This window comes from Mustela nigripes, chromosome 15 (assembly GCF_022355385.1).
Source record: "Mustela nigripes isolate SB6536 chromosome 15, MUSNIG.SB6536, whole genome shotgun sequence".
Lineage (NCBI taxonomy): Eukaryota > Metazoa > Chordata > Mammalia > Carnivora > Mustelidae > Mustela > Mustela nigripes.
The window spans coordinates 40,475,315-40,547,403 of NC_081571.1; positions in this window are offsets into that span (position 1 = coordinate 40,475,315).

Genomic DNA, 72,089 nt, shown 5'->3' on the forward strand with positions numbered 1-72,089 from the left:
TAATTTATTGAATCAATATGCCACCCATATCTATACTGATATGTTTTGAAAGAAAATTTTAGAATCTATCAGTTATGCCAGTGAGCTTTAAGTAATGACTTCAGCTTTATTATGTAATAAACAAGTGTTGCAAGTATAGGAGGCAGTAATATTTCACTCATTACCTTAGTAACAAGTTCTCTTGTTTAGTCTAGACCTGGATTTAATAAAGACTCTAAATGTGGGAAATTGTAAAGTGTTCTTTTGAACTTCATAAATTGTGTTCTGTTTTCCAGAACTACAATTATTTGATTAAAAGGACTTCAACTTGAGTATGCAGCAGGGCCACACATTAAAATCTGAAAATTTGTCATTTACAAATGAAGACTCAACACAATGCATTTTTTGTTCACTGGGACTGTTTATAAGCTGCTGAATAATGGGGTCAATTCTTCTCTCTTTGAAGGGCGTGTAAGTTCAACTCTTTTGGATAACCAGCTTCACTATTTTTCTATATTTAGTGTTTCAGTTTTCATTCAAAGAAAAGTCACATTATTTCTCAAATGACATTTCTTCATATAGACACTTAACAGCCTATACTGGAATATCAATTAATATAGGAAAGAATTTAGAATAAACTAGTTAAAGCATTTTACTATGTCCTGGGTAGATGAGTTAAAGAAACTTTTCTAAGGCTTTTTTCTTTAAATAATAAAAGCATTTTCATTTATATTGAGCTTCACAAGTTGTTTCTTTAGGATAGTATACCTGGGCTTTGGTATAAATTCCTATTAAGCCACATATAGTAAAGCAGAAAGAAGCCTAATAATTTATGCTAAATTATTGTAGTGAAAAAATCCAAATATAAACTAGGTCATTCTCCCATATTTGTTTTATAGATCAAGCTGCCTCTCCCAATTAAATGAAACTAATATCATGACCCAGGACACATTAAGATTTGTCTAGAAATCTCCAAATTGTAGCTCCAGCATTAGCTCTTTAAGGGGAGACAACACAATCTTCAATTTATAACAGAATAATCAACAACAAATAGATTAAAATTTTTGAATTTAACATTATATAATCCAAAGTTTCTATAAGTCTATAAAACCTTCTCTTCCTACCTAATTATCTCGTGATATTCCCTCTTACACTCAGACTTGTACCTTGCGCATACTAAGCATGTTGACTCAGGTGTTTGTTCACGATACACACTTATTTATATTCCATTTTTTATTCATAGTCAATCTAGCCTCCCACTTCTGCTGCAAGGCATCTCTGACCACATATGTCTTTTAACATCACTGTGTTTTCCAGCATGCTTGTGGAGCTCTGATAGATATTAGTTTTCTTTCTCCCAGCTCCATTGCCTTCAAGTAACTTGGAAGGTATTCAATGATCTAAAAATAGTCACTTACTATAAAAATTGAATATGTAATCATTGAACAAAGAGATGATATTTTTAGTATGAAAATCCCTTTTCTTAATCTTCATTTTTCTCTATAATACTCACAATCAACCACTAGTATTATATGTATTTGTTTGCTGTCTTTCTTTTTCTATAGGATGTAAAGTCTACAAGTGAGGAGACTGTCTGTTTTATTCATTACTGAGTCCCCTGAGCCTATCACAGTACCTGATTTATTCCATAAATATTTGTTGAATTTTGAATGAAAGTCAATAAACATTTTAAGATATTAGGTTAAGGAAGGTTGGTTTAAAGATCAACAAAAATACATCACAAAATACTTCATTTTTTTTGGCCTCTGTCATTAATGGTGTTTATTCCAAGGATGATAAAATATTTAAGTGATTTTAATTCCATGCGTAAATTACAAGCCCATGATCCCTCTTTATGTATAGATTTTACAATATGTTACTTCAAATGTATTTGAGTAATTCTTCAAAAATTATTTAGGTATTCTCATCCTATATTTTATTGATTGTTCAGTGGGGCTATGTGACAAGAGAAAATTATTTAAATATTTATAATGTTGATGCTACCTTTATTATTTAATAAAAGGGTTTTTTTTAAAAATAAGTATAAGATCCTTTTGAGGGACTAGGTCTACTATTCTTATTTTGTTTTGATACTTGAGCTTCTGATCATAAGTACATTTCTGCAGGACTCCCTAGGGAAGTCTGGCATAATTTCTATTATTGTGATTGTCCTTAACCATGCTTTATTTAGGAGCCAAAGCAAAATATCCTCTAGTAAGTTCATGTCAAAAAATGAATCTAGTAACCTTATGTCCATCAGCTTCCAGGTAACTTTATACATTAATTAAAACTCTAGTTTTTTCCTTGGGATTATCTGGATAAATATGATTTATTAAATAAGAAGAGCAGTTCAACGTTAGTCATATAACCATTAAGGAGTTCCTTAAAACATTCCCATATTGCAATCCTTCCTATCTGATTTTAATCTGGATGTTATGAAGTTAGAGAATAAGAATTATAAGTTTTCCTAAGGGGATTTACTTAAAGGAAAATGAGTGTCATACAACACATATACAGATAGACACACACAAACACACACACACACAAGCCTGCACTTAAAAAAGTAAGATACAGTTAGAAACAAAACTGTGACATGGAGATATTGGTAATCTTCACATTAAAAAATTATTTAACGTTAAACCCAACAAGCTGAAGAACTTGTTTCTGTCACTATCTCCCCCAAAATGAGGAAGTGCAAACTTGATCTGTATGTGAATTTTGTGATTTAAGTATGCATCCATCACGAGATGAGCAGTTAGTACTTTACTTTTATTTTTGACTCAAAAAGAAAAACTCAGGGAAGCACATTTGTCTACTTTACCAACCATAGCAAAAGCAGCCTCTGTGATCGAGGAGTCATCAGTATGAGACTCAAAGGAGCTTCTTCGCGTCACATTTCAGGAGAAAGCAACACATGAGTTGAGAAAACAGACTACTATGATGAAATTTTATATGCTTATTATCAGTGCTTATTCCCAACTTCTCAGTATTAAAATACAAAACTCTCAAATGCCTGAAAGGCATAATGGAATAGTTGAAATATATGTGAAATTTGAGAGAAACTATACGGTTTAATGATACATAATTGAGTACATGTCTACTTTTGAGCAAAAATGTGAGAAAGTGAGAAAAGGGCAGGAAACAAAGAGAAGAGTGAGAAAGGTTGAAAAAGAGAACATTTAAATTCAAGAGATAATATCAGCATTTTGGAAACTATGAAGTGTGAGAAAAAGTCATGGATATTATGGGGATTATAATAGTCTTGAGAAGACAAGAGGAAAATTGGAACTAACAGATAGCAATAAAAGATTTTCTGTCAACACATACTAGAAGGTGAGCTGCTACAAGGAGAAATTTTTATCATTTTTTTCATTGACGCGTTCTGACGTCCTATGACAGAGTCTGACACATAATAGCTATTTGAGAAATATTTCTTAAATGAATTTAATGGTAAATTCATATAATAAATAAGAGTTTTGTATTGATAGATGAAATTAATTACTTACTTCATTACATAGATTCAGTGGTTTCCAGGGAGAAAGAGATTACCTTGGGGTATATAGTAGTATATTAGATGTGTTGGTAGATTTTAGGCTAATAGATATCCAGATAGCTAGATATGAAGGGTTAGGCATAACTCATTCAATTCTTGTGTTAGTACATTTATTAAATAATTGTCATGTGACCATCAATATAGCGGGTCCTAAGGATACAGAGATAAAAGGTGCAATATCTGGCTGTGCATAGCCTATATCCTAAGAAAAACAAGAAAAAAAAAACATTCAATACACACAGGCAACTATTTGCAATACAGGAAAAATGATATGGTGGAGATACAAACATACACAGGGCATAAATGTCTAGTGAGCCCTGAATATACAAAGAATGTTTGGAGGAATTGGAAACTTGGATGATTCTGAAAAACTAATATGTAACAAAAGTAAAGACAAGACAGAAATGCCTCTTCATCATCAGAAATGGTATCTACAAATGCCTTGGGGTTTGAGAGAGCTAGTGCTTCTGGAAAGTAAAAGTGAGGAAGATACTTGTGGAGGAATGGCAGGGCACTGCTGAGCTACAGAGCTTGGGTTTTATGCCATTGGTGATAGGAATCATGGAAAGATTCCTTGCCACTGGTTAAGTGGCAGATTTTTCTGAGAAAGGTCACAAACAGAAGAAAGAACTGGATGAGACCTCTCAGAACATGAGAATGGGCTGAATGTAATTGAGAAAGGAGATGGGGAAAGTATAGTTCTTTATTCAGATAAGAAATGATGGGTGAGGGCCTGAACTAATGTAGGGAAAGGTTGGAGTGAAATGAGTAGGATAACACCAAGAAATAAATACATTATCATGGCTGATATTTACTGACTACTTTTCTGTATACTGTTGTACACTTATCCACCCTTTTAATTTAAATAACAACCATGCGTAATTATGTCTGTCCCCACTTTACAGATGAGAGATCTCAGAAAGAGTAAGTGATTTTCAGAATGTCACAGTTTTAGTATGTACTGAGGAAGTGGTCAAGATGGAATTTAAACCTGGGTAGTCTGATCTAGCATCCCCATTCTTAACTACTATATGATCATGCCCCTAGAGAGACAAAATACTAATGAGAGACAAAATACTAATGAGGTAGGATTAACATTATTTGCTGATTAAAAGGATAAATACTTGAGGGGAAAGAGAAATCATTTAAGATGATTCCTAAGTTTCTGACTTGGGGTGAGGTTTCAGAGTAGACTAATTTCACTGAGAACAGGTTGACTATAAAATGCACATAGGGTGCCAAAATGAAGATAGTAGGCAATGCGATTTATCATTGTATGTAGCGAAGAAGCTACATACATCATACATACACACATCATTGTATGTTGCTGAGAAGTCTTAGCTAGGGATCTAGAAGTTATGATTCCAAAGGCTGTGACTTTATGTGTGGCCGTTGAGGTGGCTGATAGTCTAAGAGTGACCTGTAATGAATGTGGCATTCTAGAATAGGTAGTCATTCTCTTGGTTAGGATGCTTTGGACTGTAAGCATCTGGAGGCCTAAAATTGGCTTAACAACAAGAAAACAAACTCCCTCAAGTAACAACTTGACAGCAGTTCTCTGGATTGTTGTAACATTTCAACACTGCCATCAAGAGCTTGGGTTTCTTTTATGTCTGTGCTCCACCGTCTTCATTTTGGGCTCTGCCCTTAGAGTGTCTCTACTATGGATGATTACAAAGTTGTAGGCAAAAGACATTCATATTTGAGACCTCAGATATGTTTTAAAATCTCATTGACTATAACCACAAAATATGGCCACCCTTAAGCCTATTGTTAGCCAGGAAATGGAACCACTCTGATTGGCTCAGTCAACTCAGCGTCTACCTACCTATCAAGGATGCAGTAAATCTCTCTTGAGAAACAATGGGGAGTGGTAAATATTTTAACAAAGTTGAAATTCAGTTAGGTGTAAAGAGTGGAATGGACTGTTACGTAAGCAATGAATGTTTTTTCTACTGCAGAAGAGCAGATGAAAACACAAAAAGGAGTCAGTAAGAAGACAGGAGAGGTAAAAAGAAAATGATAGAATGCTGTGGTTCAAGGGAAAAGAATACTCTCGCATAAAGCCCGAAAAAAGGATTCATTTTAATTTACACTGAAAAGATATATTTTTCTTTACTTTTCCCTTCTTTTCTCTTTTTGCGTGCACTCTCTTTCTCTCTCTCTCTCCCTCCCTCCCTCTCTCCCTCTCTCTCTTTTCTCCCGTGAAAAGTTAGGGTGAGATAAAGTAAAAGGGAAAACATGGTTCGAGGAAGGAATGGAGATGAAAAACCAAAGACAAGTGAACAATATTCTTTTAGTTTCACTCAGAAGAGAGAAATCAGGTGGTAGCTAGAAAGGCTCTTGAGGGACTTAGGGAAATCATTGACCACATTGTAGGTTTCTGATCTCAGAAGCAATACATACACTTCCAAAAATTCAATGACTGCGAAAATATATGTTATATAAAGTGATATTCTGCCAGATTACACCACCAAAAATGCAATTATTAAGAGTGGGTATAAATTCCTATTGTTGTGGTTGTGTATAGGCTTATTCATGTAAGAATAACCATAATCCTTGACAATTTGCTTCTTTCTAATCACTATATGTTGGATACCATTTTATATCAGTGCAGATAGGTGTCCAGAATTCCTTCATCTGACTATACCATTCATTCTATAGCTAAATCTTTAATGGTAGACATTTTTTACTTTTTAATGATATACTCAGTGAGGAAATTTTATATTTATAAATACCAAACTTTCCTAGAAATCAACTTCTAGATGCAAAATTATTATTTAAGAAAAACAACTTTTACCATTTTTAAAGACCTCACCAAATATTTCTCACTGAATATATATACAGATGGACAAGACTTGAAATCTTTCAATGTCAAGAAGTAAACTCTTTATGTAATCCTCTATGTAATCTTCCCTAATATCACCAGAAAGAATTAATCTCTCTACTTTTTTTTTTTTGTTTGTTTGCTTACCTACAATATGCTATTCATACCTCATAAGTAACATGTTTTCTTCACTCGGCATTAGAAGAAAATGAGGACAAACATGTCTGGTTCAGCCTTTTTGTCTCTTTCAGCAGCTCACATATTAAGGACCATATGAACATTTAACCAAATGACTTCAATAAGTGAGTGAGTAAAAGCCAATAAAAGCAAAATGATGGTGAAAAAAAAAATACATACTTTCAGGTAAACAGCGTAAGTATGTCCTAATTTGATGATACAAAGATGTTAAAAATCAAGTATAATATTTTAAATTTTATATTTAAATTTTTCTTGCTCTCCAGACAAGTTGAATCCATCATAAAACTCATGCTGTAAAAATACCCAAAATGTCCTGGATTATTCAAGAAGCAGCATTGATCTTTTGATTATAGTGTCTTTAAAAGAGAAATAAATTAAGTTATAATTAGACACAAAGATGCCCTTTTACAGAAAATGTATATGGATATTAAGCATTTGCACTATGAAGTATTTGTTAAAAATTGCTTGTGGTAAACATGGTCCACTTAAAGCTGACATTCTCCCTTGATCTCTGGGGCTGTGGATTTTATTACAACATGTCTTGATGAAGCTAATGAAAAGTTTCATAAAATTAACTCAGTTGAAAAGTGTAGTCCAGAGAAATGATGTTTGTTTTCTATTATTAAAGCAGGTTGACCAATGTCTTCTACTTTTTTTAGCCTGGGATGAGATCAGTACAGAGCATTCAAAAAAGCTTCACAGTGAAGCCTTTTGCTTTATGCTAATAAGTAACATCTTATAATTAAAATGAGGAACTTTTATCATTCCACAAATATTCAATTGTCACAAAATCAAAGTCGGCTTTGTTCAGTTCCCTACAAGAAACCTTGAGTCATTGAGTCAAAGCTCCAGTTGAGACAGCAAATTGTTGTTGACTCTTGATTCAATGACACAATTGTAACAAATGTGTATGACCAAAACTGTGCAGGTATCTGGGAAACTAAAAGACTACATAAGTATCTCTCTATTTTACATATTCGTGCATATTGTTTCTAATTAAAGTAACATGAGTTACTAGAGGAAAAATTGTCTAAAGGAAAAATGTTGTGCTGTATTTTTGTACGGCTTCATTAGATACAACTTTAGATTACCTATTGAATCTATAAGGCTATGTGAGCCCTCCTGTATTTTCCTTTACCTGTGCGTTGCCATTTATTCTTTTCCAGGCCTTCTCTATGCATTACAGCTAGATTTTGTTACTTGGATTTCCACAATATTGTCTTTTCTGTTTTCTAATTTACTGAATATAAAAGTGCCAATCTACAACAGATGGGGTTATCTGTCCATCTGTGATCCAGTCATTGTAGCTATGCTGTGACAAGATAGATCTGAGTTATACACTCACCTCTGTGAGTTGAGTCAGCAACATTCTACATAGCAAAAGACTGTTCTGTAGGGATAGTCAAGTACTATTACTGCAGAAAGGGGAATGAATATCATGTCAAAACAAAAAATGTCAATCCCACACCTTGAGAAATGCTGTAATAGTCATTTTCCAAGCTTATATCTTTTGTTCATTTTTAAATTCCTTATATTATAATGAAATATAATTAGTACACTTAAATGAAAAGATCTTAAATTAAGTGTACTAAGATATATGTACATATATGTAACATATCTATCTACTCTTGGAACTTCCTTTTTTGTTAAATCACATACTTATGATTGAATTGATTATGCATTACATTATAAAATTATCCATAAAATCCATTTATGGTATCTAATGATAGAGCACATTTGATCCTTGAAGTGCAAAGAACAAAAACTATATATTACTTGGAATTTAATAGCACTTAACATTTCATCTATATTTTACTGTCCTTAATTAAAATCTTTCTGCCTAACACAAAAAAACACAATATTTGATCAAAAAACATACTTTTGAAGATCAGACTTATACGAAGTTTGCTACCTTTTTAAAAACAATATTAAATATATTACTAAGACTTTATACAGTAAGTTAGTTTGTATAAAGTGCTTTACAAAGAACTTTCTTTTTTTTTTCCCATTTAGTACACACAATTACCCCAAGGAGATGCAAACATCATTCCTAAATGCAGTTTGGGAACAGTCATATCTAGGATGCTTACAAATGCATTTGAAGAATAAATTAATTAAACATGAACCTCTATCTGACTCAATATTCCAAATTGTCACAAAGAGGTTTTGAAATATTAAGTTTTGTTTTTTATTTTTTAACTAATTTCAATTCTAGAATAGCACAGTAGAGAAGCACTGGAAAACTCTACCACAAGGTTTACCTACAGAAAGAAATTCAAAGTCTAACTTTGAGAACTTCATGATTCTCAACTTTGAATCATTTCATTAAAAATATCAACTCTCTAACAAATAAGGAAATAGCACTATTTTTAAAAAGACATTGCTTTAATATTTTCCTTCAAATTACCAATAACTTTTTAAAATGTGTAATATTTCATAAGGAATGCTATTTTTTGACCAAACATATCATGCATCTTTTTTTTTTTTTCTTTGAATCAGAGAAGACATTATGGGATCCAAAAGAATTTACTCATGGTGGAGCTACCTCTCCTGATAGCCCAGATCATCTGGTCTTCCCTAAGATTGAGTTCAGTCTCAGGAAATAGTCAAACGGTCCTAAACACAGAAAAGCTGCAAGGGTCATTTTGGAGTGGGGTCAAAGTGTTTTTAGTCAGCAAAATACACATTTCTTCCTGTGTGATAACATTGGGTAGAATTTGGAGAAGAAGCAATACAGTTATGAGTGGTTTTGATTCTTCAGTAATTCATAAAGAAATCAGACACAGTTTTCACCATCTTTCCACTTCCCATTGGATCGGTTTTCTCTATGCCACATTGTTTTTAATGAATCCTGGAAAAATAACATTTCTTCTAATATCTACTTCAGGTTTGATGTACCAAAATTAGACTAAGGATTTCCCCATGTGAAGAGGCAGAGGATTACTATCTGGTAGACAAGGATTCTTGGGGCTTGGTAGTGGGAGGAAAATGCCAGGCACCGAGGAGTTGGAAAATTAGCGCAAGAGAGCCGCCATCTGGCACACTCCCAACTTCAGCACAGGATAGCCTCCTTCCTTCATCCTCCTCCCTCCTAGAGAAATATATAGGAAAATACAGAATAGTAGATGGAATCAAACTAGTAATATTTTCTTTCTTTCTGAATCCTTAGCAAAAAATTTTGAGAAAAAAAAAATGTTATGGTTGCCAAGGGTCAGTTTTAAAAGCTTTATTTAAAAGAAAAATAAGGGGGCACATGGATGGCTCAGTGGGTTAAAGCCTCTGCCTTCGGCTCAGGTCATCTCAGAATCCTGGGATCAAGCCCTGCATCGAGCTCTCTGCTCAACAGGGAGCCTGCTTACTCCTCTCTCTCCCTCTCTCTCTCTCTCTCTCTCTCTCTCTCTACCTGCCTCTCTGCCTACTAGTGATCTCTGTCTGCCAAGTAATAAATAAAATCTTAAAAAAAAAAAAAAGCCCTCAACATTAGGGCATTCTACGATTGTAATAAGCTTGTATTCTGGGTACAAAACAGTAGTTTACAGGACCTACTAAGCTATTGAAAATGTGGTTCTATTATTCCACTACCATAAAAGTAGAAAGTGCCTACTGCAACATCCTTTATCATCTTCAGTGTACATAAAAGCTGGATGGCATCACTTACAAGTACTCAGGCAATGCAGGGATTTGGAAAGGTCTCTGTAAAAGGAAGCAGATAGGCTCTTCTTCCCCTCACTCCACAGCTCAGAATTGAATGTGATTTTGGAGGACAGACAGCCATCTCAGACTCTAAGGAAAGGGCCATTCCTCAAGTGACAGAGCAGGGAAGTGAAAGTAGTTTGTGTCCCTAACGTTTGGGGATTGCCTAACAAGTTACTGAGTCCCCAACCTCCAAACATAATTAATGGAAGAACTAAGTAAGCCTTCCTCTTGTTGAAGTCAATTATTTGGGTTTTCTCTTATATGTAGCCAAACCCCTAATCTTTATTAATTACCTTATCTAGGAATAGAGAACTACTGATTTTTTTAAAGCATGACTATGTAAAAGTCCTGAGCAAATCTGAGTTAATGACATGTTAATAATATATCTTTAGTATCTTTTCAATCACATGTCTGTAAATGTCTTTAAAAGTTGACAGTGTTGTAAAAAGGTTATTTTAATTTTGTTTCATTTTAAGTAACAATTATTTTCATGGAAAACTCATTTACACTACAAATTCAGTATGTAAATAAAAGAGAAACTTAAACAGACACAAATTTCAAGTCACGGAGCAAGCCAACTGTCATCAAATTGGAATTAGCAAAAATTGAGTATCACTACGATTTTCTGAAGTCATTATTTTCCCATTCTTTTTCTAAAGCAATTTACTGTGGGTTACAGAATATACAATTATTTTCCTCTATCACCGAGTGTTGTGGTTTTGATGAGAATTACTACTCAAGTAGCTTGGTATGACTGAAAAATCTGCTATTTCTTCCACAATTCTCTATACCATAGTCAGTGGAATATATGTTCTAATGAGGATCAGAACTGCCGACACTCCAAAAACCAAGTGGGAGGAAATGAATTTGAATCCGTGAGTTTCCACTAGAATCTTTTTTGGAAAAATTGCATCTACATCACTCATAGCAATTATATTTTTATTTCTAAAAGGATTTAAAGCATTGAACAAGAAACTGCTCCACTGTCGGGAGGCAGGAGTGGAGTGTAGATAGCACACTTCAAGGACCATGAAACACAAAGCCAGTCTTTCTTCAAAATTCTTCTGTCTTCCTGGAACCTTTAAGATATTAAAAACTTATATACCACATCTTCTTGATCCATTCATCTGTTGATGGACATCTAGGTTCTTTCCATAGTTTGGCTATTGTGGACATTGCTGCTATAAACATTCGGGTGCACGATGCAGCCATCAAAAGAAATGAAATCTTGCCATTTGCGACAACATGGATGGAACTAGAGCGTATCATGCTTAGCGAAATAAGTCAAGCAGAGAAAGACAACTATCATATGATCTCCCTGATATGAGGAAGTGGTGATGCAACATGGGGGCTTAAGTGGGTAGGAGAAGAATCAATGAAACAAGATGGGATTGGGAGGGAGACAAACCATAAGTGACTCTTAATCTCACAAAACAAACTGAGGGTTGCTGGGGGGAGGGGGTGTGGGAGAAGGGGGTGGGATTATGGACATTGGGGAGGGTATGTGCTTTGGTGAGTGCTGTGAAGTGTGTAAACCTGGTGATTCACAGACCTGTACCCCTGGGGATAAAAATATATGTTTATAAAAAATTAAAAATTAAAAAAAAATTAAAAAAAAGATATTAAAAACTTGTTTTCTTTTTTTTTAACATCATTCATTATCTTATCTTCTTCAGTGGAAAAGACAAGTAAATTTCAATTGATTTATTTTGCAGAAGTGGCAGTAGCATACAAATTATGTAGTTGATTCTAGCAATATTTAAAAGATTTATTTATTTATTTGACAGACAGAGATCACAAGTAGGCAGAGAGGCAGGCAGAGAGAGAGGGGAAAGCAGGCTCCCCACCGAGCAGAGGGCCCGACTCGGGGCTTGATCCCAGGGTCCTGGGATCACGACCTGAGCCGAAGGCAGAGACCCCAACCCACCAAGCTACCCAGGTGCCCCTAGCAACATTTAAATATCAAAGTCATCTTAAATAATTACCTGAAATAACTGACAAAATTATTTCTATTTTTCAGTACTTAAGCATATAAACTCCAGATTAATACGAGCACAACAATATCCCAAACTTCTCTAAACAGTTAATGATAAAGGGCAATTTTGCACCTTACATATGGTGTTCTACAAAAGCAAAAAATACAGAAGAGAATTATCAAAGTCAAGAGGATAAAATCAATGCTACAGCACCACGTTTGATATGTTTGTTACAGTAATTCATGTGGAAATCATATGTAGTTGAGGAAGCAAAGCTCTTCTCTTAGTCTTCAAGTTTGCACAGAGGAAGAAAATGGGAAGAAATAGTAAAGTCAGAATATAATTTCTATTTGTATGATATGTCACAAACGTCTTCAAATACATGAGATATTTGTGCAAAAAAGGGACTATAGGAGCAGATTTTTAAAGTTTTCTACTATTATCAAATTTGTGGTTGATAGATATTCTTTTATAATAAATATATATACAAACTAGTAATAAATATACAGATTTATTCATTAGTGACTCCTATAGCTGTGACCACAGACACAGAATACTTGTGAGTAAACAAATGATTAACACAATTGTTTTTTCAAGTCTCCTTTTTAGAATTCAAAAACAATGTGGTTTCTATTGAATCCTAACTATCATAAACTCAGAGATTTATTTTTCTAATTTTCTTAAAATTTTAGCATTTCTTCAGAAGAAGGGGTTGAAGATCCTATAATGGTTTCTTTCACTAAAGAAGAGTGTTTTTCAGTTATTTTTCAGTATATGAAAAGTGGAACCCATAACATGAGCATGATACAATTTTAAAGGACCATCATACAAAGGCACTGAATTCAAAATCAATGGCTATGGGGGGGGGGTGTATTTCCAGTTTTAGCTTTCATAAATAAAGCTCACATAGACATTTTTGTGCTAACCTTTGGTGATCGTTAGCATTCACTTCTTTTGAGTGTAAACCTAGATTTTTTTAAAAGATTTTTTAATTTATTTATTTGACAGATAGAGATCACAAGTAGGTAGAGAGGCAGGCAGAGAGAGAGGAAGGGAAGCAATGCAGGGCTCGATCCCAGGACCCTGGGATCATGACCTGAACCGAAAGCAGAGGCTTTAACCCACTGAGCCACCCAGGTGCCCTGTAAACCTAGATTATTTTAAAACAAAATATATAGGTCACTTAAAAAAATGCCCCTTCTTCTGTATGTACATGTATGTGCAATACTTCATGAGAGAGATGCTACATAAAGGTAAAATAGGAAAATACAAAATTTTAGCCCGTTAATGACATAAATAGAGAAAAATCCTTGTAGCTTCAGGTTAAGATGCATGGTGGAGCCATGCTTTAAATTTTAATTACTTGTCTTAACATATAGGAATAGAAAATCATTTACCTTTTATGGGCAGAAATCTATAACAATGGGCAGAAACTCACGTTGGAAGACTGCAGGACAGAAAGACCTGGGATTTCTGAGGATAATGGAAACCAAAAGACTTCCATGCATGGGAGGGGCCAGAGATAGACTCAACTTCATAGAACTAGGGACAAGCATGGGACTCATTCATCTGTGAAATGAGAGTGTATAAAGCAATTACTGACAGTAAGGAACGACCATATCTGTAAAGCTGCATATCCGCAGTGGTCCAAGGAGAAAGAAAACTGACGTTTCGGCATCTGCTTTAAGGCTCCATGTATCCCCATTTACTCTGGGGCCAGAACCCTGACCCACCACTTAAAGAGCTGTTTCTGAATGGGCAACTTAGAACACTCGGTATTCTAATAAAATGTTATGCCATCAATTCTTTTACCAGTTACTTGTTTTTAGACATCAGATTTGTTTAATTTTATTATTTTTAAGAATGCTGGGTAAACAGCCTCAAAATTAAATCTCATCACATAATTGTGATGATTTAATAATAATGAATTCATAGAGGAATGATGAATAATAATTTGTGAATAATTAAGTAGAAGCTTAAAAGAAAATGGGAAGTGGGATTAGAACACATTACAAAAACCTGGATCATGATAATGATTTAGTTCATGTTGAATAAAGAAACAAGACCAAACAATTGAGAAGTACCTGTACATGGCTTAGCATAAATGTCAGTGCTTAACATGAACAACCAAAAAATTAAGTAGTATCAATATAAGCATTTCATTTAGAAATATGGAAATATATATACTAGGGGGAAAGTTGAAATAATGGAAAGAATCTGCCTTTGAGTAGTGGGAGTCAGGAATGAAAAGGACTGGAATTGAGAAATTCCATTTCTCGTGTAGGCCTTTCAACCAGCCTTTTTAGCTTTATGTGTCCCTTAATTAGATAAAATTGAAATTTAAAAAAAAGTGGAACAGTGTTAGGGAGTCATACAATTTAGAGTGCCCTGCCCTCCTAGAGCACAGAGAAAATGTTCTAGAAATTATAATGTGTTATGTTCTTGACATACCAGAGAGACATGGAACTCATGTCAATATAGTCATCTTCTATTGAATTGAATTCAGTTGAATTCTTGAATAAGATTGCAAACTGTATTCAATTTTTAATGCTTGGTTTTTATTTTAGAGTTTACTGCAAGTAAATGAAGACTTCACTTTATAAATCCAATTATGAGAAATATAACTTTTTATTATATCCTAAATAATAAATTTTGCATAGACATATCAAGTTCTTCCTTTTCAGTAGTGTTTGTATTGATCTCTCTCTTCTTTCTGTTTCTCTCTCACACACTCACATAAGCACATATACACATGCACACCCACATGCTAACCACCATGTATTTACTGGTTTGGTTACTGATATATTGTGGTATAATATGACATTTAAGTTAGTATTAAAGAGAATGTTGTTCTTAAAAAATTAACAAGATGACAAAACAGATCAACACTGGTATTATTTCCACCGATTTGAGATCAGACAAAAAGTTCTAAATGTCCTTTAAAAAAAAAATTCACTGAAATGGGGCACCTGGGTGGCTCACTTAGTTGAGCATCTGCATTAGGCTCAAGTCATGATCCTGGGTTTCTGGGATCGAGCCCCACATCAGCCTCCCTGCTCAGAGGGGGAAACTGTTTCTTCTTCTCCTTCTGTTCCTCTCCCCACTTGTCTCTCTCTCAAATAAATAAAGTCTTTAAAAAATAAAATGCACTGAAATATTTGTATCAGGTACATTACTAGCTGTGATGAAAAAGTTCTTGAAATATGAAAAACCTGACTGTTGCCTTATACTCACCTGCCCTCCAACACTCAAATATGTAAGACTGTGTTTCCTATTGCTTGTCTCCAAGTCCTACTTTTATTTTTCAAAGAAACTAAGAAGGTTTTCCTGTGGTACTCTAATTTCTGATTGTTATTCAATATAGATACCTAAAGAAATATGTTTTAAAATGTGCGTTTTTAAAAAAAAACTTACATTTTGGACTTTTTATGCTAATATGATTAATCCAATCTCTCTGTCAAGTAAGAAAGCAACAATAACCTTCTAAAGTGTAAAATACTTCAGGAAAATTCCTGATTAGCTTTCTGCTGTTCAGTTGGATTTTCATTTAAAAGCTATAGCTTTAGAAATCTATGATTTATTCAAACTTTAGTTAAGTTGCATTCTACATATATAGCAATATATTACCCTGAGGAACTACCCAAAGAATTAAGGGGGGGAAAAAAGCCTCTCAGGAGTGGATGATAGAAAAACATCCTTTTCAGAAGAGGTATGATATTATTCACGCTGTGAAGTATTTATCACTGTCATCAAGATACCTTCAGGGATACTTTTCAAATATATTTTGAAACGTATTTTTGAATGGAAATAAAAAAATTATATATATATGTGGATTTGAAATCTCTACTACATTTATTTTACTAGTAGACATTTTAATGAAAGCTAGACCTTCAGAGGTATTTATAAGTTGTTCTTAATGAATATAAAATGAGAGCTCTCTCTGTGCCCAATGGGGTGACTTCATTCTATTTTCATCCTATAGTACTTAATCTATAGTACTTCATCTATAGTACTTAATTCTCTGATCACACATTTTCCTGGAAATTATCTCCCCCGTTTATTTCCAGAGACTTCTTTCTTCTATTTTTTCTGTCTTTCTGACAATTATTTTTATGGCTATTCTTAAAATTTCTGATTTTTTTACACACAAAATCCCTTCATGTATAGAAAATTACATTACAAGATATTTCTTATATAATACACATTCTGTTAAATGATATCTATGTTAATATAAAACATTAAGAGTCCAACAGCAAAATAAACTTAGAGAAAACATATTCAAGTCAAGATACATGAGATTTTCTCTTGCAGGGCTTCTCAGAGACTTTGACATTTTTAATCATCAAAAGATGTACTTCTAAGTAAAATAATAAGCTGAGAGAAGTTCAGTATACTTCAAATAGTAAGTTAATGTAAGTTACATCATATAGTTATTTTATAAAAGTACAAGTTTATAAACTCTAGTTTAAAATGGTAAAAAAAAGTGTACAAATTTCCCAAATCAATATAATATTTAAAAATAGTCCATTGCTCGAATAACCAACATTATTATTAAACCAATGCTATTAGATGTCATATTTTGCCTATCAGGTGAGAAAAAAATAAAATCTGTGGTATCCATATTTGTAGAGAATGGGAATACTTAGATAAAGTTTCATGCAGTGCTTCAGAGAGTCAAAATTGGTACCTCTCTTCAGATGAGTAATTTTAAAGATATATTAAGCCTTAAAATAGGCATTCTAATTGGACAAATTACTTGTCCATCATTTTATTATTATTAAATTATAGCAGTTATATAATGAAACTTAATTTTGAGGCTGCTTCTCCAGAGTTCTTAATAATAAAAATTAAAGAAATCTAATGTCCCCAACCAAGTGATAGGTTAAATAAAATATGGCATCCTATCACAGCGTAAGGAAGTGTATTAGTTACAATTTATTTTGTAGAAGAAATGTTTATAATATATTACAACATAAGAGAAGCATTTTTAAAGCAAAGGTACAGTATTATCTTAATTTAACAACATTTATATGTACATAAATGTGCAGAGAACAAAATGCTTGTATACATGGAATCATTAGCAGTTTTCTTCTCTGGGAGGAAGGGTAACAAATCATTAGCACTTTCTTCTTTGTGCTTATCTGTATACTTCAAATTCTCTGTCATGAACATGAATGAATTAGTAATCTGCTAAAATGAATCCATGGATACTAAGCATTGCCATTCTTATGATTTCCTTTTCATGTTTTCTCTAAAGTAAAGTTTAAGAAGCATTTGAGTACCTTATCCGTACCAAGCACTACCATAATTATTGATGACAAAACAATGAATAAGACATAGTTCTTATATTTATGTACTATAAATATATCATGGTAGGTGCTAAGAGAAAACTGATCACAGGCAGTATTGAAACACTAATAAGCAGGCCTTGCCTAACCCGGGAGCTCAGGAAAATATTACTGCAGGAATGATATCAGAGTTAAAATTTAAAGGTTCAATCATAGTTCATAGGGATACAGTAGAGAGAAATCATTTCAAGCTGGAAGAAAAGCGTAAAGACAGACAAGGAGCCATACAACAGAGGGCATCGTAGAAATATGAGAAGTTTCTTTTTAAATATTGAAAGCAGGGGGGCAGTGACTCATGGGTAATAAGACCGGGGCAATACCTAAAGTTAAGGTAATAGTGACTTACTTAACTTCTGCAAAAAAATGGAAATGTGGTCTTTTATGGAAAACAACATTTTAGAAACAGAGATTCTCATTTTAGTGCTTCTGAAAATGTGTTCTTCTATTTTTCCAATCTTATTTTATAAAGAATAATTAAAATTTTAATCTATAATTTGTATTTCTCTCCTAAACTCTAAAACTCTACTTTTCAGCTAGGTAGCTAGAATATTGACTTCCAAATCCATCAAACATGTACATCGTTTGAGGATACCAATAATTCTCTGCCCATCACTGTCCTTTGTGCTGAGCTCCACCTTCATTCTAGCCATCTCCTGTCAACTTATCTTCAAACAAAAGGTCTTAAATTCATTGTGTCTCACTACCTTTTCACCTGTCCTGCCCATTTTTTTCTTCTTGACTTATGAATTGATGTCCTCCTCTAATTTCTCATCTCTATATTCTATAATTTTTTTTATTATTTATTATTTTTTTTTTTTTTTTTTTTTTTTTGTCAGAGAGAGAGCAAGTGAGAGCGAGCACAGGCAGACAGAGTGGAAGGCAGAGTCAGAGGGAGAAGCAGGCTCCCCGCGGAGCAAGGAGCCCGATGCGGGACTCGATCCCAGGACGCTGGGGTCATGACCTGAGCCTAAGGCAGCTGCTTAACCAACTGAGCCACCCAGGCGTCCCTCATCTCTATATTCTATACCTTCATTAATCCTAGCTCAGATAACATGGATGACACCTTAACTGGTGCCCAACTCCAGTCTCTTCAATTTTATTTCATTTCCCAAGTCGATGCTCCATTGTATCTATAGTTCCAAGTGTGTCACTTACTATCTTTAAATTACGGTCCAATCAGTTACATTATTAGGATTATTTTATTACAATGCTTTTACCTCTTATTTCTGTTTTCACAGAATTAGGTACTGCCTTTACACCTCCTTATTAGTTTTTCCTATTATCATTAGAGACATCTGTGTCTTCGAGTACCATACTGAAAATGCAAAATACATCAACAACATTTTTTTTCTGGATCATCTACTTTAATCACGTTCGTAATCATGTCCACTCTCGTGTTTTTGCTAATATAAAGCTTAAGGATAGATTTTCATATCTCTTGTTATGAGCAAAATTTTTTGTAAAGCACTTATTACGGTTTAAGATTCATGAGAGCAAGAGTACATATTCTCTTCCTAAATGCATATGGCAATGCGTGGTACATAGTAGATGTTAACCAAATATTTGTTGCATGGATAAAATATTTTATTTTCTCTATCTTATCATCGTCGAATGAAGAAAAATATGTAAGAAGTTCCAAATTGGTGGATTTTTTAAAAAAAGATTTTATTTATTTATTTGACAGAGAGAAACCACAAGTAGATAGAGAGGCAGGCAGAGAGAGAGAGAGGGAAGCAGGCTCCCTGCTGAGCAGAGAGTCCGATGCAGGACTTGATCCCAGGACCCTGAGATCATGACCTGAGCCGAAGGCAGCGGCTTAACCCACTGAGCCACCCACGTGCCCTCAAACTGGTGTTTTAAAGAGAGAGCAGGTTGATTGTAGGTTGATTGTTGGTACCACTTTTTGTGTAGGCAACTTCATATTCAGTACTCTCATGGAGAGTAACTTAAGTGGAAATTTTCTACTAAATTCTCTTTCTCTATGTTTTGCATGCTTTGCCTAATGTTGAATTCAATGTTGTGTTGTTGTTGTTGTTGTAATTTTCTAACAATTTGGAGAGATTGAGGATCTAAGAAAAGTCTTGAGTGCTCTACCCTTCTAACAACGTGGCTATTTTCCCTTCTTGTCCATTTGTTTTTGTGATTTTTAGGCTCAGGATATAGGAAGAGAAATAGTTCTGGCAGTGAAGATGAAAGCAGCATGAAGGATTCCATTTGTTTCAAAAAAATAAAAGATAAACAGATTTTAAACTAAAGGAATGGGTGGACAATATTTTGTTTGCTTAAAAAAAAAAAGCTGTGTCTAGACAAGGGAAGAAGAAGATAGAAGAAGATGGGTGGAGAAGAGATCTGTAATCATTCATAACTTTGGAAAGGCAAGTTTGATTCGTTTTTATCAGCATAGCACTCTTTAATCATGAGTTTTTCATTCATGTACTACCATCCTAGAATTTAGTGCAAATTGTTCTTAGATTCTGGTGGAATATTAATTCCACTGTTCATTTGCTCACTAAACACCTATTTATAGAGTGCATGTAAACCACTGTATGCAAGTCAATTAATAAAATGTAGCATTACAATGGGGAAATAGATACCTTTTCTGCCTTTGAGGATCTGTAGTGACACAAACAATATATGGAGAAACCAAAGGTAAGAAGTGCCATTCCTTACAGATAAAGAGGCCACAGAGGAATAAAGTCAGCAATTGGAAACATGTAGGAAAGAGTGGAGGTTCTTTCATGGATTGGAAAGCACTTGCTTCTTCATTGATACAGCTGCTACTCAATTCCATGGAGTTAGTTTATGAGAAGCACCAGACCACTGGTATGAGATTTTCTGGGGTTTAAGTAAAATCAGAAATCAAGATTATTATGTGAAATTTCCTAACTTTAAAATATTGTCAGTAAATGTGATTTTTTTAAAAAAATGCTGTGCTAAGTAACATCAACTGTGGCCTAAGAACACCCATTGTATAGCCATATTTGTCATGAAGGTCTGCAACCTTTGAAACAACACACAAGCGTATAACACCATAACAATCAAGACAGATATTTCCACATAGAGAAACAGAATGCATCCCAGGTGTACCTAATTAACACAGAGCAGTTATAGAATGGTTCCTAAGAAGTTGACTATTATTCTGAGACTTACAGTGGGGGAAAAAAAAAAACAAAACACCAAACAATTTAAGGGAATAGGAAATCATTTCCTCAGGAAGAAGAGGGGATTGTCAAGGACTAGAGGATTAGAAAAAGTTTATGAACTAATGAATGAAGGAGAGAGGTTCATGAGATGAGAATCAAAGTTGGAACAGGGACCAGATTTAATCGACACTGTCACCCCTATTTGAAGCTGAGATCTACTCATGTACAGTGGGAAGTCATTGGAGGACTATAAACTGGGAAAGGTCTCCGGCTGACTTTTACTTTAATTATCTGTGTTACTACATGCTTTAAACCTTACCTATTCATTATAAACATTTTAAAAGGATTGTAGAAGAGGTTATTTGAGGAATTGATAGCCAGATACTTTTGAAATGGAAGGCTCCAAAAAGTTAAAATCAGAATTTATTTATCAGAAACAAATGAAATTGTGTAAAATTAGCAGGTGACATTTCTCTTTATGTTATTCAAAATGTGGCCTCAGTCTATTTCTCTGTCCTCACAATATATATGAAATTTTCTCTCCAGTAATGTGTCACCTTGTTTTTTCCTGCTTTGTTTAAGCCCATCAGAAAGTCTGAGAAGAATGGGATTCTTTTGCACCTGGGCAGAAAGAAATTATGCGAACATTGGGAGCCATTGCATGTGTTGTGGTAATATTGCCCTTGTGCACGATGAAGAAAATGCAACATTTTTTTTTCTGATAGTGAAAAATAAGAATGTGCCTTACCAGGAAAAAAAAAATGCTGTCTGCTTGTACACGTGGGCATGTTATCTTATCTTTATATTCTGAAGATATGAGAGAGTTAAACTGAAGTTGTCTAAAACATGCTTAGGTAAGTTCTTTTGCAAGTATTAACAGCATATATCAGAACGAGAGGCAGGATCAAATGAAAATTTATAGATAAAGAAAAAAATGGCATCAATACTTACAGAAAGAGATGTGTGTTAGCCCATTATGCTAAACATTACTTATATTCTGTCTTGGACTTTGAATCTACTGTAAGTTTCCATTACTTCACCTATTTAGATAAAAATGTTCCAGATATTAAGAGAATGACTCTTTATTTTAAATGCCAATATCTGAATTAACATATTTCCACTCTACTTCTCAATGCAATCTATACAGACAATTAATCTAATTTGACTTTTGAATACTTTATGTTTTCCATTAGCTTATACTTATTACTAGTTTCCTAATTTTAGATCATGCCTTCTAATTCAGCATTCTTTTAAAGTTTAATGTGTATTTTATTTGAGTCAGTTTTGTAGTCTTTTTGATCATATTCAAAGCTTTAAATATGTCACCAAAAACACAAGACAGCTTTATTTGCAAAGGCTTTCAATGATGCCTATTCAGAAATATTTACACATCACAGTGAAAAAAATGTCTTGATTGAAGTGACAAATTGCATTTTTTGCCACACTTTCTAAATGAAAGCACAGTTGTAAAGTATTATATTACTGTCAAGAGAGTTTAATGTTTTAAACAATTCTCAAAAAAGTTTTTGAAGATAAAGTAAACATTATGCTCTAATAATTTGAACAACATTGACCTTCTGGAAACAAATTTGATTTTGTCTTCCAGTTGAATATTTGTTTAAAATGTGAGGGAGAAATATTAAAAAAAGGTACTTATTTTATCATATGATAAATATCTCAATTGAGATGATAACATCTTTAAAGAAAATTCTTAGATGGGTCTGATAGCAGCCACACTCTCATTCTCTAGTTGTGTATATTCTCTCAATGTTCAGTAGCATCAGAACTTGGTAAGATTTTAACTTTCCACCTCACCTGCTCTGGGCAGAAGCATGGTGCCTATTGTGGCTTTTCCTTTAAGCTACATAAGAAGTCCCCCAGGGAGTCCTCACTGAGAAGTGGCTCTAAGGGACTCTTCACCAGCTTCAGGCAAGCAGTGTTTGGCCTTCCTTAATTTTGAAGATGAGTTTTGCATAGCATATACAAAATCAAAAACATTGCTGTAGAAGGTTTTACAATGATACAAGGAATTTGAGTGCCAAATAGTCATATACCATAAGAGATCACAAATTCTACTTCATCTCCTCTTCTTCTGTTTAAGAGAGAATTATATCCTTTATAGTCAATCTCTTTCAGTTAGGAATTACATCTTAACCAAACATGTAACGATGTGACTCATACACATGATAAGTGAACGTATGTCTAAATATTTTACTGAATTCATTTTTTAGTTAGGTATTATAGTAAGAGGTTAAAAGCAATTCTAAGAGAATTTGACCTTCAAAGGTTATTTTCTCTACTAGGCAAAATTCATTTGCATTGCTATAGGTGAAAACATTTGCATTACAATTAGTTTTCTATAAATTCATTTCTATTCCTACAGAGTTGTAAAATGGACTAGTCGATCAAAATCAATCAGAAATACACTCCCCCACAGAATTAGAAAATGCCCAGTGGACACACTGAACAATCCCCAGATGCTACTTAAAGCGTGCAGTAATCTCTTTTGCCCATTTACAATTCTTTGACATTTTGTTCCTGATGGGAACTATGAGAGAATCTCCCTTCACATCATGTAAAATAAATGTCTAAACATATATGAGGCTAATTACTTTAAATTACCTTAATATTTATATTTTTTATAATATATTGAATGTTATAGACATATAATTCACAACTTGATTGCCTTTATGTTCATTTATACTTTTTTTCCCCCTTAATATCAAGAAGCTAAAAATGTCTTCTGATTGCTTTTAGGGTTTTGACTTATCTTTCTAACACATTTATATTTTGCCATTTAGTTTTTTTAAAAGAAGAATTAAGGAATTTAAAAAACCACTTTTTTGTAACCTTTATACTTCTATAATTTATTACTACCATTCCTGCTCCTATAATGAGCATTCCGGCAAAAAGGAAGCAAATAAGAGGCAGGGAAGATCCTGGGAAGCAGAAGAGTGAAGAAAGACGATGGACTGTTCTTATAGAATATTCAATATTAAATTTGGTGGGGGTTTTTGTTTTTATTTTAGATTTTTATTTATTTATTTGACAGACAGATCACAAGTAGGCAGAGAGGCAGGCGGGGTTCGGGGGGGGGGGGGGGGAAGCAGGCTTCCCGCTGAGCAGAGAGCTGGATGTGGGGCTTCATCCCAGGACCCTGGGATAATGACCTGAGCTGAAGGCAAAGGCATTAACCCACCGAGCCACCCAGGTGTCCCTAAATATGGTGTTTTTTAATTTAAAAAAATTAATGGAGCCACAAGGAATAACAGGCATACAAGATTAAACAGAATGCGATAAGAATAAAATTGTAGGTATTTGCAAAATGAAGAATCTCATGGATTAAGAATATTTAAAAATAGGAAAAGCAAATTCAAAGGCTTATACAACAAAACCTCCAGGTGGAGGCTATGGATTTATTCTAGGCTGTCCTCTAATATCCTTGTTTTATTCAATGGAATAATAACTAATCATAGTAATACTGTAAAAATAAAATAGTGAAACTATGATCTTTATTCAGGTGAGAGATAGAAATCAAAGGAGAAAACAAAATGTTAAACACTATTTTCTAAGAAATAACCTGGATTTTTTGAATAAAATATTTACTTAAGTGAAATGAATTAACTCATCCTGCTTTATGACATGAGATCCTGAGGCCTTGAAAGGTGATCCAACATGCACATGGTAATTGAGATAGTTTCCTTGCTATAAAATCAGGCTCTTTCTGTTTTTATAACAAGGTGAATTATTTTAATAGGATTACACAAAGAACTAGTGTACTTACACTATAAGATAATTTCTTTAAACAGGATTATTCACACTTCTCTAATTTATATTCTGTACATGAGATTGTGTCCCTACATTATAAAAGTGTGCAAAGAAACATTTCTTAATCGGTTGACATTTTAAAATTTAATTCCTAAGAAATTGGTGGAGTACGCTATATTTACTTAACAGATTATCATTAACACTTCAAAAAGAGGTTCATGCATCCTTCATAAAGAATAAATTAAAATACAAACAATGAAAATATGACTGGATTTATTCTAGAAAATTTTTAAGAGATTAAAAGTACAACATGGTCCTCAAAGTACAGTGAAATTTTTTGATTATATAAGGGAATTTCACCGTGGCATATAAAGGAGAAAATCTGAGTTTTCCAAGTAATATTTAGAGTATGGATAGTCAGCAGCTCCCAGAAAAGGGATAGTTTTCTGAAAGTTAATTTTTAACAATCAGTTTTTTTGGAACATGGCATTTATTTCATCATATGACCAGTATAGTTCTCAGATTAGTTAGGGAAAGCTTGTACATAGCAGAAGTACAGAACCAAAAATAGTTTTGACTCTAGGTAGTCAATATGGCCACCATTTTGCTTCTTATGAAACAAAAATGCAAGACCAATTAAAATTTAAAATGCTAAGAATCAATCTCTTATCTTGAGTTAAGTGGTTTCCTGGTTTCATTAGAGCACAAGGTTTCCCTTTTATGTATGAATATAGACCTTATTTTTAAGAAGAGTTTTGGCTTTCTAGAAAAATTAAGCATATTGTATAGAATGTTCTCATATACCCAGAGCCCCATCTCTCCTATTACTAAATCTTACATTAATGTGATCATTTTATTATAATTAAGGAATTAATTTTGATACATAATCATTAACTAAAATCCATAGTTTTTGCAGTTTTTCTTGTTTTATATCCATTTTTTTCCTTTTCTATTCCAGAATCCCATGCACGATACTACATTATAGTTAGCCATCATATTCTATTAGGGTCCTCATGGCTCTGACAGTTTTTCAGACTTTCTTTGTTGTTTATGACCTTGAGAGTTTTGATGATCTTGAGATACCTTGCAGGATGTTCATCTACTGGGATTTCTCAGGTTTTTACAGCTTTTTTGGAAGAAGAAAATAGGCATAGTGTGCCATTTCCATCACAATATATCATTCTATCAACATGACTTATGATGATTGATGTTGACCTTAATCACCTATCAGGTTTCTCCCTTGTGAGGTTACTCGTCACCCACCCCTCCCATATTGTATTATTTGGAAGGAAGTAGTGACTTCCTATTTCTATATGTAGTCATCTATATCTATGTTAAGTTAAACACAAGTTCTCACTGATGTCTTCAAGTATAATTCATTTCCATCTGGATCAATATAATGTCCTCTTCTTGCTGATCTATAAATTCCCGCTCTAATAACAAGAAACCTAATTCCCACTCTCACCCATTCATTTAATCTTCATAGAAGACTCATCCCCTTCTCCTCTTTACTTTTCTGCCTACTTAACCAGTCAAATGGGGAAACAGAGATACTTATAAAAGAAACTGTTTTAACTAACAATGAGAGATGGTTACTCCAGAATTACTCAGAATTAAAAGGAGATCTATAATATAAATATCATTACAAATGGAGAATGACATCTTTTCTCCCTCCTAAATTTGTTTTGGGGTACACCTTCTGACTAGGAGAGCTATCAAGATTTACATCTACAGAGCTTTTCAACATAGAAATATGAAGTTAGTTAGAAATAAGGTTTTACTATTTTTGTTATTTTAGAACCCACTTTTAAAGTTAATTTTTGGAAAATGATCTCTTATAATTGTTATGAAATTCATTTTAGATTTATTATTAATAAAATCCTCCTTACAGTTTTACAGTCAAGTTTCTGTGTAAAATAGACATTGATTTCTCAGACACCCTATGGCACTTTGAGAGTATATCACTCAGGATAGGCTGAGTAAGGCTGCTATAACAAACAAACCCTAAATCCCAGTTGTTTATTAGAATATAAGCTTATTTCTTACCAGTTCTATATGTCCTTTGCGGGGGTTGTCAGGTGGGCTCAATTCTTTGCAGTCTTTCTGGAGATCCAGACCAATGGAGATATTATCTTGACACATTTTTCATGATCACTGAGGCAACGAGGAGAAAAGGGGGCTAATTGCACCCTGGCTCTCCCATGAAAAAGTGTTATGTGGTATTTCTGATTGTATGTCATGTAACTTCCAAGGAACAGGGAGTACACTCCTGCCATGGTCCCAGACTAGAAACCAGAAAATAGTGATTACAACACCAGTGACCACTGTAGTGGTCAGATAGGTAACATTTTGTAGAAAAGAGAATGGTGAGGACCAATCATGAGAACTCTATTCTCTCCTAATGTAATGAAACTCAATTTTGATTTCTGAAATTTATGACTCCCTTAGAAAAAATAGAAAATATAGGTAATCTGTTTTCTGAAATTCCAAATCCCATATCCTTTCCACTTAAAATTTGTTCCCCTTTTCTACCTCCTATGTCACATTTTCCCATTGTGACTGATTCTTCTTCCCAAACTGGCTTCTGTCCAAGAGAACTGATGGATTAATTTGTGTTGATTATAAAACAACCACAAAGATGCTAAAAGCTCTTTTAAAAAGCAGTATTATAGGGCCCCTGGGGGCTCAGTGGGTTAAGCTTCTGCCTTTGGCTGAGGTTGTGATTCCAGGGTCCTAGGATAGAGGCCCACGGCTGGCTCTCTGTTCCCCAGGGAGCCTGCTTTCTCTCTCACTCTCTCTGCCTGCCTCTCTGCCTACTTGTGATCTGTCTGTCAAATAAATCAACTTAAAAAAAAAAAGCAGTATTATAGGAATGACAAGCGTGGTTCCTTGTGTTAGACTTAATGAATTTTATTCCCTGACCTGCCACTTATTTACAGTGTGAATATTGATAAGTTGCTAAACCTATCTATGACTCAGTATCATTTTCTATAAAATAAGAGAACACTCACTGTAAATTAAAACAATAAAATAACTGAAACTGTACATAGTATGCCCTCAATTAATGTCAGCCTTATTGGCCCACTAAACTTCTTGATTTAGGAACAAATCAGACTTCTGTATTTATCTGATACATACCTTTATTAGATTAAGCGTTAAAATTGCTGTATTCTAAGTTTTTGGAATGATTTAAGTATTTATACAACAATATAAATTTCTTCTAATTAACTTATATAATGAAAAAAAGGATTATTTTATAGTTCTTTTGTAAACTAAAAAAAAAAGATAAAGTTTACAAATTTAGAAGATGGATTACTTTTATCATTTTATAGGGTCATGTATCCTCAATAATTGCAAATCTTATTACTGAATTGGGTGAATGTAAGGATAAAGCATATGTATAAATTAGCATATTTTATTTAAGAATTTATAAGGAACAATTTTCATAAAAAGGAAAAACAACATTATTTTGCTTCCTAAATATCTAAGAATTCCAAATTTTGCATCTATAATATTTTAGTTAAAATACTACTAGAAGTAGTAAAAAATGTGAGGTGTACTAAAGGAGACAACTAACACTTTATGACTTTTGAAAATTGTAATATTTTAGAAAACTCAAGGGGGACCTGGGTGGCTCAGGTGCTTAAGGATCTGCTTTTGGCTCAGGTCATGATCCCAGAGTCCAGGGATGGAGATCTATGGCAGGCTTCCTCTCAGTGGGAGTCTGCTTCTTCCTTTCCTTTCTCCCTCCCCTGCACCTTCTCTTTCAGTCTCTCTCTTTCTCTTGCTAATTCTCCTCCTCAAATAAATAAATAAAATCTTTAAAAAAGAAAACTCAAGATTAATCAATCAGTAGCATAATTCAATAGAAACATATAATTCATATTTTCCAAATATTGCTTAAATTTGCCAAGAATTCAAATTGTATTGAGTATTCAAAACCAAATCCAAGTACTCATCCACCCAATGAGGATAAATAGCACTTCAGTAGATAATTGGAGTGTTAAGTTGTCTTAGATATAGAAACCACTGATGTTATTTATATATGGATGAATATGCATTTTATTGCATCATATCCAGAACAAAAAGGGACTTCTGTACTTTTGCTTCTGATCATCATTTGTTTTGTGAGCTACAAATAGCTAACCAACTTTTCTGAGTTAAAAAAGATGAAACACTAATTATAGTTACTTTATTTTAAAATAAAAATAATAAGGCTATTCATTAAAATATAGATTTAAATACATTAAATTTGAAACATTGCTAAGAATAGGACGCATGTAGATATCTAAAGAATTGCAAATAATTATATTCACAAATGGAAGAAAGACCTATTGAGTAACTAAATTTTTAAGTGGAAGGGATGCTCCTTAAATAACTTTAAGAATGATGAAATTGATTAATTTACAAAGTAAATGACAATACATTATAACCTCTCATAGTAGTTGGCACTATGGGACTCTCACAAATTTGTTACTGTAATTTGGCATGTGACAATTATATTTGATGAAAATCATGTCTGGCCCTGTAGTACATTCCCTCCATCATGTATAGTCATTATTATTTGTGTATATAATTATTAAAATTGCTAAAAATGATGCAAGATTTCATTCTATGACTTAAGATAATGTTAATCACATTAATTAAGAAAATGTAAATTTATAATGTGTTATTAAACAGTAATGGTATGTTTTCAAAAATACCAGTGAAGTAATTCTATTTATACAAATATACTATAATTTTATTATTTCTGTTTTAGTTTTATTACTAGATACTATAATGGAATATGATCTTGAGGTATTTAAAAGTAGAAGAAGGCAAAAAAACAACTAAACATCACAAGAAGAGAGAAGAAACCAAACCATAATTTCTGAAAAATTTCACTACTAATGGAAAGGAAAATTATTTTTAAGGAGAAATGCAAATTTGTATATTTTACTACTTATTAGTTTTTTCATGAAAATCTGGTTTAAGGACAAAGCTTAGTCCCATGCCGCATTTAATAATTTGAAATTATAATAGTTTATTAAATATGTGTGTGCACACATGCATGTATGTAGTGGTATTAAGGAAACATTTATTTTCTTGCTTTATTACAGAGAATGATACAGTAGTTCAGTCTAAATGCTCTCTTTTTTAAAGTTTATATATTTTTTAAACTTAAATTTTTTAAAAGACTTTTTAAAATTTATTTGATAGAGATCACAAGTAGGCAGAGAGGCATGCAAAGAGAGAGGAAGGGTTCTGGGATCGATGCGAGACTCTATCCCAGAACCCTGGAGGCAGAGGCTTTAACCGACTGAGCCACCCAGGTGCCCCTTAGAGTTTATATTAACCTTGCCACTTCTCTGTTTCTTGCAGTTTACAAATTCTTTTTGCAGGTTTAAAATCAAACTGTAATTTATGGTCTCTGAAAGATAGCTAAGCTTTAAAATAATTTACTTGCAATTTAATGTGGATTTTCATTTCTAAATATAAAACTAAAAAAGTGAAATTTCTTTCTGTCCTTCTATTTGTAGGGACCCAGGGAGGCTGCCCCCAAAAGTAATGGCATATTGATTATTTTGAATTGAATCTATGTGGGAAACAGCTGGCATAAGGACACTCAGAACTTCCTCTATTCCCCTAAAAGCAGGAAACAAACCCCCAAATGAAAAATACCCTCCCTGTACTAAGCAGTAAAAAGACATCCCTATCAGCAGAGATAGGGACTTTAAAGTGGAGAAAGCTGTAGAAACAAACCTATTTTTTTTTTAATCCATTACTACAGCCTCTGTTCTTCTTTCGAATTCCTTACTAATTAAAGCTCCCAAACACCTGTTTTCTTTATCCTGCCAATTCATTACAAATTTATCATCTCCTTGTCTAAAATGCACAAAGGCTGCCTGCTTTGGTCATTTCTTTGGGTCTCAGTTTCGTAATTGGGCTTCTGTGTGTACATAATAAAACTGTTTTTTTTCCCTTTCTTAATCTGTCTCATATCACTTTAATTCCTAAATGTGCTAGAAGAACCCTGGGGTGGGGTGAGGTGGGAAGAAGGAAATGTCTTTCTCTCCTATGTTTTTCTACAGAGAACTGTAGCAGAACAAAGTAATTATACTTTTCTTGGTAGTTACGAAAAAAATTTAGTTTGTGGATATGCCAATTTGGTTTTGGCATTTCATTTGTTATTTTTCCTCCATGTTTTCAAAAAGAAAAGAGGAAATTTGCAACTTACAATTTTGCAGATAGGGATTTTTGCAGAGGTACTGTTGGAGCAGTAATTTATCATTGTTAAATCAAATATTACATAAAAGTGGAAATTTATTAGTGCAAAATTAGCCAGGTTTTGTTACATGTTTATCTTGATTTATCTGATCATTATCTCTGTCCTTGATTGTTCAAAGGCATTCATGCAGGTTTCCAAGTTTGGGAGCAAATATATAACCAAGGTGTTTCTGTGCATTTAAAGGTGGAAACTTGTTTTCCAATATAAAGTAAACTTCAGGGACGCCTGGGTGGCTCAGTGGGATAAAGCCTCTGCCTTCAGCTCAGGTCATGATCCCGGGGTCCTGGGATAAAGTCTCACATCTGACTCTCTGCTCAGCAGGGAGCCTGCTTCATCCTTTCTCTCTGTCTGCCTCTCTGCCTACTTGTGATCTCTGTCTGTCAAATAAATAAAATCTTTAAATAAATAAATAAATAAATAAACTTTGAATTAAATGTAATTCTTTATCCCTTAAAAGCACTGCCCAATATAAACTTCTGTGATAATGGAAATACATGTGTCTGTTGAACTTTTGAAATATGACTATTGAAGCCAAAGTGATTTTTAAAATTTATTTGATTTTAACTAATTAAAATTTTATATTGAGATATTCACATGTGAAATATGCCGACTGTGTTAGACAATATAGCTTTAGAATTTTATTACTCTTCCATTTATTTTACCTAAAATTTAAAAAGAATTTTTTTTAAAGGTTTTATTCATTTATTTGAGAGAGAGAGAGCACAAGCAAGAGAACACAAGCAGGAGGAGCAGCAGAGGGAGGAGAAATAAACTCCCCACTGAGCACAGAGCTTGATGTGGGGCTCAATCCTAGAACCCTGAGATCATGACCTGAGCCGAAGGCAGACACTTAACCAACTGAGCCAGCAAGGCACCCTTAAAAAGAATATTGTTTTAATATTTGATCTTTACATGAAATTAGCATGGTCAACGGTTTGCACTATTTTTAATTTTACACAATTTAATTTACTGTGAAAGCATGACAGAAAATACAAGTGAGAATTTCTAAGGGAGAGGTTTCTATTTATCCTTTTTTTGATGTTTCTAGACTTTTAAAACAATCAGCCACAAGTGCCAGTCAGCTGCTCTGCTGAAGGCAGCAAGGTGCTTTTCTACACCTTTCACTATGATCTGGCCCAAGTCCAGAGATAAACACTGTGGTGATCTCCTGCACAGAGAAATCTCTAGAGCATTCTGGTATAATTTGGGAATTCTAGGGAAATTGAAGCCTCATAATTTAGTAATTAGAGTATGGAAAATCTATCACAAGGGCAGGTGTAAAGGCAGGTATAAACTTTTTATCCATGACATTTAAACAATTTCACATAGAAGCAATCTTAAAATCATGACTATTGGTCCTATTTGTATTTGAACTTATATAGAAAAAAAATATAGCATAAAGAGTGTGCAAAGATGACCTTACTTAGAAAGTCCATTAGTATAGTTCTGAGTTAAAATATAGATACATGTATAAGTGAAGAAATAAGGTATAATAAAAGAATTACAGTTTTGTATGTGCAGGGAAATGAAATTAGACAGAGTCTAGGGTATTAAGGAACAATAGCTCCATTAAAAATAAGAGTACAAATTAAAGCTTTATTGAATTGGGTGGGGCAAAATTGGAACAGAAATAAAAGACCAAAACAATCAAATTTCCTTCCGTTGTACTTCCTAAACAGGTGGGATAATTACTCACAGAACAGCATTTCAAGAAAAGACTGAGCTTAATACTTGATCCTTTCATCCTCAAGCATGAAGGCAATTGAATAAAATGTAATCTCTCTCTATTGCAGATAATTAAAATGAAATTTTTTTTAAAGATTTTATTTATTTAACAGAGAGAGATCACAAGTAGTCAGAGAGACAGGCAGAGAGAGAGGAGGAAGCAGGCTCCCTGCTGAGCAAAGAGCCCGATTCGGGGCTTGATCCCAGGACTCTGAGATCATGACCCGAGCTGAAGGCAGAGGCTTTAACCCACTGAGCCACCCAGGTGCCCCAATTAAAATGAATTTTTAAATCATTTTTGTTTTAAGCATAAATTTCCTTTATATAAAAATAGAAGAAAATTAAGAGAGGAAAATAGAATCATGTGGTTGGTATAGTCCTGTTTTGGAAACCAAGCCTAGGTAGAAATGCTTCAGAAAATGATAATTCATAGTACAATAAAAATAAGGCTGATTATTAAATTTGTGATTAATTTTTAAAATTAATTGAAAATTTTAGAAAAAGGATAAATAGAAAATAAAATTTGTTTTTATTTTAACAGCATGGTTTTGAACTTCAAAACAGGCAGTTATAATCAAAGGCTGAAGATGCAAGTAAAGAGTGGCAACTATCTCAATGAAAGTAGACCAAAATCTCCAATAGATTCTAGACATGAAATATTAATATTTTGAAATATAAGTAGAAAGATTTAACAGTGTAATGAAAGAAAGAAAAAAAATTTGATACCTTATCACTTGTTAGCCAATTATTATACTCTTTGCTAGCAGATGTAAAAAAAATTAAGTTTCAAATATTTGTTATTAAAACATATCCAGATATCCCCAAGAAGTGTTTTATTTTAGCAGGTTAGAATCGTGTAAAAGCTTAATAATACACACAGTTATTAGAACTGGAGGAAACAGTCTCTTGTATACATTGCTGTTATAAAGGTCAATTAGTTAAAGAAAAAGAAATGCAAATAAGTTGTAAACACTAATGAGGGCAATGCTTTTCTTATTTCACTTATTTTTTTAAATTATTTCCCCACCATTATGAAGACATTATTTACAAATAATATGTAAGTTTAAAGTATAAAATGTAGGAGCACCTGGGTAGCTTAGAGGGTTGAGTCTGACTCTTGATTTTGGCTCAGGTCATGATCTCAGGGTAACGAGAGCTCATTCCACCTGGGGTTCTGCGCTCAGCAGGGTGTCTGCCTAAGATTCTCTCCCTATTCTTCATCCCCCACCTCCTCAAAAAAAAAAAAAAAAAAAAAAAAAAAAAAAAGCACAAAGTGATGACTGGATACACATATATCTTGTGAAATGATTACCATGATAGGTTAGTTAGTACTTCGATTCTGTCACATAACTACCATTGTTTGTCGTGGTAACTTTTACTCTCTAGCTGTTCCTCTCTCAACAACTTCCAAGTACATAATGCGTATTAGTAATTCCAGTCGCCAAGCTGTACATTAGATCCCCACAATTTATTCATCTCTTAACTGGAAGTTTGTACCCTTTGACCAGCATCTCCACCACGACCCAGCCCCTGACAGTCACCATTCTACTCTTTATTTCCTTGAGTTCAGCTTTTTTTTTTTTTTTTAGATTTCAATGTGAGTGAAAACATTTAGTATTTGTCTTTTTCTGTCTGACTTAATTTCCACTCAGCATACTATCAAGTTTCATCCACGTTGTTGCAAAAGGCGGATTTTATTCTTTCTTATTGCTGAATAATAGTCCACGTCTTTATTCATTCAGCCCTCAAGGACACTTAAGCTGTTTCCCTGTCTTGGCGGCGGGAAATAATGCAGCAGTGAACGAGGTGGGAGGATGCAGTTATCTGTTCAGATAGCGACTTCATTTGCTTTGGAAAGATACCCAGAAGCAGAATTCCAGACCATACGGTAATTTTTAATTTTTTGAGGAACCGCTGTACGGTTTCACACAGTGGCCATACCAGTTTACTTTCCCACCGTTAGTGGACAAGGACTGCAGCTGCCCGCAGGCACTGGGGTGCGCCTAGAGCCTCGCCTTGAAGGAGCCTGCGGGAGATCTGCACGCCCCGGAAACAGCCGGGCGCGCCTCCTGAGCTGCCTGAGGGCAGGTGGGGCGCCCCCTGGCGGCCGGCTGAGGACGGCGCGGGCCAGGATTCCCAGCTTCCGGCCAGGAACCTCTGGTAAAGGACGCGGCGTGCTGTGCCAGGAAGCTCCCGGCGCTCCCGGAGCCCGCAGGCGCTTGGGCGTGCTGCAGGCCTAGGCTCACTGGAGCTAGCCCGGAGCCTGGTGACACTGGATCCGTCTAGAGTTGGTGGAGCCACCAAGGGCCGGTAAGTCTGTGACGCGTTCCAGAAACCTGCGTTGCTCTCCCGTGGAAGCCTTCTGGAGCTTCGACGGTTCCTTGGGGCCTCTGGGTAGACGGGCGCTCAAGTGACCTGTGGTCTGGGTTCATGCGAGCCTGCGGGGAGCTGCATGGATGCCACTGGGGGCAGCTGGAGCTGGCAGGGGCTGGACTCCGGAGCCAGGCCCTGAGTGAACAGGAGCCGCCACGGCCCCCTGAGGGAGGTGGGCTCGGTGTTGAAGTCAGGTGTTCACACTGGTCTCTCCCACGGGGGAAGTGTCTCTAGCTCGGCGCTGGGCTGCCTGGGCTTGGGGGAGGGGAGAGGAGACAGTGTCTGTCTTTCCCGCCCTCCCCAGAGCGTCTTTTCTTAGTTCTGTTCCACCAGGTGCTGTAATCCCGACCTGTAACCCTTGCCCTTGTGAGAGTGTTTCCCTGCATTCTTTTTTTTTTTTTTTTTTTTTTAAGATTTGTTTATTTGACAGAGAGAGATCACAAGTAGGCAGAGAGAGAGAGAGAAAGGGAAGCAGGCTCCCCGCTGAGCAGAGAGCCCAATGCCAGACTCGATCCCAGGACCCTGAGGTCATGATCTGAGCCGAAGGCAGCGGCTTAACCCACTGAGCCACCCAGGCGCCCTCCCTGCGTTCTTACACAGGAGTTCAAACTGATGTTTGGGGCGGGGTAGAGAGGGGGAGTCCTATCCATTTCTGTGCTCCCCATTTCACTGACGCATCTGGCAGTCTTCAAGAAGTGTTAAATGGTGTTTTATTGTATTAAAGTCATGAAAATTTATTATTTTTTAAAAATAATTGAAAAGTAGCAATTTTGGAGATAAAGGTACTCAAAAGTTCTTTATGTTTCAAAGGGTATTTAGCTACTTGTAAACAATAAATGGCCTGGTTTTGGATGTTCCAGTGAGAGGGAAAGACAAAACAAACTTCTCTTAATTCAAATTTTTAAACTTTTTGAAGAGTTTTGAAAATTTAATGTATGGTGTTGAGTTTGCAGAAAAATGACCAGGAGGATGGTGATGCTTAGCAATTCAAATTTCAGTGAAAAGGGAAAAATATGGTTTGCATATTGGGAAACTTACCTTAAGTCAGAGATTCTAAAACTTGGGTCTATGAGTAAACTGCAGAAATGTACAAACAACATGGAAGCTGGATGTGAACCAGAGGTTAGAGCCCTAACCTCTCAAAAATCTTGGAGGAGTTTTTGGGTGAAAAGCTAGAAAGAATAGCTTTAGGCCACATCTTTAGTCAACCTCTCAATCTGCTTTGGTGGTAAAGATAAGTATGAACTGTTCAAATTCATATGATTCAGATTGTTTAAGAACTACTTTTGTAATGATTTTTGATGGTTTATGCATTTTTACAGTGTATCATAAGAATATTTTCCAGGTTATGTTTTAGTGTTAAACTTAGAGTGGGAAATACGGGGTCAGTGAAATAAGGAAAAAATCCATACTTTTTTGTCTTTTTTTTTTTACATAGAATTATTTTCATCAGACCTAAAAATTCATGTTTCTATTTATAGAAATCTCATTGATTTCTTGGTGTCTTTTTTTGAACATTCATGGCTATGACACTGGCACAAAAACAGACAAGTTAACTTACCTAATTTTTACATAACTTTTTGGTATCATATAAATATGGGATATTTACACTTGTATATTGGGCATTTCTTCTCAGATATTAAATAATGAGATCATACTTTACACTTAAAACAAAATTCATAGTTTATAATAATGATCTGTATCCCTACCTACTCTGTTAAAATTAATGACATTTTCCTAGTCATCTATGTGTTGTATCTTATCAACTTTTTCCTCTTTTTTAAAGTTTTTTTTTTTTTTTTTAAGATTTTATTTAACAGAGAGAGAGCACGAGTTCGCTCAAGCAAGCATAAGGAAGGGGAGAGGCAGGCAGAGGGAAAGCAGGCTCCCTGGGGAGCAGGGAGCCCCAGGACCCTGAGATTATGACCTGAGCTGAAGGCAGACACTTAAACAATCAAGCCATTCAGGCATCCCAGCTTTCTTCCTTTTTAAAAATGTTCTTTTTTTCTTGGCCAAAATACCTTTAGAACTATTTTTCATGTTCATATTTCTTTTTATTAATAACAGTGTTGCATACTCTCCTTACCTTTCCACTCTCCCTGTGTCAATCAGTGCTATGTCCCAACTAGTTTAGAATGAATTTTCTTATGTTCCACAAATAAATGAACCCATATGATGTACTGTATGGTGACTAACATAATATAATAAAAAAATTATAAAATAAAAATATAAAATTTATTCTTGGCATATTTATACATTCCATTTTATATATTTCCTATTAAAATGTCAAGTTTCTGGGATGCCTTCATGGCTCCAGACGGTTAAGCGTCTGTTTTCCGCTCAGATGGTGATCCCAGTGTCCTGGGATCCAGTACAAATCAGGCTCCCTGCTCAATGGGGAGCCTGCTTCTCCCTCTGCCTGTCACTCCCCCTGCTTGTGTCTGTGCTTTCTCTCTCTCTGACAAATAAATAAATAAAATCTTAAAAAACAAAAACAAAAACAAAAAAAAAGGGACAAGTTTCTTCAAAAAAAAAAAAGAACTAGTTTTCTAAAGCAAGACTTCGATCAGGTTGTATAGCCATTTAAAAATAGTTGATATAAAAATAGTTGATATATTTCTACCGACACTGGGGGTTAATCCCAATGATTTAGTTATACTTTAAAATATTCTGTAATCTGAGTTAAAGTTACATCTTTTGATTTAGCAATTCTACACATCAGAACTCTAGTCATTATTGTGCCACATTCTTCAACTGAAACATCCTTGCCTCCTCTGCTTACCTATTTTCTGTTCTGTCTTTAGAAGTCTGTGCCATATAGGTCTGATTACCTTAATATAAAACAGCAGTAACAAAATCAAATATCTTCCAATTCAGAGAGGTAAAGGGGTCTGGTTTACGAGAATGGAATGGTGGTGCCATTAGCAAACATGAAAGGACAGGGACCTTCTCCAGCTCCACCAAAAATGTTCAACTCAATAATAACAAACCCAATGTTGATTTGGCTAAACAAAACTCATTAGCAAAGATGGGCTTGGCTTGCAGAAGCAGTATAAAGCTATTTCCAACTTTAAGTTGCGGTGAGGTTTATGTGGTACCTGTCAGAGGTATGTTTTGTCCTTAAGAATGGAAAAAATCAACAAATTTTGGAAAACAATACATAACTTGTGTTTTGTTTCTTATTTGGTTTTAGTGTTGGTGCATGGTATAGAATAATATGTGTATAGAGACTTACTGATAGAGTTTTACAAAGATTGTATTTTAAAGACAAATTAGCTTGAAAATTAATTCTTATAAATGTGTATTGAGTTTATTTTTCTCTGGCAAATATAGGTACACATGTAGATACACACAAATCTATTGTTTTTTAATGCAATATTTTCTTATTTTCATGAATGTTTCAGATTAGTGCATGGTCAGTTTTAGAGAAAAAACATCCTGGCCCTATTGTTTCATTCATTACTATTTGACTTTGACCAATGGCTTAGAACTTACACCAAACATCTTCCTCTTTCTGTATTGCCTAATACTAGGACAGTTCTTCTATCATGTTATAAGGCATTGAAAGCTTATCTTCATGGTCCAGTAAATACCTGCTCCTGAAAAAAAAATCTGTGAACCCATAGTTTGTTCAGTAAGAAATTTGAAGTGAGAGGTTTCACTTGGCATAGAAAATGTTAACCAAAATCTGAGGTTCAGTCCTCTCTGAATTATAAAGAATCAGTATAGTGAGGCTGTGGTTTAAAGTATAAGCAAATTAAGGGATCATAGAAGGAGCACAACTAATTTACCTATAAATATCAATAATTTTATCAAGTATTTGCTAGAATATTTTAAAGAGATATGTTTTGACACCTTGCTTGAGAGGTGAGGGGAAAGAACAGCTGTTAGTTTGTATATATCCTAAAATTCTGTTACTGTGATTTTACTCTGAAAAGGAGGAATCAGAAGTTAAATCAAGCATGCCTTGGTGAAGAATTTATTATATATAAGAAATTAGACATAACTATTTTCTGGATCATGATACTTGCCCACAAAGAACATTTTTAAGTATTATATTCTTTAAGTAAGATAAAGCATGTAAATAATATTAATTAAGAATCCTCCATCTAAGAACTAGTTTTAGGTTTAAATAAACCAGTGGGAAGCAAGCTCCACCTTAGGCAAAAGCAGCTAAAAGGATCAAGTTCTGCCCTAATAGGACGGTAATGTGGTTGTCAGAAATCTCTCTAAAAGTACCAAAACTTGGCCTGGGCATGGGGCTGCTTTTGTGCTCATTTCATCTGTTCACATATTGCCTTGAGATATAGTTCCACTCCATTACTTATCCCTTAAAAATAAAAGCAATTGCAAATGGAAGGTATATCAGCAGTAAGTTATGGTCCGGCTGAGGTATATAACATTACGTTCCCTGCACTGTTTTCATTGAAGGAAAATAACTGGGTTGCCTTGTAAAAGGCACTCAGAGGAGTTGGACCCTCATCGTTTAAACTACTTCTCTTTTGTCTTCTGCTTCCACTTAAACTGGCCTCTCTCCCTCTTTCATTTTTAATGCTGAGTGAGTGTTAAAAATAACTCAGTTTGGTTGAATAATACGGATGATTTAGGGAAGAGTGAAGTGATTCTTCCCTTTTATTCAGGCATCTCTTGCTTGCTCAGAAAGGATATTTTTAGATGCTGCCACCTCCTTACTAGGTGAGTTACTAAATAGACCGCATTATCCATTCATATTCCTAATCATGAATTCATTTATTACCTTATTTATCCATCACCTATGTCTGATTTATTCAACTAATTAGCTACCATCACTATGTTTTCACTGCTGTAGGTTTTATTGTGTCACTCTTCAGTATTTTTTATAAAACATTAATACTGTAGTCAACCTGACATGGGAGTGTGACATTTTCTGGGGTTTTCCAGTACAGTTCTTGAGGAAACTTATTTTAAAGATTAACATTTTGTAACATACACTTAAAAATTCTTTCCTGAATGGAGAGAAGGCATACTGACTCTTAAAGAAATAAACCCATTCCACATACAAAAACTAGGTTGGTTTAGTGTTGGGGTAGATTTTTTTTCCCCACTCCACATTCAGTCTAGTCATTTTGTGTGGCAATAAGCTAAATGATAAATCAGTATCCGCTGCATAGTACTTTTTGTGTTTTCCATGCAAATTACTCTCAAATCATGATGACCCATGAAAAAAGCCTTGCAGTACACATGGTACAGTATTAAACGAACTATTTCTGGATTCACACCAGTAACAAAGATAAAAAATGGGGTAACAACACCAATTATTCTGCCTGATCTGACAAGTGCTCATTTTGCAATGCAGAACTTGATTTTCTTACACAAAGAGAAAAGCAGAGTTTATATAAAGATTGTAATAATAATTTAGAAGAAAGTGGAAGGATTAATAATGCAACAGTAAAACTGACTGCTAGTAGTTATTATAAAGCTTCTGGAAGGTTGGCTCTCTATAAAAAACAATAGTAATTCTAATATTCAAAGCAATATAAATCATGGTAGGGTGGTTTGATTTTATTTAGAAATTTATGCTGCATATTTCACCTAAATTCTATAAAATCTTTTAATATAGATTGTTTTAAAAATTGGAAGTTCTTGGATCTTCCAACCTAGAATTTATCCTGGAAACTCAAATCTCCCAATACCTGATCTTCACTGCTGTCGAACATGTATTCTCTTTCTCATTTAGGTATTACAAAAGTGGAGAGTAAATGTAAAAAAGAATTACATTTTCTGGGGCACTTGGGTGGCTCAGTCGTTGAGCATCTGCTTTTACTCAAGGCATGATCCTGGGATCAAGCCCCGCATCCGTCTCCCTGCTCAGAGGAAAGCCTGCTTCTCCCTCTCCCACTCCTCCTGCTTGTGTTCCCTCTCTGGCTGTGTCTCTGTCTGCCAAATAATAAATAAAATCTTTAAAAAAAAAGAATTACATTTTCTAAGACCTGTTAAGATAATTTTCTTTGTTTCAAATAGAAGGAAAATTCTTAAAGGGTTATTTATTCTATCCTACATATTTTTCAGATGTTGGAAGAAATACTGGAAAGAAAAGCAAAAGGAGATTCTGAAAACATCTCTGGCACAATTTCAACTCTGCTCTAGATAAACTTAACATTATTCTAGAGTTGTCATTTTGAAGCTTTCATAGATTTACATATTCACGAAAGTCAACCCAGTCTGAATATTGCCAATTTTGTCTCTTTGGAACTATAATCAAAAAAATCCTTCAGTGATTTTTTAAAAAGATCATTTATGCAGATGGTAGGTACACTCGTAGTGAGCATAGTCCATAGATTTGTCTAATTACCATTTTGTACTTCTCAAAACTAATGTAACATTGTATGTCAACTATATTCAAATAAAAAAAATCATTGATAGCCATTAAATAAAAATTCCAACTAGTAAAAATAATTTTACCTGGTAGAAGTGTTATTAGGTAAGAAATACATGTCATATTATTAGTATTTAGCTGCAAATACAAAATTTAATATTGTATGCTTTCAACAAACAAAATAAATAAAACTCAGACCATATCCTCCTAGTAATTCAATGAGTTGATATGTTGAGTTCAACTCCTAGTAGTCCATTTAGTAAATAATATTGTACTGGTAATTAACAGATACTTAAGACAAAAACATTTCCAAAAAAGACTAAGAATATATTGAAACTTGTAATGCATAATCTCATACATTATTGATATTTTGTGGCATTTATAGATAGAGACAGTTTTTGCTTTTCAAACTCTTTAGAAGAGTCCTAGAAATGACTGAAATTCCTGTTGTGGAAATATGGAAATAAAATAAATCTATGTCAGTTTGGCAATTGAAATATAATTCATTGCATGTGTAAAAATCTGTTACAGAATGATATATTCTATATAACAGATGTCTTTTTAAAACTGTAATGCTCAAGGGGTTCACATTTCTGCTGATACGGTTTGGTACAGGAGTGGGGGGGTGGTGAAGGAATAAAGATATTGAGAACAGAATACCAAGAGAACATGAGAGAGAATTCTTTGAGAGTATGAGGGAGAGAATGAACTTTTAGAGATTGTGGTGGACTAGTTACTAGGTGGGCATCGGTACTAAGAGTTGTAGTGGGTCTCTTTTAAAACCCCTTCTTGTTTATGGAAGAACTTAGGTTAAATATTGGATATTCTTGTTTGGTCTCAGATTCTTTGAGTGCAGCTCTGATCTGGGACTGAACTGCACAGCATTTTACCTTTTTGTGAATTTGATCACCATAGAAAGTGCTCCCATCATTTTCTTGTCAAGGAAGTGATTTGTCCACAGGCAGCAGGATCTTCTGGAAATAAAATTTTGCCAAGGTAAATTTGTTTGTTGAGGTCAAATAGAAGAAGTTTGTAAGACAGTTATTTTTCTATATTCTGAGATCATCCTGTGGTTGATATTTGGATGTGTGGATGCAATACATACATAAATATGTGTATGTGTATATATATGTATGTACGTATGTGTGTGTGTATGTGTGTGTGTGTGTATATATATATATGTAAATTTTAGAATTTTCAAACAATGAGCATTTATTTCTTATCCCGTAGAAGCACAAGGTGGATATTTGTGGTCAGTGGGATGTCCTGTGACATAGTTCAAAGAATGGGCTATTTCTATTTTTGGTTTTGCCATCCTCTGTGATCTTAGAGTCTTCTGCATCTATGCAGGTCTGGAGGCAATGGAGGAAATCTTCTTAGAGCATCAGACCTGGATGTGCCACACCATTTCCATTCATTTTCTTTTAAGAAATAGTTATATGGTCTTACCAGGGTAGAAGGGAGACTTGGAGGCATAGTCCCAGTTCTAGGCAGTTCCCCTCCGTGAATGCTCACCATGGCAAGGGTCAGCAGTGTGTCAAGGGCACATCTCCATACCTAACAGTCCCATTTGCTGCTGCTACTTTTATGAGAATTTTCAATGTAAATCTATTGTGATGATTTAAGTTTAGCTATTTTAATAACCTTCATGGGGGACCTGGCTGGCTCAGTTGGTAGAGTATGTGACTCTTGATCTCAGGGCCATGAGCTCAAGTCCCACTTTGGGCATGGAGCCTGCTTTAAAAACAAACAAACAAACAAACAAAACCAAAATAACAACAACAACAAAAAAAACACCTTCATGAACCTATTATCAGAGTCATATCAGAGTCCAGAAAGAAATTTGATTTTCCTTCTCAGCGGTGGACCTGAGTAGTTTTGAAACAAATCATAGTCTCTCATGGAAGGTCCATACGGGGAGCTCGTAAGGCTTCCAGAAGCACTCTTAAGCCCTGTTTTCTAAATTGTTTACATGGAAATTATCTTTTACTCATTTAATTTTGCCTGTCCTCCAAGCTCTAATACATTACTCAAGTAGAAATAGTTTTGCTAAATTTAAACTCAAATACAGATTTATTTAGTGTTTAGAGTGCTCCATTTCAGAGGTCCCCAACTCCATCCCCATGGTTCAGTTTGGGATTCACTAGGTGGACTCAGAGCTAAAGTCTATTTTAGTAAAAAGATAATAAAAAAGATTAGCAAGAAGAAAAGACATTAGGACAGAGGATGTGTAGCAATCCATATATAGGTTTTCTTCTTCCTGTGATGGGGCAAATTAAGTATGACCGTTTCTTCAGCAGCAAAAGTGCAATACAATGTATGCAATTGTTCTTACCAAGGAAGTTCATTAGATACTGAGCACCCAAGATTTTATTGTGCTGGGCACATACATACCCTGTCCCTAGTATGTTCAAAATTTCAGAGTCCAAGAAGAAAAACAGGTGTTTACCATAAATCACATTATTTGTACAGTCTACACATAGTGATTTATCTTTAATTAGTTAGGGAACAGGTCAAAAGCTAAGTCCCCAGATACCAGACAAGGGCCAGCGTGGTAAGCAAGCCTTTATAAAAATAGCAGTTTCACATCTGCTGTGTTAGCTGTTTCTGAACCCTCACCAAAAAGTTAATATGTTTTAGCTCATTAAAGATGGTCCTCTTCAATTTAAGACAATTTGTGTAAAGGAAAGGAAATTTGAGCTAAAGGGAACTGATGTGTTTTGAGTCCCAAGGACGTATCAGTCTTGACTAGGAATTTTAAATATATGAGCTCAAGGAAGTTAAGGATTTTGCTTGTGGCCACAGGACTAATAAAGAGTCAGGGAATGGAAACTCAAAGCCAGGATTGGAAGATGTTAAACTATACCTTTATGCATTTTTTCAAAGTACTTAGAAAAGGCCCTATATCTTCCCTGTCCAGTATAACTGCCAGAGCCACATACGACAGTTAAACCCTTGAAGTGTAATTGGTCCCAGTTAAAATGTTCTAGAAGTGTACCTACACACCAGAGTTTGAAAACTTAGTATTGGAGAAAGAAGAATGTAACATACCCCATTTTTAATTTTTAATAATTTAAAAAATACTTTAATATTGAATATACTTGGAAATAATGTTTTGACTACATTGGTTTAAATAAGCCATATTATTAAAAAATTTTTTACCAGTTTCTTTTTTATTTTAACATGGCCAGTATAAAATCTAAAATTAAATACGTGGCTCACATTATTTTTCTTTTGGATAGCACTGGTGGTCTATATGTGTAGGACCTATCAGGCTGAAATCCCTGCTTTAATGCCTCACCATTGGTAAACGCAGAGGTTGGCCTGTCATGCTTCACAGTGGAAGCTGCCGTCCTCAGTCGAGACTTGGTGCACGGCCAGAGCACTGCCATGTTTGGGGGAAGTTGTATTCAAGGACTCAGCCCCTTCGCCACCTCCAGCCAGCCATGCTGTGACATGTATCTACATCTGCATTTGGAGGCCCCCTAATTGGTGGCAGGGGGCTGTGCTGAGGTACTTCTCAGGTCCCTCCACAAAGATGTCCTTTTTGGGGGCCTTCACTAAGCTGATTCAGTACTTTAACATTCCTAGTCCTTTCTCTTTTCTGTGCCCAAATCATCTGTGTCTGTAACACATCCGCAGGCTTTTGTCAACAGTTTCCCTCATTTGTACTGCACATCACGTGCTGTCACTGAGGCCACTCTCTGGGGGAGATGTAATAGGGAGATGCCACTACTATATTCAGTTTTGGTGTCTTGCTTATACAATTGCAGTTAGTGAATAAAAGCTTGATAGTTATTTTCAGCTTAGGTCACTTAAACACCTGATAGCTTGGACAAGCCCTCAGTAAATATTAGATCTTTTTTGTGAAAGCTGTAATTTTGTGTGAAAAAACTTTGGAATCAGAGAAGTTGAAACACCGTTCTTCTGGGCTTTCATATTACAATTCTGAATATCAATATCTAGATCATTTTGGTATCTAGGTCATTTCAACTGTTCTGTGTCTTGATTTCCTGCTTTGTCTCCAATGTTAAAGCCCCTTAAAGATAGCAGTGCTATGTGGCTTGGTTTTCTATCTTAATATGTAGCATAAGCCTTTTTCATAGGATGGTCTCAAATGTTTTTCAATAAGATGCAAGGTACTTGCCTAAAATAATACAGATAGTAAGTGGTACATATATTCTGGTTTTCTGATGTCAGTTTAGGGCTTTTGCTGCTACGATGGCTATAAATATTTTTGTTTTTGTTTTTGGTTTTTTGTGGCATGTGAAAGGTCAGAGAAGAACAGATAGGGATGTGTAATTCTGGTGATAGAATTTTTCAATACCCATATTCATTTTCTATTGTTGCTGTAGCAAATTACCACAAATTTAGTGGCTTGAAAGAGGAATTTATTATCCTATAGTTCTATAGGTCAGTCTGACATGGGTCTTACCAGGCTAAACTCAAGGTATTGGGCGGGTTCAGTTTCTTTCTGGGGCATGTGTATGAAAATCTGTCTTCTTCAGCTCCTAGAGGCTGTCTACACTCCTTGGCACCTTTCCCCCTTGTTGTAAGGCAGTGTCCTTTCATTTCTCTGATCATTCTTTTATGGTCACATCTCCTTTTCTCTAATACAGCTGGGAAGGTTCACCACTTTTAAAGACCCATGTTGATTATATTGGATTCTCCTTCATAACCTACAGTTCTCCCTCCTCAAGACCCTTAGCTTTAACCACATCTAAAAAGTCTCATCTACCATGGAAGGTGATACATTCACAGCTTTAGGAGATTAGGATGTGCACATCTTTTGGGGACCATTATTCTACCTACCACGATATTTAAATCAATAGTTCTCTATATAAATTTGTTAATGTAAATTAGTATTTCTCAAAATGTGGAAACCCACAGCAACACTGTTTATGTCATCTGGGAACCTATTGAATCACAAACTATAGAGGTGTGTCCAGCAAACTATGTGTTTACAAGCCTTCCAGGTGTTTCTAATATATAATAAAGTTTCAGAACATTATAAACCATTCTTATACTTAGCAACCTTCTAGGAGTTATCTATATCTGAGTTTGAGGTAACCTAATTACTTTTAAATAGGAAACACTACAGCTGGGTAGCAATTGTAGGAATCAGAGAAGGTCAATGTGTAAGTGCTTATTAAAGCTGAATGTCTAAGTATCACTGCTACCATTAAATTTTCAGAGACATTTGGAAACACCTGAAAAAGTCATAATCTCCAGTTGCAGCTCAGAGAGTTATTGAAGGTAGGCTTTCAAAGAGAAGGGAGATAAAATAATATATTCCATAAATTGCATTTTAAATCTATTTCAAAAGAAAATGATTTCCTGAAGCTAGTGACAACTAGTTTTATGAATAGTAGTTTGAAGAAGCCACTTCTCCTTTTAATCCATTTCTATTTTCCACTCTCTAACCAATCACTTAAGTGTTTATTCATATCAATACTAAGACTGTCACTGAGTGGATAGTGTGTAGGGGATATGGATTAGTCACCACCTTTGAAAAACTGAAAATATTGAATGAAATATATGACTAATATGTAATAAAAGACAATATTTTAAGATAGTATTCTACAGCATATAACTATCTCAGATAAAATGTTTACTGGCTAATATAATTGAAGTGATTGTCATAACCAGAGCAGAACTCACAAATATTTCCATAATTCCATACCTTTGCGAATTTCTTTGCTAGATATAAGGAAATGCATTAAGTGAATCCAACTGATGCACTAGATTTACAACTCAAATGTCATCTTTACTTTTTATTCTACTTTTACAATCCTATAATTAAGTTTTACATATCTACATTTCCATAGGAAAACAACCCAGACAGCTGGGAGCTAGCCCGGCACTCTTAGCTTGGCTTCAGAGTTGTTAGCAAGTGGTCCAGCTGTCATATTCCCTTGTTGAACATAATTTCATAGAACACTAATATCAAGCAAGGCAACTCTGACTATGATGGGTCACCACAAAAAATAGAAGAGCCTTATAAGCATATCTGAACAGAGAGAAAAGCAACTATTACATCTAAACCATAAAATTGATCGTCCATTCTCTTATACGGTATAACTAATATGGGTAGTAAAATTTAGCTATAAAATCTAGATTATTTTCATTTAGGAAAGGCCAGGAAGTTCTACTTTGAATAAAATTTCTCTAATTACATATTCCCTACTTTGTCCTATCTTTGTGTGACAAAAATCTAAAATATCCCACTGAATGAGTATCAGGTTACTTGGAGCTAAAAAGGATTAGTCATAAATGCAAGTCCTCACCCAATCTGTATCATAGTCATTATTTTGTGCATCAGATCCCTGTGACAAGGTCTTTAATCCAGTAGGAGACATGGTTAGGTCAAAGTCCAAAGACACTTTTTCAAGTCAATAGCAGCTTGAACTGATTGCTACACTCAGCACAAGTTCTAATACACAGCATACTTTGTTGCATAGCCAGAGTGTAGTATATACTATAGACCTATAGATTTGGGTTCAAAATGTCTAATAATCACATACTAAACTATTGCATATATGAAATATATTGTATATATTTTCATATATTGCATATATGAAATGCTCTGTGATTCCCTGTAAATAATGTTTTTCCTTTCTATTTATCACCTATCTCCTATTATCTACCAGTAATGTTTATATGTACATACACATATTTGATGTCAGTTTATAACCCTGTCTTTTCATATTGTGGGTAAGTTTTCCAATTTAGTTTTCAGGACATCTTAATCATCTGATGTAATAAAAAAAAAGGTACATTTAAAGCTTTTAATGTTTCAAATTTGGATCATTTATTTTGCTGGGTGATTTTTCCTTAGTTAATTGAGTTAAACAGAGGTAACAAATATATACATCTTAATTTATTTATTTATTATAATTATTTTTTATTATGTTTCACAGCACTTTATATATATGTATAAATAAATAAATGCTTACACACACAAACACACACAGTACTTTATACTTATACTATACAGTACTTCATTAGTTTTTGATGTAGTGTTCCAGGATTAATTATTTGCATCTAATACCCAGTGCTCATTGCAACATGTGCCCTCCTTATTACCTGTCACTGGACTAACCCATCCCCCCCCCACCCTCCCCTCTGAAACCCTCACATTGTTTCCTGGAGTCCATGGTCTCTCATGGTTTGTCTCCCTCTCTGATTTCCCTCTCTTAAGTATTCCCTTCCTTCTTCTAATGTTTTCCATGCTATTCCTTATGTTCCATATATGAGTGATACCATATGATAATTGTCTTTCTCTGCTTGACTTATTTCACTTAGCGTAATCCCCATCCAGTTCCGTCCATGTTGATCCAGATGGTGGGTATTCATCCTTTCTGATGACTGAGTAATATTCCATTATATGTATGAACCACATCTTCTTTATCCATTCATCTGTGGAAGGGCATCTCAGTTCTTTCCACAGTTTGGCTATTGTGGACATTGCTTCTATGAACATTGGGGTGTATGTGCCCCTTCTTTTCACTACATATGTATCTTTGGGGTAAATACCTAGTAGTACAATTGCTGGGTCATAGGGTAACTATTTTTAACTTTTTGAGGAACCTCCACACTGTTTTCCAGAGTGGCTGCACCAATTTCCATTCCCACCAACAGTGTAAGAGGATTCCCCTTTACTCCACATCCTTGTCAACATTTTTTATTTCCTGCCTTGTTAATTCTTGCTATTCTGACTGTTGTAAGGTGTTATCTCAGTGTTGTTTTGATTTGTATTTCCCTGATGGCTAATGATATTGAACACTTTTTCACACATCTGTTAGCCATTTGTATATGGGTTTTTTTGTTTGTTTGTTTGTTTTTGAGAAGTGTCTGTTCATGTCTTCTACCCATTTTTTGAGTTGATTATTTGTTTTTTGGGTGTTGAGTTTGGGAAGTTCTTTATAAATCTTCGTTACCAGCCCTTTTTACCAGCAAATATCTTCCATTCCATGGGCTGCCTCTTTTTCGTTGACTATTTCCTTTGCTGTGCAGAAGGTTTTTATCTTGATGAAGTCCCAAAAGTTCATTTTTGGTTTTGTTTCCCTTGCCTTTGGAGACATGGTCTTGAAAGAAGTTGCTGTGGCCAGTGTCAAAGAGGTTACTGCCTATGTTCTCCAGGATTTTGATGGATCCCTGTCTCACACTGAGGTTTTTCATCCATTTAGAGTTTGTGTTTGTGTATGGTGTAAGAGAATGGTCAATTTCATCCTTAGCTTCATTCATTCATAGCTGTCCAGTTTTCCCAGCACCTTTTATTGAGAGACTCTCTTTTCTCCTTTAAATTTTTTTTCCTTCTTTGTCAAAGATTAGTTGACCTTAGAGTTGAGGGTCCATATCTGGGCTTTCAGTGCTCTTCCATTGATGTATAGGTCTGTTTTGGTGCCAAATACCACGCCCTCTTGGTGACCACAGCTTTGTAATATAGCTTGAAATCAGGCAACATAATGCTCCCAGCTTTTTTCTTTTTCAGCATTTACTTGGTAATTTGGCTTTACATCTTGTTTTAAAGTAGTTCATTCTTTCTTTGTATATGATTGTTTCCCTTACTAAATTTAAATACAACTCTCTGTCTACTTGCATGCATATATGCATGTATGCACACATATGCATGTATATATTTATCCACCTATACATAACATTTATTTTACAGTTCATATGTATCTTATTATAAGCATAAATTATGTCTTTGTTCGATCTCATTTTGTTGATATATATGAAGTTCTGAAACATTTGAGAATTAGGTCTTTATTATGTGTAGCGCTTGTTATTTTCTTGTTCTGTTCCTCTCTGATACAGAACAGCATGCATTAGGAAGAATATTCTCAATTCTGCATCATTAATATATTCCAGAAATGGGCTGCCTGTTTTATTATCTTGCTCTCTTAGCCTTGCTTATACTCTCCAGAGCTAAAAGTGCAAATATATGATTCTTATATATGCTGATGACCATCATAATGACCAAAATTGAGAAAGCTAATGAGGGAGAATTAAGTCAGTATTCAGAGAGAAATAAAAACAGCAGTGGAGACAAAGTCTTGGATTGTGGTATAAATTATAGTTCTCACTATACTTGAGATTAAGTTGTATATTTGTCCTTTCTATGGTTCAGTTTCAGGAAACAGCATATTTTCTATCATTAAGCCATGTTGAGGTAGTCTTCCATCACAATTAATTTTTGTGAGGAGTTAATTTGTATTTCAAAGGAATCTCTAATTTTGTGGGAATTAAAGTGAAAAAATATTAACAAAACTGTGGAAATCACTCTTCTAGGCATAACAGCTCATAATTTTTTAATGTAAGTTCATCAGTCATATCTGTGTGCATGTGTTTGTGTGTTTGCATGAATAGATGTGAACATATATTTTTCATAGTGTGTAACAGTCAGAAACACAAGAAAATAGGGGAAAAGCCAGAATAAATTTAGAACTGAAGGTAGACTTGCCAAAAGCTATAGGGAATAGGAGGAATGGCTCATACTCAACACAGACACAGTAAGCCCTGTTCTCTGTCCTGGGCAGCAGGGAGGAAGCGTGATCAGGATATTATGACCCTCAGAGGGATTTAGCATTCCCCAAATTCCTGAAAATCTCTAGATCTGATGAACAGAGTTCTGACTTGAATCACCACAATAACAAGTTGCAGGCCTACACGCAATTTCAGACTTCACTTAGTTCAGAACCAGAGAGCACCTTGAATTAAAAGAATGATGGTGCCACTTGAAGAAGCATCCTGCTGTATAGCTAGAAGAATTCTGCATGCCTCCCCAGCCTTCTACAAAGGGACATAGAACCATTTGCTAGGGTGACTGTGCATTGGGAATAAAGGGAATAATGAGACATTTGGATATTGCTGTATATATTGCCTTTAGCTGACAATTACTGGTGACCTAAAACACTATTATGGCCTGTAGTCACACTGGAGACTTATGGAGTTTATTTTTTTAAGATTTTTATGCACTTATTTGAGAGAGAGAGATAGTGAGAAAGAGTATGAGAGGGGAGAAGGTCAGAGGGAGAAGCAGACTCCCCATGGAGCTGGGAGCCTGATGTGGGACTTGATCTAGGGACTCCAGGATTACGACCTGAGCCAAAGGCAGTCAGTCACCCAACCAACTGAGCCACCCAGGCACTCAGGGGTTATTATTATTATTTTTTTAAGATTTATTTATTTGTTTATTTGAAAGAGCTCCCAAGTAGGCAGAGAGGCAGGTAGAGAGAGAGAAGGGGAAGCAGGCTCACCGGTAAGCAGAGCGCCCGATGTGGGGCTTGATCCCAGGACCCTGGGATCATGACCTGGGCTGAAGGCAGAGGCTTTAACCCACTGAGCCACCCAGGTGCCCTGGAGGTTATGTTTTAAATGGAGTTTTGGCTTGAGCCTTTCTCACAGTGAACCCAATGAGAGCCATGAATCATCTGTGATTTTATTCCCAGTCCAGATGACTATTAGGGAAAGGCATACTTCGTACCTTTCAGAATACCCTTATGTATTCCCAACCTATGAAGTGAGGAATTGATGTTAGAGTCAGACAAATGTGGCCACCAGAGCTTCCTCTCAACTACAAAAATATTAAAACAAAATATACACCACATTACTGGAGGGATTACAGAGATCAGTGCCACCATTAAAAACTTGAAAGAGGCAGGGATAATGATTACTACCACATACTCACAAGTTTACCTGTTTACTCTCTGTAAAAGATGAATTTTAGATACTAGTTGTAAAATTAATTAGGTCTTTATTTTTATTATGATTGTTGTTTCAGATGTAATTTCATTGCTGGAACAGGTCAACATTTCTGCTTGGACCTGGTAAGTGACTATTCATCTCAGTAATTATTTTTTTCTTGTTAGTTAAAAGATATCAGAAGTTATTTTCTTCCAGCTGCTAGGGGCAGCAGTACAACCTCTCTATCCTCCACTGGGGCTCTTAACTGTCCATTCTTTTTTTTTTTTTTTTTTTTTTTACTGTCCATTCTTGATTGTCTATGCTACCACACATCATGTTCCTCTGTTACATTCATTATAACATGTTCATTTGACCTAGTAACAAAAAGTAGCATATATTTGTAAGACACACTTATGCCAATGAGTGGAAAATATATCTCACAAAGTGAGTATGTCACTTAAGTGACATGGAGATCAATTTCTTCAATGGACACATTTCTGTATCTGACATTGTGTGCTATGAGAAAGAGAGGCACCATGCTTAGTGAGCCTTTTTGGGTATTGGAGGCATCATATACCTCCATTTGGGTGAGTACCTCTGACCCCTTTATCATGTAACCCTAAGGGCTATCAATTTTGAACAGGATTTAGAATAATAAAAATCCACACAGGTATGGTGTTATTTAACAAATAAACAAACAAATAGAAATTATTCTGCCACTTGGGCCATGGGGTCCAGAAGATCCAGTTTTGGTTTAAGTATCTTTGGCAAAATAGGGATACTACTTGGACCTTAGGGCTGCTTCTTAGAAAATTGTATTAATGTATGCCTTACCCAACAGATATTATTCTCTTTTTGAAAAACAGCTTCTGACTATCTTTAGGGCCCTAGGAAAGGCAGAACACTTGACCACAGAGCCTAAAATCACCCATATGACCTGAAATCATGAATTGAGTGTTCTGTGACCTACCTAACCTTAAAGGCAGATGTGCACAGCAATATCCCACCATCAAAAAGAAGTGGTAGCTACAAACTTGGTCTTGAGTAGGTCCTAAAGTTTTAGTAGGTTGTATGACTGTGGCCCAGATGTCCATGGCCCATTCTACTATATTGCCTCATTCTTGTCAGTTTGCCCCTGTGAGCTCAGTGGAATTTAGCTGAATATTGGGGGAAAATTCTCGGTGGCTTTCCAGTGTTTCCACATGTCTTTTGAGCAAAGGCACTGTCTGGTTTTGTTCCACCCTATCTTTCAAAGGATGTTTGTAGAGCACAGAGCCTTCGAAGATAAAGGCTGTCTGTCATGTACAGCCACCAGCTGATCCCTTTTGAATCACTTTTTGGGAACTGGGGTCCTGGGAACCTGCAGGAATGCTGATACTGTGATCCTGTGGCTATTAACATTTCTGTGACTAAAAACTCCTTTATCTCCAACCTAGTATACTCATGTTTTTCTCCACTATCCATCAAACTGTGGCATACTAACTTGTGAGATTACAAACAGAATAAAATTTCAGATTCTTTATCGTTATGAGAGATTTTGTCATGAGGATAAAGTGCTGCCAGAGACATGGCTTTGTGGAAGACAAAGGGTGACAGCTTTGAAGCTGATAGAAGGGATATGAAAATTCTCATTCAGAGCTGTTGGCAAACAGCCGTTAGCAAGTGGTGAGTGAGTGGGAATGCCCACCAGGGAGTGAGTGGGAGTGGTGGTAAGGGTCCCCCACTTCATCACCTGTAATGAGTATTTAAAGGATGAACAGTGAGAGGGAGGATTGGAAAAAGTTGCCCAAATGGTGTTTTGAGTTGCTCCCTTTCCTTCAGGCAAGAGGGAGGAACTATGTTAATTACATAGTTAACCCTACAACCCCACAATTACATAGCCAAGCCCACAACCCCAGATTAAGAACAGTGTGGCTATAGCAGTTGAATCCAGGGGACTCCTAAAATATATGGGGCTAAAAGCTAAAATGTATTGTGTTAGAAATGAAGATATAAAGCTTTTGGGGAAATAAAAACATGATCAGTTGGTTTGACTGAGCTGTTTGGGCAACTTCTGACAACAGATATGAAACACAATGCCTTGTTTACTGGCATGAAGTGGTTCTCTCCCTTCACACCCCCATCCCTTCTACCTACTCTACCGTCAAGGAGGAGGATGCTTAGGAGTAAGGCCAAGGTTCACAGTAAAACTGTTTTTGGTTAGGTTACCTATAATACTATAATGTTAGGTAGAATCAGGCTTTTGCTTTTTCTTTATTTGGAAGTTATGTGTGGATAGCTGTGTATGTATAGATGTTAAGTTGGATTTGTTCTGTATCAGGATAGATCAACTGGAAGAGAATTTCCTTCCTCATGTGTTGCTTGTCTAGGACTGGATAGAAGAGAAATTTGCACAATATTTGGAAGGTGAAAATTTAAACAGCTGCTACTGTTATGCTTGGGAGTCAGAGTAAGGTCACACACTATTACAGCTCATGGATGCTCATGCTCTCATCAGTCAGCTGGCTCACATTGTTGGTACATGGTAGCAGGTGCTCCAGCTTCGTCTAGGTCTTTATTTCTGGGTCTCTATTTTCTGCCTCTCTGACCACTGGATGAGTTGAAAGGGCCCCATTTTGTTCTGCAGGTCACTTGGATCTTAGAAGTTGGAAGCTTAGGTAGGGGGAGAGACTAACTTGGTTTCATTTTATCTTTCTGACTCCAGTTAGTCTTGGTAGACATGGCAAAGGACTGCAAAGGACTATTTTGACTACTTTAATTTGTTAAAGAGTATTTCTAAAATATCTCCACTAAGCATCATGCTTAGCAGTGAAAGATTGAAGGTGTTCATCTTAAGATTGGAAATAAGACAAATGTGCTTACTGTTATCACTCCCGTTTATTATATTACTATAAATTCTAGCTTGTATAATAAGGCAAGAAAATGCAAACTTTAAGAATTGGAAAAGAAGGGACGCCTGGGTGGCTCAGTTGGTTGGACGACTGCCTTTGGCTCAGGTCATGATCCCGGAGTCCCCGGATCGAGTCCCGCATCAGGCTCCCAGCTGCATGGGGAGTCTGCTTCTCCCTCTGACCTTCTCCTCGCTCATGCTCTCTCTCACTGTCTCTCTCTCTCAAATAAATAAATAAAATCTTAAAAAAAAAAAAAGAATTGGAAAAGAAGAAATGAAATGCTCCTTATTTGGAAATGACTTAAAGTATGTGTAGAAAATCCAAGATAAGCTAGAAATAAACTCTTACAGTTAAAAAGGTAAATTTTCTAGGGAACTGGATGCCAGGCCAATTAAATTTTAATTACATTTTTATATATTGACAATGAAAATTCAGAAGTGAAATTTAATGAACAATGCATTTTAGTAGTTATAGATAACTTTATTTAACTAGGAATAAAACTAATGTGAAATGTACAAAACTCTATATTAAAATGAATGCAAGAATTTTGTGATATTTATGGATGAAAATTTATTAGTCTGCTTGGGTTACCATAACTAAATACCACAGACTGGCTTAATTGACAGACATTTATTTCCTCACAGTCTGCAGGCCAGGGTCCAAGATCAAAGTGCCAGGGCTGGTATCTGGTAAAGCCTCTTTCTCTGCTATGTCAATGGCTACCTTCTTGCTGTATCATCACATGGCATTTTCTCCTGGGTTGGGACAGAGGCAGAGAGAATTATGTCTTTTCCTTTCTTTTTCTTCTTATAAGAACATCAGCCCCATGGGATTGTAGTCTGACTCTTATGGTTTCATTTAACTTTAATTGCCTCTTTAAATGCCCTATACCCAAATAGAGTCAAATTTGGGAATGGGGACATCAACATATGAATTTTGGGGAGAAAAAATTCAGTCCATAGTAGACTGTTTATTCCTATACTGTTAAAAGTAGCCAAAACCAGGAGACTGCTTAAGTAACTGCAAACAGTAACATGGATCATTGTATTGTGGTCTCTTTCTTAGCATGGACTATGGGACATTATATGGCAATAAATAAGAAAGAAATTTTGCTACTCATGGCATGAATATTACAAGCCTACTTAACAGATGCTAAGTAGTACACAGTATATTATTTCATTTATATAATGTTCATAAACAGGTAAAAATCTGTCATGATAGAAGTCAGGATACCAGTCACCTTTGCAAGGGTAAAATAACTAAAGGAGAATAAGCAGAGTACTGGGTGTTGGAAATGTTCTGTTTCTGTCACCTGTGCTGTGATTACATAGATGTGTTTACTTGATTAACATTAATTCAGCTATATGCTCATGAGTTTTGAATTTTTTGATACCCAAGTTGAAATGTATTTCACTAAAAAGTTATTTTAAAATGAACAGGAAAAACTAAGGAAATATCACTGTTTGGGAGCACTAGTTCTATTGTCATTGAAATTCTGGTTTTGAGTGAGCTAAGCTACTAATAAAATTTCTTCACGGAAGCTTACATTATGAGTACATCAATTAAAAACAAAAGCAACAACAAAAATGAAAACTTTATTATTATTTTTTAAGACATAGTCTTCAGTGGAGTCATCCTCTACTGTCCCAATCAGGATGCTTCCCAGTAAGTTCTCTTTACGTATGTGCATTATTGTCTTGTTCATAACTCTTTTATTAAAAAAGTCCACTGTCTCTAAACTGTACGATTACATTGTTACTCAAGAGATACTTAAGTACCAATACCATATCTTTTTAAGAAATTATTATTTTCCAAAGTGTTCTTTTCTCCATCCATATTTTTACAGAAGCCTTTTAACATCATCTCAGCCTGAAGTCACCATTCACAGCTCTTTGAGACACTTACTGGTTTTGTTTAATAATGCATGTGTTTTAAATGTGCTTTGTATCTATTTTTGTAAAGATTTTATTTTTGGGGGGAGAGAGGGAGATTGAGAGAACAAGTGGGAGGAAAGAGGGAGAAGCAAACTCCCAGCTGAGCAGGGAGCCGAATTCGTCTGGATCCCAGTGTCCTGGGAGCAGGATTTGAGCTGAAGGCAGATGCTTAACTGACTGAATCACCCAGGCACCCCTAGATGTGCCTTATATCTTTAATCATAAGTTATATAAAACAAAAATATCATGGGCACATAGTAATATTTGGAAGAAAAGAAATAGCTGAATAAGAGTTGTTAAGGTAAATTAGTTAAATTTTGAATATAAATTAAGTTAGTTAAAATTAGGTTAGGCAAATTTCTCAGGAAATGAAGCAGAAAAGAAAGATGATTTTTAATTGGGGGTTTCTGTTGATAGTTTTTAAATAAATGACAGCATCTTATGAATGGTCTAGTTGACTCCATATCTCTAAGAAGAAGTATTCTCTGAAGGATAGAAATGTAGAAGTGAGAAAATACTGACTATAGCTTGACTAGATAGATACACACTTATTTCCAGAGCATTCTCTTTTTTTGCCTAATGTTCAAATCTGATAGTTCTGAGTTCTACTTTGTATATTGCCCAAAATGATTAAGTCAGATTTGCTTCTTCAGTCTTTTAAAGCATGTGTCAAATTTATTTTATTGAAATACTTATAGTAAAAGATTCATTGAGGTCACTGTAATGCTACATTAATACAGAAACTTGTGTAGTTATACAGACTGGTCATAACCATTTTTTTCAAGTGTCATACCTACATTAAATGAGAATGTTTATGTGTTCTTTCTTTACTAAGTAAGAATTAATATTTCCTTACTTTAAATACACATGACTCAGATAAAGCTTAAAATATATTTCCAAAATTGCTGAAGAATCAAGCTAATGCACTTAAAAAATACTTCTGGCTAATAAGAAAATTTCAAAAAGTCTTTAATACTTTGTGCCGGGGGTCCTCATTGTTAAGAGTGCTGAACATTCTGGAAAGTACTATACTGTTACTGTGACAGTGTATCTAAACAAGGATCCCAAATGATTTTAAGATTCTCATTAATTGACATAATATTTCTAGGGGCATTTTCTCATGAAAGAAATATTAACTATTTTTCAAAGTTGTGGAGTAGAAGAAAAGCTTATACCTTTTTCCAATTTGTAATTTCTCATAAACTTTTCAAAATCTGAAAAGCCCTTGTATTTAGTGTAATACGGAACTGCCTATGAACTCAGTTTTATCTCTGTTGCCCATAACAGTAGTAATGTAACATTTAGATGGGTATTTTTGGTCTAGATTCCATATTACTCATGGACAGTTCTCTGCCATTTGCATCGTTTTACCTGTGCTCACTTCCTGTGGCTTGTTTAATCATGCTGGCTCCTTCTGTGCATTTGGAGTCTGTGTACAACCATATGTAAAACAGAACAGAAACAGAATAATTTAATCCAAGTTGTGCAGACTTAACAGGCATCAAATCTTCTGTAACGTTAGAATCTTTAATAGTAGAGCAAGCGTTTGAGGGAAATGGCAGAGGAAGTGCTTACTGCTTTTAAACTTCCACTACAGAATGACCTAATCACTATTGAACAGACTGCACAGTATTCACAAAATAAAATGTAGTTTGAACAAATGAGATAAAGGCAGAGCATTCTCCATGGATGTCCCTCATGAACATACTATCAGCTTTAGTAATTGAGTGGAAGGTATTTTACAAGATTCCCTGCATTGCAACTTGAAGGATTTGCAGAGGGGATCATCAGGAGTGAAGAGGCTGGAGGAGAAATTGGTGGGGAGAGGCCTCTTTTTTTTTTTTTTTTTTTAATCTGACTCAGTCCTTAATTAGGAGAGATGATTCCTAGAGGTAAGCCTGTTTGGCAGCTGCAGAGCAGAGGTGAATATCTGCAGAAAAATAAGCACTGACCTAGAAGATAAAGAAAAAGTAAGGCCTTTGGGTTGAAGGATTTATTTTAACCTGACTTCTAATCAAAGTGACTTACTCGGGGTGCCTGGAAGGCTCAGTGGGTTAGGCCTCTGCCTTTGGCTCAGGTCATGATCTCAGGGTCCTGGGATCAAGTCCTGCATCTGGCTCTAGCCTGCTTCTCCCTCTCTTTCTGCCTGCCTCTCTGCCTACTTGTGATCTCTCTCTCTCTCTGTGTCAAATAAATAAATAAAATCTTTAAAAACAAAACAAAACAGAACAAACCAAAGTGATTTGCTCACCCAAAAGCAGGGAACAAACTGACATTTACACAGTAGACTTGGCACAAGGTACAGAAATAAATTCACATACATATATTCCCAGGTTATAACTGTTCATTTTTTTAGTTCCCTATATAATACCCTCAGGGAATTGAATTGTAGAAGTAAAATACCACCAAAGCCCTTCTTTCAAATTACAAAGGAAATAACTCATTTACAGCTTGGAGAAAGGAAGGAGTAAATAGATTCTTACCCACATGGATAAAAGTTCACAGTAGGTCCAGAATTACCTGCTGTACAAGATAGATTCAATGAGATTTTTGTAATGATATGTTAGCACAGGAAAGTGTCTAGTTCTACAGAATGGTTATATTCTTACATAAAATAAATCAACATTTCCTATAGCATGCCTATGTTAAGTACATAAAGAAAATGTTTTGTGATCTTGTTGCAGAAGGATCACTTACAGATCCTCTTAAAGATGTAGATATGTTATAAATTCTGATACATTTAAATATAGATAAATTAAAGTGTGTGTGTGTGTGTACACATGTATACATACACACAGAGACTTTAAGTTTCTAATTATGGTGTTAGAATTTTAAAAATTCATACATTTTGCTAAACTTTTTCACTTTATGAATTAAAAAAAATTTTAAGTGTTAAAATAAATTTTGAAATACTCCAAGTAATTCTGACGTATAGACAAGTGGCACAAATTCATTGTGATTTCTTATGAAAGAACAGCAGGTGTTGCTCTGTAGATGATAATTAAACTGATTCACTGTGATGGTGATGTCATTGCTTCAATTTCACGAATGGGTACAGTTATCAGAGGTTGTCCAGGCTAAAAGCAAGTATATATTCTGTCTTGTGTGCAATATGATCTCTACTCTTCTACTCTCTTCCATACCTTTTTTCCCTGCAGTCTTCTTTTTTACCTACTTTCTCCCAAACTCCTCCCTTTTTCTCTACATTTTTATTTTCCTGTATCTTTTGATGAGTAGATTTTTTCCCCATTTTCTCAAGTTTCTCAAGGAAATATAAAAAAGTAGAAACTTAGTATCAGAAGTTTAAATATCAAATAATGCTAGGAAGTAAAAAACTAACAGATTTATTAAAGCTGCTTATGAGAAGTAAAAAACTAACAGATTTATTAAAGCTGCTGTCTACAGACTTGACAGAACTTAGCAGAAGGCAACTAATCATTATTTCATGACAAATCAATAGCATTCTTTTTAGCACCCTAGTTTCCCAAATTTTAGGCTCTCCATTATAAATGCTATCTGTTTCACAATGTGTGTCCCCATTTTCATCCTTAAAAAGTCATCTGAATATTTATTGGAAAAATAACTATTGTATCTATTATGAAACCTGGGAATGTTTACTTTTCTCCCATATGGTGTATCAGCTGGTTAACTCTCATAGGCCCTTTATGTTCTGTGACAGAGCAAGCCATTTGTTAGTTACTTCGGTGGAAAACGTATTTTGAGGAATTTTGTAGAGTTTCAGAGGGCAGGATGATAACACAGGGACAGAAGAAATGAACAATAATGTTTAAGACACTGCTAATACTTGAAAAGATTAAGAAACATGTTTTTTAAAAAATGCAAATAAACTAATGGGCCCCCCACTACTTAGGTGATTATATTGAATTAAGGAATAAAATAAACATTACTGACAATTGTTCCTAATATCAGGGGTAAAATCAAAGATCAAAGTAGGATTTAAAAGTATTTTTTAAACTTAATTAAAAATCTCTGCAATTTCTAAAATATCTTATATGTTTAATTTTTTATGTATGCCTTTGATTAATTCCTCAGGACACCTTTTTTCACCAGAGTATTTTTAAATTTCCAGCTCTGAAGTCAAAAAAAAAAATGATTCAAATACCATTATGGGTGGAAAAAAATGAAAATTGAAAACAAAACATAAATATAATACAAAACTGATTAAGGAATTATAAATGACAGAGAAAATTGTGACAAAAATGTTCTTTTTTTAAAAAATAAGAATAGGAGATTTCATTCCTGGGTACATTAATATTTATATATGAAAATAAATTTTTCTTGTAAGATGCTATTTGATAGTTTTTTATGTCATTTTTCTACTTGTCCTTATGGATAGATCGAAATCGGTGATTAATCAATGGGTCCTAATTAGTTTAGTACTTAATGTACAGTAGTGAATAGGTTCAAAGTTTAATGGTATCTTAATTTAAAAAGACTAATAGTGTATTACAGATTTTTGTGAAAATTTCCTTATGTTATATGTAAATGTATTTAAATAAACTATTAAAATCATCTATGATTTACTAATCTCTAAAAATGATATGATATTCCATGGTGCAACAGTTGCTCTTGTGGAAAACTGAATTGAAACTGTACCTAGTGGGCAATTCAATGTTAAATTGAAATATTTTAGTAGTATTTATTGTGAACTTTTTAATAAACAATTATTAAATCGTATATATTTTAAAGGCATGGTATGTAACTGTGGATGTTTTCCTAAGTATACCATTGCTGAAACTTCTTAGGTTGTAGATTAGCCGCAGTTCTATATTTTATTTTATCTAAACTTGTACCTGCATAATCATTTGAGAAGCACAACTATCTTCCAACTAATGGGATTTAAATAATGAAGTGAAATCCCTGATTCTAATGCTACTTTGCTTGAAATATTTCTCTTTGAGATGATGGGTAAGTGCAACCAGCTCATCAGGTCCTATTTTTACTTCTGTGATTCCATGGTAACAAATTATCTTCATCTTAACCAGAGTTTCTCACACAAAATCCTCTAATGTAAGCTGATCTGTAGGTAATGACACAGAACCAAATAAAATGATTTATTTTGGGGAGAGAGTTAAAATTAAACAATGTGCACTTTGTGCAAAATCCAGGTAGAAAAATGATAACTTTAAAGATCTAATAATAAATTAGATTGGTTCATGTTTGAATAGACCTAAATTAGATATTTCATCCTTTTCTTGTATATAGATAACTATTTGTTGCCTTTATAGTAAGCACACATATTTATGTTTATTCAGTATATCTGAATGATCTAGAGAAATTATTTTTCATAATGGCTATATATAAAGAATAGAAACAAATTTAACATGTCAAAGTTTCTTCATTTTTTAGGAATAAAGTATAAGAAAATGTTTTATATGTGGACTTACGGCAATTTTTCAAGTTGAGCTCAAAATTAATATATTTTTATAACAATGAGAGCCAATTTTTGTGAATGCAGTTTTATATCAAGATAAGGCAGTAGCAAGTCTGTCCTTTACTTACACTTCCTTAATTTTGATTCAATTTTTATTTTGTAATTCCTGAAAATTGAGGCAGTAATTTATATCTTAATTAATATCTTTTTATTTTTCATATCAGAAATATAAAAAAATTATAGTATATATTCAAATTTTTTTTAGATTTATTTCTTTAGAGAGAGGGAGAGAGAGAATGAGCAGGGGGAGAGGGGAAGAGGAGCGAGAATCTTAAGTTGACTCTGTGCTGAGCTGGAGCCTCACGCCAGGCTTAGTTTCACAACCCTGAGATCATGACTTAAGCCAAAACCAAAAGTCAGATGCTTAACTGCCTGTATTATTTAAGTGCCCTAATTAGCATTTTTAAATGTTTACATGTTATTTATTTATGTATCTATACCTAATTAACTAAACCATTCCTCTTTCTTTGGATGTGTGGACTGTTTCAGTATTTTTTACTTACTGGCAAGATTGTGATGGCTTCTTTTTGTATAGCTTATAATAAGTTTGCTGTTATTACTTTTGTATGCCAAGATGTGGGATATCACGGTCAGCTAATTTGAACACTTATCGAGTCTTTCCAAATGGTAATGCATTATACATTTTCAGAATTGAGAGCACAAGGTGTTTCACAGGTTTATCTGAACAAACATTCACAGCCTTGTTTTTGTTCAATATGCTGAAGTTCAACTACTTCTTCAAGCTGGATGCTATATAATGTCATAAAACATGAAACAAACTAGATGAACCTGTCTATTACGCTCCACAGGGTTTTCCCTTCAGTGCTAGAATACATACATGTCTAACTCTGGCCACAAGTGTTACTAGGGAATGATCTTCGTTCAGATGGCAGAAGGCTAACCTAGGTAAAATCATTTTTAGAAAAATTAGGTCATAACTATAATAATACTGGAACTTCTATGACTTACTCATGGCTAACCAGAAGTAGGTTTGAAGAACCTCAATTTGTCATTTTCTCCATTAGACTTCCTTAACATTGGGAAATGATATAAATAATGGTACTCTGATAAAATAGTACACATGACATGGATTGGACTTTGATCTCTTATAAGCAATTGTCAGTTATAGGGACATTTAAAGAGCTGCATTATAATACCTTTGAAAAAGGAAAAAACCTTAGATTCTTATTTTGAAATACTTTTGTATTTATAGAAGAGTTGCATAGATAATAAAGAAAAATTCTACATATCCTTCACCTAGCCTTATCTTACATTACCATGGTACATTTTTAGAAATTTAGAAATTAACATTGGTACTATATTATTAAGGAAATTACAGACTTTTCTCAGGGTCAACCTGTCCTTTCCAATGTCCTGTTTCTATTCTAGGACCCAATCTATGATACTGTGTTGCCTTTAGTTGTCATGACTCATCTCCTACAATCTGTGATCATTTTTTCAGTTTTTTTTTCTTGTGCTTCATGACTTTTTCAGATATAGGGAAATCAGAACCAATCTGTTTGATGTTTTGTTAGGATTAGACTGAGGTTATGCATTTTGGATAAGATACCACTAAGCTGATATGCCTTTTTATTGCATCTTTTCAGGAGGCATATCGTATCCACATGAATTATTAGTTGTGATGTGTAACCCTGATCACTTATGTCAGGGAATCTTGTTTTTAAAGATAATTTTGTTCCAATAGAAACATTTCACATTTTATAATAAAGACACAGATCCCAATGATATGAATAACATTTTAACTAAAATCACAAAAACTTCAGATTTTACTTCTCTACTATTAATATACTGTTACACTATAAATACTGAAAAAAATTCAGAATAGAGTCTACTAAAGGCTGATACATTATGGTATATTATCCTGCCCTCTATCTTTTAAGTTTGAAATGTTTCCATAGCTTATTAAGTAAAATATCTTCTGAGGGAAAACAGTAGAAGTTTGTTAGCTAATATGCAATTAACTGGATTATTAGATTAATTGTTATTCTCCACAGTCTGTAAAAACTACTGATTCCCAGAGCATGATGTATATGTACGTGGGGTAGTGAAAATACTCTACTATACCCATATACTTCTTTTTCTGTTCATTGAGGTAGATGCTTACCGTGGTCTATTTTGTTCATTCCCAAATGAGTTGTTATAATGTTATAGATAAATTAATTAAATATTCTGTACACATAAGTTTGTGGTGAAGGTGAGGATTAGAATACAAACAATCCACCCCAAATAATTTAAAGTCCAGGGTTGATAACTGGAAATAGTAAAATACCTTGTAAATCGTAGGATAGTTCTAAGACTGCTAGGAAAATGTATTCAATTTATAGATCTATCGTAAAAGAAAGTGGGAAATTATAAGTTGGGTAAAAAAGATAAGGAATGCAAATAGTTATCAACAAAAAGGACTTAACCTTAATAACAAAAGATTGGCAAATGAAAATACATTTAAGTAATATAAGCTCCAATCATTAAAAATTCTTGCCCTGGGACGCCTGGGTGGCTCAGTTGGTTAAGCAGCTGCCTTCGGCTCAGGTCATGATCCCAGCGTCCTGGGATCGAGTCCCACATCGGGCTCCTTGCTCCGCAGGGAGCCTGCTTCTCCCTCTGACTCTGCCTTCCACTCTGTCTGCCTGTGCTCGATCTCGCTCGCTTTCTCTCTGACAAATAAATAAATAAAATCTTTAAAAAAAAAAAAAAATTCTTGCCCTGCTTAAACAAAAGTTAATTATGGAGACATGCTTGCAATAACTGATGCTTATTTATTCCCTTATTTGGCCACCCATTTTTTTAGAATTTAAATTACTTGTTTTTTATAATGTGACACTGTGTTCGACATTAGAAAAAAATGTGTTAGTCTGGCCAACATTCACATGAAACACATGTGAATCTTAGAAAACATTAAACAAAAATTTTAGATGAGGTAAGAACAAGGTGAACATAGGGTTTTCAAAAAAAATAATACAGAATAACAAGGGAGATTTTAAATGGATGATGCCATTTACATTGTGGGGATAACATTCTTTGATTTCATTTCAGTTCTTTCATAAGAATTACAATTACAGGGCACCTGGGTGGCTCAGTGGGTTAAGCCTCTGCCTTCGGCTCAGGTCATGGTCTCGGGGTCCTGGGATCAAGTCCCACATCTGTTCTCTGCTCAGCAGGGAGCCTACTTCCCTTTCCCTCTCTCTCTGCCTGCCTCTCTGCCTACTTGTGATTTCTCTCTCTCTATCAAATAAATAAATAAAATCTTAAAAAAAAGAATTATAATTACATTTGAAACCAAAGAATTACTAGGAATTAGATAATGAAATGATGAATCACAGAAGCTGAAAAAATAATAGGAAGGCCCTGAATGAGAAGAAAACTTAGGACATTTGTGAACTTGGATAAAGAGGTTATACATGAAGATGTGCTTAGGTGACGATTGGAAGAATTCTAAAAAAAAAAAAACAAACCAGAAAACAAAACCTCAAAAAAACACTAAATCCAAAACCAAACCAAAACAAACAAACAAAAAAAAAACACTGCCTGTGAAGAAAAATACACAACCACCACAGAGGAACTATTACCCAATGTAGAGAATGTGGAAGCATAGCACTATGGATGCAGCACTGACCACAGAGCATGAGATGAGCACTAGATATAGAGCACAGACTTTGGTGAAGAATCAAAACACAATATAGATGATATTGGAAGAAAGAGAGCTGAGGATAAAGCACTAACCAGGGTGTAGAATGAAAAAAAAAAAAAAAAACCACTGCAGATAGAGCACTGCCAGTGAAGAATGAAGAGCCTATGGAAGGACCAGAGACTGTGGTGAGCAGTGGGAGACCATTACAGATGGAGCTCATGGTAATGAGTGTCAGAGCACTGTGGAATAAAAGGTGCCTTTGGAAGTAAATGGAAAAGCATTATAGGTGGATCACTACCTGTGGTGAAGAATGGAAAGGTGACATGGTGCAGAGCCTGTGTGGAAAAATGGAAGAATCCTAAGTTTGATGCTTTGCTTTTGATGAGCACAAAGGACAAAGCACTAGTTGTGATGAGGAATGGAAGAGCACTATGGATAGGACAGAGACCCTTATAGAAAATGACAAGTCCTGGGGCGCCTGGGTGGCTTAGTGGGTTAAGCCTCTGCTTTTGGCTCAGGTCATGATCTCAGAATGGGATTGAGCCCTGTGTCAGGCTCTCTGCTCAGCAGGGAGCCTGCCTCTCCTTCTGTCACTCCTGCCTCTCTGCCTACTTGTGATCTCTCTGTCAAAAACAAACAAACAGACAAACAAACAAAAAACCCCAAAAAACCAAACAAACAAAAACTTAAAAAAAAAAAAAGAAAATGACAAATCCAATTCCATAAGCTTAAGATCTTCTGTTCATCAGTGTAAACATTCTAAATAAAATTTCTAGCCAAAAACTTATAAACATTTATACACATTTTTCAAAAATTGATTTTCAGTATTAGACAATTTCCAGTGTTTTCCAAAATATTAAAAAGTTCCCAAATCACTAATAAACACAACCCAACATAAAAATGTGCAAACGAGTTCAACAAACACTTTGCCATGTAGGAAATACACATGGACATGAAACACATAAAAAAATTCTATTTCATTAATAATCAGTAAATGAAACCTCAGTGGTATAGATGAAAATTGCAGATAATTTATAATACTAATTTATGTCAAGGGCAGCGAGCCACTCTGAACTCTCTTGAATACTGCCAGTGAAAGTGTATTTTGAAAAGAATTTGGCATTAAGTAATAACAGTTGGTTAGTTTCATACTAGAAAATCTGGCTATTAAAATCCTAGGCGTATAACCTGTAGGAAGTGTAGTAGTTGTGCATAAAGACACATTGGCAATAATATTCATAGAAGCATTTATTATATTACAAAAACCCATCAACATTAGATCAAGAAAAAATAATTAGTATAATCATAAAATGGAAAAATGTAAGGAAGTAACAATGAGTGCTACATGCTACATTTTTCAGTGTAAGTGAATACAGTCGTTGTTGAGGAAAGCAAGAAAGTGATGCAAGAAAGCTTAAGATGAACATTTTCCTAAATTGCATTATGAGGACTCCATGGATTCTCTCCTCAATCATAACAGATAAAAATTAAATAACCATTCAGAGTCTCTGGAAATAGTTCTGTGGGTATACAGCATGTGTAGAGACATTTATTCAAGAACATCTAATTCAGGAAGAATAGCAAGTGTGTGGGACTTGCAACAACCACTCCCACTCTACATGCCACCCCCTGTCCCCACCCCAGCTGAGCACTCTGTATGGCTGTGGCAAAGAATGTAGAGTTTCATGTTCCTAGCTCTCATTTAGTGACTGTGGTATCTCCCCCAGCTGTCAGTATTTTTCATCCTCCTCTAGCCCTGAGAGTTCAGGGCAGCCAGGTAGACCACACATGTAATTTGGAAGTTCTACCACAGTCACGAAAGGTTGAGAATACCAGAATGCCAATCAGTCTTGCCCTAACTTTCTTGTATGATAGAGGTTCCATAGCAGAAAAGATAAGACTAGAGGCTACCACCTCTGCCTTCACCTAGCTCCATGCTCTTAAATCAGGGGTGTCATTCAAGGAGAAGCAGATAGGTGTTTGCATCTCTTTGGAGCAGTGGTGCAGAAATTTAGCCTAGGGGGAGAGCCTGCCTATAAGAACAGAGAGCTCTGAAGCTCTCCCCAAGGGAACTGACTTTATTTTTCTACCTATTATAGGATGCTAGTAGCTCCATAAGAGCCCCAAGCTAAAGTATAGGCCAGTTAATACACAAGAAAGAATCAGGGAAAGATACAGCTAAGAAGAACCCTCCTGTAGTCAGAACAAATTTCAAAGATTTGCCTCAAAACTACCCCTGACAAGGTGCCTTAATTTAATTGGATCATAATGTATAGCAGTTTATGCCCCCAGGATGTTGTTGAAACAATGGTACAACGAGCCAGCAATTAGTGGAACCTAACTGTTGGTTTGGTACCAAGAAAGGCCTATAGCTTAACAGATCCTGGAAAGAGGCAGCCAAAGATAGCCCTGCTGAAACCACTGTCATCCTTGGATGATTGTCGTGTGCCCAAGGCTATACCCTCTGGGAGTGAGATGAGAGAGTGGAAAGGATTAAAAAAAAAAAAATTGAAAACAAATTATTTCCCAAATTTGAGGAAGAACATTAATCTGCACATCCAAGAAGCAACCAATTCCAAGGAGGATAAAATGAAATAAATCAATACTCAGATAAATAGTAAAACTAATGAAAGGTAAAAATTTTCAAGGATGTTGTGAAAGCAGCAATTCTTTTACTAATCATGTAAAAGGGAACTCCAATTAAATTAACTGTCAGAAACCATGAAGGCCAGAATGTATGGTGATGCCATATTCAGAGTGCTGAAAACACCCTAACAGTCTATCAGGATTTATAAACAGCAAAATTGTCTTTCAAAATTTAATATGAAATAAAGACATCCTCCGATTTAAAAAAGAGAAAGAGAGAATAAGATTTCATAGCCAGCTATAAAGCTGTTTTTACAACTAAAAGAAGTTTTTCAGGTGAAAGGAAATTGCCTCAGATTCAAACCCATACCAAAGATAAAAAGCACTGGTAATTAAAACAAAAACAGCCTAGGGGTGCCTGGGTAGCTCAGTGGGTTAAAGCCTCTGCCTTCTACTTAGGTCATGATCCCAGGGTCCTTTGATTGAGCCCCACAGAGGGCTCTCAGCTCAGTGGGGAGCCTGCTTCCCCTCCTCTCTCTCTGCCTGCCTCTCTTCCTACTTGTGATCTCTGTCTGTCAGGTAAATAAATAAAATCTTAAAAAAAAAAACAAACAGCCTAAAGATGCATATACATTTGTTCTCCTATCTTGTCTTATCTGACCTAAAAAGCAATTAGATAAAATAATATATATGTAATTAATTGCATGGTGGAGCTCAATACAATTTATAAGTGGAATATATTTGACAATAACAGTGCAAAGCATATGGATGGGAGAAAAGCCATATTGGGGTAAGGAATGATGCCAAATAGTAACTTGAATCCATAGGAACAAATAAATCCAGAAATGGTAAATAATAAGGTCAATATAACAACTCTATGAATATATACTTCTTTTTTTTCTCTCAGCATCTTTAAAAGACATAACATAAAATGCAATAATTATAATACTGTCTAATTGGTTTTGTAACATGTATAAATGAACTGTATATAACAATAGAACAAAGGAGAGAGAAAATAGCATGAGATAGGACTGAATCTCATTGAGATTAAGTTAGCATACCCTGAAGTAGATTCCGATAAGATACCTATAGTATGCCCTAGGTATACATAAACATATGTACTATAAAAAAATCACTAAAGGAGCAAAAATACTATACCAGAAAATATTTACTTGATTCAAAAGAAAGCAGTAAAGGAAGGATAGAGAAATTAATATCATGAGATATACAGAAAACTAAAGGTAAAAATGACAGCTTAATTCTAACTATATAAATAATAACTTTACATGTAAATGAATTAAATGATATAATTAAGAAGCAGAGATTGTTAGACTGAATTAAAATAAAACCAAGACCAACTGTATGTGATTTTTAGAAGACACATTTTAGACTCAAAGATACAAATAGATTAAAGGTTGAGAAAGCTGAAGTAGCTATATTAATGGCAGACAAAGTTTGATTTTATTTTTTTAAAGACTTTATTTATTTGATAGAGAGAGGGAGAACACAAATAGGCAGAACAGTAGGCAGAGGAAGAGGGAAAATCAGGCTCCCCGCTGAGCAGGGAGTTTGAGGTGGGGCTTGATCCCAGCATCCTGGGATCATGACCTGAGCCCAAGGCAGAGGTTTAATCCACTGAACCACCCAGGTGCCCCACAAAGGTTGATTTTAAAACAAACAAACAAAAAAATGTGACTAGAGATAAAGAAGGACATTGATAAAAGCCTTAATCTGTCAAAGATAGTAATTATAAATGTACCCAACAGTGGAGCCCTAGCATGTATAAAGCAAAAACTGACAGAATTGAAAGGAGATATAGATAATTCAACAATAATAGTTTGAGATTTCAATGCCTTGTTTTTACTAATGGATAGAACAAGTAGTCAGAAGACCAATAAGAAAATAGAAGACTATAAACAGCATTATAAATCAACTAAACCTAGTAAACATCTAACATTCCAGTGAACAAGATCCATATGTTCTCATGGAACACTCTCCAAGATAGACCATAGAATACACTATAAACTAAGGATAAAGTTACAAGAATTGGGATCAGATAAATTATTATCCTTTGACTATATTTGAGTGAAATTAAATATAATGACCGAAGGAAATTTGGCAAATTCAGAAATATGTAGAAATTGAGCATCACATTCTTTTTTCTTTATTCAAAGATTTTATTTATTTGTTTGATAGGGAGAGACACAGCCATAGAGGGAATGCAGCAGAGGGAGTGGGAGTGGGAGAGGGAGAAGCAGGCTCCGGCGCAGTGCAGGGAGCTGGATGCGAGGCTTGATCCCAAGACCCTGGGATCAAGATCCAAGCCAAAGGCGGATGCCTAAGGACTGAGCCACCCAGACACCCCTGAGCATCACATTCTTAACATAGCCAGTGGGTTAAAGATGAAATCACAAGGGAAATTTAAAAATTCTTTGAGATGAATGAACATGACTATACAACACGTAAAAACTTGTGGGATTGTGTAATTCAGCACTTTTAGGGAAATTTGCAGCCTTGGTGCTTATATTTTTTAAGAAGAAAGATCTCTAATTAGTAACCTAACTTTCTACCTTAACGCAATGGGAAAAGAAGGGTAAACTAAATTTGAGCAAGCAAAAGAAGAATATAATGAAGACTAAAGTGGAAAGTTATGAAATTTAGAGTAGAAAAACATTAGAATCAACAAAACCATACATTGGTTTTTTTAAAAGTTCAAAAAAAAGATTAAAAAACTCCAACTAGACTGACCTAAGAAAAAGACACCTCAAATAAAAATCAGATAGAAACAAGGTAAAATTAATATCAATTTTATATAAATAAAATAAGCAAATGCTACACAAAATTATATGACATAAATTAGATACCCAATTGAAATGTGATAATATCTGGAAAACACAAATTGTTGAAACTGACTCTATAAATAACAAAATTTGAAATACCTGTACCAAGCAAGAAACTGAATTAGCAAATTTTAAAAGTCCTTTAAATAAAGCTCAGGCCCATGGAGCTTCAGTGATGGATTCTCAGAAAACTAAAGCCAGAGTTATAAGATGATCAAGAATTCCATGTCGATCATAGGTGTGTGGCCAGGAGAAATGAGAATATATGTTCACACAAAAACTTGTCCATGAATGTTCATAGAAGCATTATTCACAACAGCCCCAAAGTGGCAACAGTCCCAATGTGCATCAAATGTTGAATGGAGGGACAAAAATGTGGTATGTGTATACCATGGAATATTACTTGTTCCCAGAAAAAATGAAATATGTAGTATAATATGATTCATCTTGAAAACATGCTAAGTGGATAATAAGAGCTATAAAAGGCCACATATTATGTGACAGTCCTTATATGAAATGTTCAGAATAGATAGTTCCATGAGAAGAAAAAATATGTTAATGGTTGCCAAGAGTTGGGAGGATATTGGGGAAAATTGCAAATCACTGTTAGTGGGTATGAGTTTTTTCATGGGGTAGGGAGTGAGAAGATAATGAAAATAAAATTGTGGTAATGGTTGCATAACTATAAATATACTGAAAATAATTGAAGTTTACTCTTTAAATGAGTAAATAGTATTGTTAGAGAGTGAATGTGTCTCCCTAATTTGTATATTGAAGCTCTAACTTTCATTTTGGTTATATTTGGAGATTGGGCATATAAGGAAGTAATTAATTAA